We start from the raw sequence: 72,089 nt of genomic DNA, 5'->3' as shown, positions 1-72,089 counted from the left end.
TATCTACATTTTCGACCTAAATTGACTGTAATTTGGTTATAGACTTCTCAGTGGTCAAAAAATGTATTTACCAAAAAGTTAAAAATAAAAGATAATCAAAAAAAAAAATAAGTTTCAATGTTTTATTTATAAATGCACTTAAAACTAGAAAATAATTTGTCGATTAGCCTCAATTGCCATTTCATTTTGGCACCATTGTTAATTTAAATGCAAGCGTTTTATTGGAGGGATTCCATCATGTCCACCCATTCAGAATTCGCGAACTGTTAACATATTCTATATATAATATGACAGAAATTCTTTAAAATGAAGTGTTTTAGGAGGAATCCCATAAAGTCGACCATTAAAATTAATTTGCATGGAAGCTGTGTTGGCATCAATGTAGAAAAATAGGTAAAAATGGGTTGAAGCCAACAAGTTTTTTATGCTCACTTCCGATTGCTGGCTTACCCTTACATTTTATAGAGATATGCTCAAAAAAAGACTCAAAGAATACTTCATGGGCAATACGACACTAGTTTATCATTTTTCGATATATCCACTGCATCTACCTGAAATTGATGCTGACATTTTGAAGCCGGAATTTCGGTTTTTTTGATTTTTTTTTAATAATTTGGACGCACAACATGATAATATTCAAAACACGTAATAGGATTATAGAACTCGTTATATTTGATGCGAGAATTTTTTTTAAAATAAAAATAGGTAAAAAAAACTTTTTAAGATAAACGGTTTATGTTAAACATAAACCGTGGGGCACGTCAATTGTCTACAATCGTGATTAAAATGTTTGTTTTGTAATGTTACACTATAATTAGGCAGTTGTTCAACCGACAACGATGGTCGTGCGATAAGTAGGGCTAGAATGTGGAAACACGCTAGCAAGCTCGATTATAAGCGAGTTTTAGGGTTTCATAGTGGTGAGCGAGTAGTACTTTGTCGATTAAAGAGAAACTACGAGCAGTGAAACGATTCCTCGCCAGCCAGCAGTGTGAATGTCCACCGATAAACTAGTTGAAACATCTCTTTTATTTACATGGAGTGTATAACTATTGGAATTTCCATGAGCAAGAAAATAGTAAGTAATTTACTCACCGTCTGCGGGCCAACTGCCTAACGACGAATTAAACGATTCTTCTATCGCACATTAAGTCGATAATTTGTAGACAATTGACGTGCCCCACGGTTTTACTTTAGTCTAGTCTATGCATATGTTTATAATTCCCACGACTGTATATATTTTATTATTTTTTGGTTTTTAGTACATTTATCTTAAACATTGCAATGTATGTTTAACATAAAACCGTTTATCTTAAAAAGTTTTTTACCTATTTTTATTTTCTAGTTTTTAGTTTTTATTTCGCATTCTGTTTAATTCATTTAGTGCTTCATAATTGCAAGGTTTCTTGCCCGTTAGTTTATTGCAGTCCAACTCCTCTATACGTAGTCCCTGCAAAGATCTTACTCTACTAAGAGCCACGTAGGCTTGACCTCCTTCAAACAGTTTCGCACATTAGTAAACGACTGCGTGATCCACAGTGCTGCCCTGCATTTTATGTATTGTAGAATCCCATGATACTATTAAAGGCAACATTCTTCTTTCAGCCGTCCCGTAATTGTACTTAGCTGGAAACTGTATGGCTTTCGGGTGTGTAAGATGTACTGTATAGTGCACTGTATTCTTCTTGTCAAGCCCTTTTATTTGATACCCATATTGGTGGGATTGATAAAAAATTGTTATCAGCCATTTGGTAGCGGCGGCCATCTTAGATTTCAGTTTTGCATAGTAAATTGTATTCTACTTGCTGAGACCTTTCATTTGATACCCATGTTGATGGGATTGATAAAACCTAAGTTATCCGCCATTTTGTAGAGGCCGCCATCTTGGATTTTAATTTTATATAGTACATTGTATTCTACTGGTTGAGCACTTTCATTTGATACCCATATTGATGGAATTGATAAAACCTACGTTATCCGCCATTTTGTAGCGACCGCCATCTTGGATTTCAATTTTTTATAGTATATTGTATTCTGCTTGTTGAGCCCTTTCATTTGATACCCATACTGATGGGATTAATAAAACATAAATTATCCGTCATTTTGTAGTGGCGGCCATCTTGAATTTATAATGATAATGAATAAACATTTCAATTCAATTTACTTTGTATTCCGCGTAAATTTAGTTTTTTACACGACGGACTTAATGAGAATTTCCGCGATCGAATCCATCCACTAAAACCTCGGATATAGATACCTTGGAAATACGAAAATCGGCAAAAATTTATTTTGTCAAATCGGCATTCTTTAACATTTTTTACATAAATGGAATCCTTTATACGCGATTATAATATGTGCGAAAACGCGTGTCATAAATTACAGAGATTAGCGAGTAATATGGGTTTTTTACCAAAAATAGAATGTGGAGGCACATCCGCGGTTCTTGAAGTATCTGTTTGAAGTATGTGTATATAGACGTATTTTTGATGGGTGCTACTGAAACCGGATGCGCATCGAAATCCCACTTTAAGCTTTTTGCATTGTGTGAATCAACTGCCGGCACACTTTGACCGCTGAGTGAAACATCGAAAAATGCATAGATATTGAAAGAAGATGATTCGCTAAATCCAAAATCGGATGCGCATCAACCGCCTTTAACTAATTCGCGAATTTCATATTTTTTGAATGATTGTAATTTCAGTATTACTCTTACTTTCCTATTCTTATAAGTTATCACAATAAGCAGTTAAGCTTTCGCGATTGTATACCACATTTTTTGATGAAGTTTTAGCAGTAAGCATTAATTAATTATTGTATGGGATTTTAGTGAAATAGTGGAGAACTCCCAAATATTTTTGTCTAATTTTTCGAATCAAACTAAAAAATATATTTGCAACAATATTTACCAACAATAAGTTTGTCTCTTTTGTTCTTGCTATAATATGCAATTTATGTACCCAATCTCTATTTGGTATCATATTTTTCTACGCATTGTCTAGATTCCGCATATATTTTTTAAATTATTTTTGAGGGTTTGTACGGACTCTGGGACAGGATATTTTGCATTTACTTCAAATTTTTTTATTATTTTTAAATTTAATAACTATTTAAATATCTGCGAATATATATGGATTCATGCATACAATTTCTCATAACAACAAATAAGATATTTTTAAATATTTTTTCTTTATATGCGAATAAAAACCGCTATAACATTTGCGCGCATCGTCCAATTTTGTGAACGCGAACAGATTTGAAACCAGATTTTTTTTAACCTCTGTGCCAAAAATTATAGACGTGCTCTCAAAAAATGTTTTTAATTATTTTCAAATGGAGTTGCAAAGGATTTTTGGTTTTTGCTATATACTTTTGATTACGATAAAATTCTAAGTCAATATAACTATGTCCGTCTGTCCGTCCGTACCTGCGTTGAAGTCAAGATACAGCTCGCAATTTTTATACCATCAGCATTTATGCTTACGAGGGTATATGGTAAATTTCAAATTTCCTTTTCAATGCCATTGAACAAAAAATTATTTTTTTGCGAGCACATCCGCGATTTTTGGTACTTACGTTAAGAAACAAAATGTGGTTTCAAATATGTTCGCGTTCACAAAATTGGATGTGGCACCCAAAAGTTATAGGGTGTTTTGTTTCCTTATAAATAAAAAATATTTAAAAATTCCCTTTGGGTTGTAATAAAAAATGTATACATAAACCGTTAACAGAATTTGATATCTATCCGTAGATGCTAAAATATTTGCAAAATTTATTTTTATTTTCGCGGAAAATAAAAAAATATTGAAGAAATCTTGGGGTAAATTTTATTTATTCTAATTCAGAGTCCATAAAAATCTCTAAAATATACGTACAGAATCTAGACAACGCATAGACAAATGTGAGACCAAAATTATAAAGATTGGGTTCATTGCATGCATATTACAGCAACAACAAAAGACGAAAACTTATTGTTGAAATTTATTTCAAAAATATATATTTTGGTTTAATGCGAAAAATTGGAGAAATATTTTTGGGAGTTATTCTACTATTTCGCTAATTTTCCATACAAAACCTGAAGTATTTTGCTAAAACTATTACAAGGCAAATAATTTGTCATCGTGAAAGTATTTTTGCTTGTCAAAATATATTTTTGCAGATTTTCCTACTTTCAAGGCGTTTTAGTGGATGGATTCGAACGCGGGAGGGCTTATTAGATCCGGCACGTAAAAAAACTAAAATCACGCGGGGTTCAGGGGTACCTGTACAACAGTTGTAAATTTGAAAGCCAAAAAATAGGTTTTTTCAGAAAATTTACGCACCAAATTTTCGCTTTGGACTCCTATTACTAGGAAGCTGTACGGAGCCCACTCATGAGATATACATCGAACGACGTGGAATCGCGAGTTCTACAATCCTATATACTAGTTTCGATTATTATCCAGTTGCACCCTCTAATTATAAGAAAAATTCGAAAAACACTGAAATCAAAACTTCAAATTGTCAGCATTGATTTTAAGGGGATGCAGTGTATATATCGAAAAGTCATACACTAGAACCATGTTGCCCAAGGGGTATTCTTAAGTTCTCTCTTTGAGCACAGGTTTGAGTTTTGCGTGGTTTGGCCAGAAATCAAGAAAGAACACAAAAAACTTGTTTACTTCAACACGTTTTTCCGATTTTTTATATTACCACCAACGCAGCTTCCACGAAAATTATTTGTTATGGTGCATATTATGAGATCGTGGCTAAAACACTTCAATTAATATAAATACATATATTCATATTTTATAAAATATATTAACAGTTCGCGACTTATTAAATGGTGAACTTTAACTTCAACGATTGTAAAACTTTTTTGAATATTACCATATACACTTTCATACGGGCAAAAGGTTCCTCATCGAAATAATGGTTTTAGACCCCAAGTATGTTTGGACGAAATGTGTTTCAGACAATTTGAAGTTGATTTAGCTGGCTGGCTGGAGCGCACGATAACTCTCAAACGGATCAACCGATTTGGTCCAAAATTAGGCTTTCTTAATATTTTGTCCAAACTTAGTTTAGGTTCGAAGATGGGTTATATCGGTCCAATCCTTCCGGTACCTCCCCTAAAAAAGTTCGGAAATGTTCAAAAAATTTGTGCGCTCGATAACTCTTGAAGGAAGTAACCGATTTGGTCCATACTTTGCACATCGTGAATTTTCTACCAGACTTAGACGAGGTTCCCATATGGACTCAATCGATCCAACCTTTTGGGTACCTCCCTCACAAAATTTCGGAAAAGTTCAGTTTAGGATCTGCTCTCGAATCGCTTTGATTTCTGTTGTATCATCTTGTACTCACTGCCCCCTATACAACGGTATACGTTTCATCAGGGGCAAGTCCATACTTCCTGAGAAAATAGCCTGAAAGATAAAAAAACCCTATGACACCGTGTGTAGTGTGTGGAGCGCAAGATATCTCTCGAACGGATCTGGCAATTCGGTCCAAAATGTGGCCTTCGTAATATTTTGTGCAAATTTAGTTTAAGTTCGAAGTTAAGCCATATCGGTCCACTCCTTCACGTACCTCCCCCACAAAAGTTCAAAAATGTTCGGAAAAACTCCTTATGGGAGTGACCGATTTAGTCCATACTTTATACATCCTAATATATCTATCAGATATAGATCAGGTTCCAATATGGACTATATTTGTCCACTCCTTCGGGTACCCCCCACACAAAATTTTGGATAAGTTCACTTTAAGACCTGCTATCGAATCACTTTGATTTTTGTTGAAGATTCTTGCATTCGCTACCTCAATGACTGCAGTAATATTTTTTCAAGGGCAAGTCCATACTTCTTGAAAGACGTTCGGGCTGAAAGATGTAAAAAACCCTATGGCACCATACGTAGTGGTTGGAGAGCTCCATCTGAATACTGTACACGGCCACACTTTAATTATTATAATATTTCTTCGAATATTAGATGAAATTCGTAGGTGGTGCTTATTGGTCCACTCCTTCCGTTACCTCCCCCACAAAAGTTCGAAAATATTCGCTAAAATTGTACGCGTTTTCTCATAGACTTAGCAACCGATTTGGTCCAAACTTTGGATCTCTAAATATTGTCGAAACTTAGTTTATGTTAAAATTTGGGCCCTATCTGTCCAATCCTTGTGGTACCACCCACAGTCTGTTCGAAGATCCTTTGGACATTTTACCGCAGGTTTTCCTAGTGGCCCTGTTTACAGCGATATTGTGTTTTTCGTAGGATAGTGTGATAAAAAAAATCCCTATCTATCGTTATCCCCGCAAATGTTTGAGCTTTAATCATATCCATACTTTTGTCGGTTCATACGCCCAAAATTTTGAAAACAACCTCTAAATACATAATTTTTTTATACCCTCATCCTTTAGGCTACACTTTGATACGACCAAAAATGTGCCTCATCGAAATAATGGTTTTAGACCCCAAGTATGTTTGTACGATATCCGTTTCAGACAATTTTGAGTCGATCTAGCAATGTCCGTCCGTCTGTATGTCTGGCTGGCTGGTGCGCACGATAACTCTCGATCGGATCAATCGATTCGGTTCAAATTTTGGGTATCGAAATATTCTGTCCCGATTTGATTTAAGTTCGAAGATGGGTCATATCGGTCCACTCCTTCAGGTACCTCCCCCACAAAAGTTCAAAAATGTTCGGAAAATTTGTCCGCACGATAACTCTTGAAGGGAGTAACCGATTTGGTCCATACTTTGTATATCGTAAACATTCTACAAGAGGAAGATGAGGTTCCAATATGACCTCAATCGGCCCACTCCTTCGAGTACCTCCCACACAAAATTTCGGAAAAGTTCAGTTTAGGGCCATCTCTCGAATCACTGTGATTTTTGTTTTAGCAACTTGTATTCACTGTCCTCCATACGACGGTACAAGTTTCATTAGGGGCAAGTCCATACTTCCTGAGAAAATAGCCTGAAAGTTGTATAAAACCCCTATGACACCGTGTGAGGTGGTTGGAGCGCAAAATAACTCTAGAACGGATCTGCCGATTCGGTCCAAAAATAATATTTTGTCCAAACATAGTCTAAGTTTGAAGATAAACCATATCGGTCCACTCCTTAAGGTACCTCCCCCACAAAAGTTCAAAAATTTTCGGAAAATTTGTTCATACGGTACCTCTTAAAGGGAGTGGCCGAATTGGTCCATCCTTTACACATTCTAATATATCTACAAGATATAGATCAGGTTCAATTATGGACAATATTTGTCCAATCCATCCGGTACCTCCCACACAAAATTTCGGATAAGTTCACTTTAAGACCTGCTATCGAATCACTTTGATTTTTGTTAAAGCAACTTGCATTCGCTGCCTCAATTACGATGGTAAACGTTTTTTCAGGGCAAGTCCATACTTCTTGAGTAAACATCCCGAAGTGTGTAAAAACCCCATATGGCACCATATGTAGTGGCTGAAGACCCACTTCCATAATGGCCAATGTAGATCCATTCCTTTTAGTATCTGCTCCGCAAAACTTTTGATCCCTAATCCTAATGAACATTTTTGTCGGTTCAAATTCCCAAAATTTATAAAATTGTTTCAATATATACAGGCTGAGGGTATATCTCTGTCGGCAAAGCCGACTGATACTTTTTTACTTGTTTATTTGGGAAAAACGTATTTCAATCCACACAGGCTGAGGGTATATCTCTGTCGGCAAAGCCGACTGATACTTTTTTACTTGATATTTTTAATGTATCAACTTGTATTCTCGAAGGTAGAATTTTTTCAGGGCAAATTCATACTACCTGAGAAAATAACCCAAAACGTGTCAAAAACCCTTATGGCATCATGTGTAGTGACTGGAGGGGACGATAACTCTCGAATGGATCAGCCGATTCAGTCCAAAATTTAGCCTTAGTGATATTTTGCCCAAACTTACTTTAAGTTCTAAGGTAGGTAATATGGGACCATTGCGTTACCTCCCCCACAAATGTTCAAAACTTTTCAATAAAACGCTGCGCACGATAGCTCTCAAAGTAGTAACCAATTTGGTCCATACTTTTCACATCGTAATATATCTATGAATCTATGATAAAATTCGAATATGGACTAAATAGGCCTTCTCTTTAGGAACATTTGTCCTATAAGCCGAACTAAGAAGAGATTTCCACTCCTCTATAATTGTTGCTTTGCTTTTTGGAATACCAAGTCTATCCATCTCTTCTACCACTTGTTTGGTCCATCGAAGCCTTGGCGTGCAAGCTCTGTATGTAACGCCATGTGGCCCGTATTTATGTGCCATTTTAGCGTGTTCATCATCGCTAATTCGTTTAACTATACTGATGTCGTTGTATAGCAAGTACCCAGGCTTCGGAACCATACCTTAGCACGTGTAGTATCAGTGTTTTGTAAAGCGTTATTTTAATTTGACGAGATGTGGCTTTGTTTTGAAACTGCTTACTTAAGCCAAAGTAGCATCTCTTGGCTAATACAATTCTTCTTATTTCACAACTGATTTTGTTTGTTCTATCTATGGAGGTGCCGAGGTAGGTATTTTACTAGCTCAAAATTATAGCAACCAACTACCACTATTGGTCCGAGATCTATGGTCGCATTGCGCGTCGACACTATCAACTTGTTCTTCTCGCCGTTTACCGCCAGACCCACTTATCAGATTCTCCTTCGACCTTCTTAAAGGTATCAGATACTTCTTTTACTGATCGCGCCATTGGTGAAAATTGTGCAATTTCTTTAACATCTGCATCTCGTATAATCTTTTCGAGCAGAATGTTGAATAAGTCACCCGAAAGGTTGTTCCCTTGTCTGAAACCTCAATTGGTACTAAACTCTTCGGACTATGCCGATATATTCCTTCAGGTACCTCTTCCGCAATACGTTTGAGCTTTAATCGAAATATATTTTTGTCGGCAAGTTCATACAACCAAAAAGGACTACATAATAATTATTGGGGAAAAGGACTTTGTTTGAGTATTCACACAGGCTGAGTCGGCAAAGCCGACTGATATTTTTTCCTTGTTTTTTTTTTCTCAATCTCAATACACAAACCTCTAACTATCAAAACAAAAGTAAGTTACCTTTCTAAAACCTTAAAAAGTACTCACAACGTTTCTGTACATATGTATGTGTGTCTGTTTGTACTTTGTACTAAACGAAAATAATAAAATCAAGTTATTTGTGTCTATAACACAATATCGGCTAGTAAACCTAACAGTCAGACTGCCAACCGGCACACATAGAAAACATTGAAAAAAATCTGAGAAAAAAAAGAAATATTTTTCATTTTCTACAAAATTACTTTATATGTGCCAGAACAGTTTTTTTTTGTTGTGTGTTGACCAGATTTTCATATAAGAAAAAATCTCTCTTTCATTTCACAAACATATGAAACTTGCATGCCGTGGTGCTGCTGCCATCATACAACTATTCACTAGGAGCGAGCGGGGAAGAACGAAAAAAAAAAAACGAAATGGAAATCCAAATTAGAACACGTTCGTATACGACTATGAGGTTATTATATCTATTGTACATACATTTGTATGTACAAACGTTTGTATATGCATGTACGTATACCTGAGAAAACATCTTGTATTGTGGCTGTGCGGTTGTCTACACAGATTCAACATCTAGGCTATTTCCATTGGAAAACTGAAAAATTGACCTAAAAAGTAAAAGTTTTTCTACGTTTCCTTCTTTTTGACTCCGGCTGTTATGAAAAGTTCTATAGAAGTTGTTTTTTCTTCTCGTATTTTTTTAATATGAAAAGCAATAAAGTACTAATATGAGTTAGCTTTTACTAACAAACAGACACACACAGACAAACGCTCATACACAGTTGAACAAGCACCCAAGTTGTGTACAACAGTTTCTCCTGATCTGATCATATAGATTACACAAACTTTGTAGTTGAAAGTGAATTGCTTGTTAAATTTCATTTTTAAGATATTTTTGAAAAAGCTTAAAAGATAAATTTTACGATTCCTCAAGTACACCATTTAAGAGGGAAAGCGCTGTGATATTGTGAAGGGTAATTTAATAACTTATATGTATTTACATTTGGTAGGAATGTGGCATTAAACAGATATATGTATAGTCTTTATGCTTATGTTCCCTTTTACTTCCAGTTGTTAGTTATATCCAAATTGGCGAATTTATAATTTTCGAAAGGTGTTATAGCCACAAGTAGTCGATGTAATTATAGTCAATTTTCGTTGATTTTTATTATATTCTACAATACAATATTTGCTTTGCCAACATTTCACTTAACAACTCGTGGAGTTCGTGTTCCGACCAGAATAGAATTGATTAGATATAGGGGATAAATGGACCTAAAACAAAACTTCAACCGATCAGCGAAAATAAGGTTTCAGATAAGGTTTTAGATTATGACAAGGAAGAAGTTTGCGGGTGATCAGGCAGCTTTTAGCGGGTTAAATTGACCCAAAACAAAAATTAATAAGTATTTTAATATCATTACTGAAAAACATTGTGGCGTTTTTTGGGATAGCGTTTGCAATTTTCAAAATAGTCTCGAAAACAAACCAAACCTTTTCCAGTAGTATGTGTCGTCGAATTTCGACGAATGCACACACCAACATTTTGCTGTAAAGCAGACCAACCAAATTCTGGTGTGTGCATTCGTCGAAATTCGACGACACATACTAGTGAAAAAGGTTTGAATTGTTTTCGCAGACACTTTCGTCGGGGTTGTGTGAGGTTGCCAAGGAAAAACTTCTCATTGAACTTTTTTCTGCTTACCATTATACTTCGAGCTGACGATTGATGTTGGGGTATAACAAGTTTTTTGTTGAAGAAGTTATTGAAAAACAAGTATGAAAAGACTATAGTCGGACGGAGCCGACAATGGGATACCCTATACCAATATCCCTGGACAATCGCTCTCCACCGAACTTCTTTCCAATGATTGTGAAAATTTAATTATCAAACATCAGAGATGTAATGTGTAATACTTATGACCAAAACTAAAAAGTTATCTAGCATGACAAAGGCATTTTTGTAGCAGGAAAGGAAAATTAATTCACACAAACGTTGGTTTGTACGCTTCTTCTTCATCATAAACTCAAACTTTGTTTAAAATTTTGCGGGTTATTAATTTGACTTACAGAGCCGCTACAAAATTGGTTAAAATTTTGTTTTTGGTCTATTTCATCCCCTAAACATTTCACGAACATCACCAAAAACTAATCATTTCTATTCTGGCCCGAACCCAACCTCCTTAAAAAATTCGTTACAATCGGTCCATAATTGCGGCCTTAAGCTTGTTTACAATTTTTAATGGACGGACACACATCGCTAAATCGCTTTATCTCGTCGAGATATGCATTTTGGCATACCAAATAAGGGGTCTAGGACGAATATTTCGTGGTGTTACATAAACTTTTGGACAGACAATATGTAGCATGGGATAAAAATGTGGTTCTCTACACAGAACCCTTTATATATATAGGCAGTAGGCCCGTTATCTAGCAAACACTTTATCGCAATTTACATCAGAGGAAATGTCAGTAGTTTTTTTTCCATATGTAGGCTACTTTGCGAAATATATATGTCCTCAAGGAATTAAAATATCGACCAAAAATAAAATTTTTATATTTTTCATACAAAAGTAGTGGTCCATTTCACCCGCTAAAGAATATCAGATCATCATTAAAAATTGTAGGCATCTTTTTCGACTTGTACTCTTACCCGGTGCAAAATTTCGTGACTATTGATGTATAATTGCGACTTCTAGAGAGTTTATTATTACACTGCAAACAAATAACGGAATATATTAGGCTGTAACTCTGTTATCTGATCATGTACACCAACATAATTGGCATCAATTGAAAGGTCAAGCGTTCCACTTTCAAGTGTATCTCACTTGTTCGGAATGTCACTTCCAGGAATTAAGATATAAGCTGTATATTAAAAATTTTCACAATTTTCACACAAAAGTTTTGGTCCATTTAACCCTCTAAATATTATCCGATCGCCATCTAAAATTGCAAGCTACTCCTTTGTGATATACTCTTACCTTGTTTAAAATTACGCGTTGATCGGACTATTATTGAGACCTACAGAGCCGCTAGAAAATTGGATAACTATTATGTTTTTGGTCCATTTTACCCGCGAAATATTTCACGATCATCACCAATAAGAATAGGGATCTATTCTGATCTAAACCCGACCTCCATACAAAATTTCGTGACGATCGGTCCATAATTGCGGCCTGGAGCGTGTTTACAATTTATAATGGACAGACGGACGGACGGACGGACGGACACACATCTCAAAATCGCTTTATCTCGTCGAGATATGAAGATTGGTATACCACATTGGGGGTCTCCGACGAATATTTCGCGGTGTTACATGAATTTTTACCAAAACAAACTTATAATACCCTTTTCCACATTGTGGTATAGGGTATAATAACTTCGGTGGAGAATATCCACAAACAAATGAGATGAGATTCTGTGGCGAGGATCGAAACTATAGTATTCCCTGCCTTACCCCTTGGCGAACAATGTCAAATCTTTTCCACTACTAAACCATTGTTTTAAAAAATTAAAACAACAAAAATGGGATTAAGCCAGACTATTTTAAAAACCTTAATATAATGACTATATCTTTATTCCTGGAACGTGTCCATCAACATCTGTACGAGTACTTATACAAAATGTCAGTAATGATAAATGACTGACTGATAATCAAGGCCCAGGCAAAACTGCTAAAGCTAGAATCTTGTAATTTTTGGTGAGGGTCCACCTTGGTCCGTAGGTGTTACATAAGGCTTGGTTTTTGGAAATTCGAACTAGAACGGTACGAAAAGTACTAAAAGGTACTAAATACGGTACAACTTGTATTAGGCAAAATGGAATATCTAGAATTCTGAAATTTGGAATGAGGGTCACTGATGGCGAGTTAGAAAGATGTACCAGAGGGTTTTTGGAAATTCGGCCTATAAGTGTACGAAAAGTACTAAAAGTTAATAAATTAAGTTCCACTTGTATATATTGAAAGGATATAGGTATCTAGAATCTTGAAATTTGGTATGGAATGAAGGTTGCGAAGTGATGTTGATGTAAGGAAATGGAAATTCGTACGTATGTGTAAAAAATTTACTAAATTGTACAAAATTTAGTACAATTTGCATTGGAACGGATAGAGCTGGAAAGCTGAAATGTGGAACTAGAATTACTGAAGTGTAGGATCGAGATATTGAAGTAATTTTGAAAATTCGTACCTATATGTACGGAAAGTACTAAATGATACTAAATTTGGTACAAGTTGGATTTGGGTAAACGGACAGAGTTGGAAATATAAAATTTGGAATAAGGATTACTGTTGGAGTGGAGGAGGTAGTATTGGAAATTCCTACTTATGAGTACGAAAAGTACTAAATTTGGATTTGGGTGAACGAAAACAGCTGTAATCCTGAAATTTGGATTTAAGATTACTATTGGAGTGAGGGATTGAAGTGAGGTTTTGGAAATTCGTAATTGTGGGTAAATTTGTAAATTTGGTACAATTTAGATTTAGTGAACAGATAGAGCTGGAATCCTGAAATTTGTATTTATGAATACTGTTGTTGTGTATGATTGAGGAAGTTGTGGAAATTCGTACTTATGGGTACGGAAATACTAAATGGTACTAAGTTTGGTACATTTTGGATTTGGGTAAAGGAACAGAGTTGGAATCCAGAAAATTAAAATTAAGATTACTGTTGGAGTGTAGGATTGAGCGAGATGTGGAAATTATTACTTATGGGTACGAAAAGTACTAAATTTGGTACAATTTGGATTTGAGCTAACGGAAAGAGCTGGAATCCTGAAATTTGGTATTAAGATTACTGTTGGACTGTATGATTGAGGGAGTTTTGAACATTCCTACTTATGTGTATGAAAAGTACTAAATGGATTTGGGTGAACGTATAGAGATGGAATCCTGAAATTTGGAATTGATATTATTGTTGGAGTGAAGGATTGAGCCAGATGTGAAAATTCTTACTTATGGGTACGAAAAGTACTAAATGTGGAGAGATGGAACCCTGAAATTTGGAATTAAGGTTACTGTTGGAGTGCAGGACTGTGAGAGTTTTGGAAATTCGTATTTATGGATACGAAAAGTACTAAATTTAGTACAATTAAGATTCGGGTGAACGAATAGAGCTGGATATCTGAAATTCGGAATTAGGGTTACTGTCGAAGTGTAGGATTCAGGTAGTTTTGGAAAATCGTACTTATGGGTACGAAAAGTACTAAATGGTACTAAATTTGGTACAACTTGAATTTGGGTAAATGGATAGAGCTGGAATCCTGAAATTTGGAATTGAGATTGGAATGTAGAATTGAGGAAGTTTGGAAATTCGTACTTATGAGTACATAAAGTTCTAAATGGTACTATATTTAGCACAATTTGGATTTGAGTGAACGGATAGGGCTTAAATCCTGAAGTTTGAAATTATGTTTACGGTTGGCCTGTACGTTTACGGTTGGAAGAAGTTTTGAAAATCCGTACTAATGGTTTCGAAAAGTACTAAATTTCATATAATTTGGATTTGGTTGAACGGATAGAGCTGGAATCCTGAAATTTTGAATTAAGATTACGTACTGTTAAAATGAAGGATTGAGGTATGTTTGGAGGTTTGGAGGAATGAGGAGGTTTCGCAAATTCGTACTTATGTATTTATATGTAAAGTAATATTATTGGGTTTGGAAGAACCGAGAGAGCTGTAAATGAGAAAAGCTGTTGGTATATACTGTTGCTATAATAAGGTAATTTTGTTTAAGGTTATAGTACTAAATTTGTTACAATTTTATTATTGCATAAACAATAATATAATGCGTAGTAGTAGTGTTGGAAATACCAACTATAAGGCAAAATGGTACTAAAATTGGACTTGGGTTTATTTTTTACAAGAATGTTTTACCCTCTGAGGACAGAAACCCCTCATTAAAATGCCTCAAAAAATGTGGCTCGCTGCTGATGTGTAAGTGTGACATCCGGCTTATTTTTTGAAAACCGAACTAAAGTGCGAACAGTAGTTAAATAAAAATAAATACTAATTAAAATTGATATTAGCACTACAAAATTTTCAGTGTTCCATATTTGCATATTAAGATGTCTTCATTTGTTATTTATATCCTTTCCGCATATGAGGCAGCGGGTACCTGCTAGTAACGTATATTTGGAAGAGCAATTCTAGACCTTTCCGTTAATGCCAATTATGTACGTGGCCAGATAACAAAGTTTTAGACTAATATTTGCAGGAATTCCATAGTTTTAGTTGTTTCTAGTGCAATTACTTAATAACTTAATTAGTTGGCCTTCTACAGAAATCCTATTCCATAAGCCGAAATAAGAGAAGATTCCTCTCTATTTGTTGCTTTATTTTGTTTTCTGATTTCGGGCCCAACGCAATCGCTGTAACTCGATACGTTTAACTAAACTGATGTCGTTGTACTCGTATATACGATACAGCTCGTGGTTCATAAGACGTCGATAATCACCGTCAATGTGTATTGGGCCATAGATCTTTCAAAGAATTTTCCTCTTGAACACAACAAGCTCTAACTTATCTGCTTGCGCATGTAGCACTGGTAGTATCAGTGTTTGTTGTTCTAAACCGAAGACCAAAACCAAGTGACAAATTGCTATTGTGCCAAATTTAATATTGGCACACATTTATATTTATACAGGACATATTTCGAGGCCCTGACGCCTAACATATACAAAACAACTATCACTACAAAATTATGGACACATTTTTGGTTTTGATTAAAAGTGCATCGAAATATGGACCTATCCTTAATATGTCGATAATATTCTACAAAATCGGGCACATATGTTCATTACAAATTGTAATGACATTTAAAGGCACATCAAGATTTTTCCGATAGAGATATAACCTCGAATATCACGATACAACCAAGATCCTTTTCCAAAAATTATGTATGTCAGAATTTTGTGACCCTTTTTGGCCGAATGAACTTGCCGAAAAAATTGGATTTGGTTTAAAGCTCGATGGGAAGTTGAAGGTACCGGAAGGAGTGACCAGATGACTGACTTAGATCCGCAGAAATATTACGATATGCAAATTCGGGACCAATGCAGTATCCGTTTTAAGAGTCTTATAGCGTTCATACAGCTTTGGGTCCATTTTCTCAGGACGTATGGACGTTTCGGCCGGACCGTACTTTTTATACCTTCCACCTCTAACTGTTGGTTTCCTTTCGTCTATGAATGTACTAAGCTCTTCCTCTTCTTGCGGGAATAGTATATCCCAAATGATAATACTCCCTTCGAAAGAGCTCATATGGTGCGTCATCATAGTTTTTCCAAAACTAAGATCAATATTTACAATTTTTCAAATTGAGCTTTTGAACTCCTGACAACACACAATATTAAATTACAGCAATCTCAGTTCGAAAATTTGGCATAAAAACCCTTCCAAATATATGGAATTGGATAATACCGGGGTAGACTTAAACCTGGATATACGGTTTTATTACTCGCGAATAGAGATTGCATATTGGACAATTTAAATGCTTTTGGATAAAATTAAATGTTAATAGACTTGGCAAAAAATATTGGCCTTCAAAGTTGATTTGGGTGGAAGCTGTGGCTATATTTATGTTTAAAAATGGATAAAACTGTGTTGAAGCCAAGGTGTCTTTTTTGTTTTCTCTCGATTTGTGATTAAACCACACTTTTCCCGATTCTCGTGTCAAAGTAAAAGTAGAAGCCAACTAAACAATGATCATCTCACCAAAATATAACTTTTCAAAATTTGGTCTGCGTCTACCATTAAATGATGCTGACATTTTGAAGCCAGATTTTAAGTGCTTTTTGAAATTTTTTTCTAATTTCGTTCCGCAAACAGGTTTTTCAAAACATAATATGTAGGTTTGTAGAACACGCCATTCTGAGTTCTTTGATATACATATGTGTCGTGAATGTAGCCTGCACAGCTTCACAGAAATCTGTATCCAAATTGGAAAATTTTGTGCTAACAATTTTCTAAAAATCACATTTTTTGGACCTAATTTTAAAATTCGTCATTCGATTTTCTCATACTTGATGCAAATTTTAGATTTTTACGTTGCGGATCTAATAAATTATTACTCGTGGAAATCGATCTACTAAAACGCGAGATACGAGAAGTTCCATGGCAAGAAAATCACTTAAAATTGTTTTTGAAAATATCGCGAATTTTATCGCGTTTTCTGCGGGTCGTTTTCACTGTAATGAAAAAACTGGAGCAGCATCTTTGTTTTTGCGGATATATAACGATGTGGATTTTCATGGTAACACGGATGCGGAACAAAATTGTATGCACTTTGCGCAAATTGGCGACATTTTATAGGTTTTTTAATGCTAAGATGCAGCCGATGCTACATCTTAGCGTCCAAATTATATTTCAAAAAATATATACAAATTAAAATATATGGTCTTGCTGTACATGAAAATCACATGCGGACAAAATGATTTTGATAATTACGCGGTTTAATTGAACTATATTTCCGTTTAAGAAGTCTAATGGTTTATCTCAACAACCCGATAACTTTCCATAATGGGAATCCTTCCATGTGAATGCACATAAAGCAAAATCCGACCATTTTCTTGAGAGTTTCAAGAAAAATAAAAGAAGTACTTTCATAGATTTTTTCCAATACTTTAAACTATATAACGCATGTGAAAACTATTTTTTAAGCCAAAATTTATTTTTGTTGCCCAAATATGTGTTTATTATGGCTATAACATCCTTACTATTATCCCGATCATTATAATTTTGGTCTCATTTGACTCCACGTGAAGTTTTTATTTATTTTTTTTTTTGTAATTTTTGACGGGTAAATCGACCTATATTTTGAAAAAAAGTCAGATAACATTTAAAATGTTGTCAACTTTTTGTAAATTCCCCGAATACTGCGTAACATTTAAGAAATATTATGCAATCTACCAACTGACGTCGCTTCGTGATAACTTTTTAGTGACAATTGTACTCATTAAAGTAATTAGCGTTTTTATAATATTTGTCCGCGATAACGTTTGTCCGCAACAACCAAAAATTTGCTCGTGAGCGGATTTGTATTGGGGAATTTTTTCTTAACGTATGTACCAAAAATCTCTGATGTAGCGCGAAAAGAAAAAAAGTACATTTTTTGAAAATGGAACATGAAAGAAATGGCAACATTTCCCATATATACAATTTTTTGGGAGTAAGAATATAGAAAATTTTTGGGAACACAAGAATTCAATTAACGACAAATTCAGTAGAAAAAATTTATTAAGATATTCAAAAAACTTAAATGGGGATTCGCTTATATGTGGTCTATACCAAAACGTGAACATATACTGTCTGAATTTTTGCAAGGAATGTTTTGTACCTGTATAAATGCCTTGTAATTTTAGTGAAGACTAAATACCAAATTTTAGTTATTCCGTTTGAATAACCAACATGAAGACGAGGGCCCCACCCCCAACAAAGACTAAATACCAAATTTCAGCCATTTCGGTGGGATAATGAACCTGAAAATAAACTAAAAACCTGAAAATATCACAAATCGGGAGGTACCGCTCTATGGGGGCCATATATAGGCGTAGGCCTATATCGAAAAAATTTTTGGTGGAAAATCTTACACCCCCAACGAAGACTAAATACCAAATTTCAGCCACTTCGGTGGGATATTGAGGTCACAACGTTCAAAATACAGAAAATCGGGAGGTACTGCTTTACGGGGGGTATATGAAGGCGTGGACCTATACCGACAAATTTCAGGTGGAAAGTATTGTACCCCCAACGAAGACAAACTACAACATTTCAGTCATTTCGGTGTGATATGAAGAGCACAACCTTCAAAATACCGAAAATCTTGAGGTACCGTTCTATGGGGGCTATGTCAAGATGTGGACATATACCAACACATTTCGGGTGGAAAGTTTTGCATCTCCAGGTAACACTAAATTCGAAATTTCAGTCATTTTGTTGAGATATTGAGGACACAACCTTCAGAGTATTGAAAATCCGGAGGTACCGTTCTATAGAGGCTACATCAAAACATGGGCTGATATAGCCCATTTTCAATACCAAACATCCTAGGAGTAATAGGGGCTTCTATACCTACCTTAACAAGTAAAAAAGTATCAGTCTACTTTGCCGACAGGGATATACCCTCAGCCCATGTGAATTGAAACACATTTTGGGCATTTGAACTTGCCGACAAAAATGTGGATTAAGATTAAAGATCAAAAGTGTTGCGGAGGAGTTACTTAAAGGAATGAACAGACATAGTCGATTATCGAAGTGGATCTTATTTTGGGAGTCATATCGTTTCGAAAGATATCGCACACACTAGTCATTTCAGTGGGTCATCGTGTAACTTTTGGACCAGTATACCAGGAAGCATGGGCTTGTCCATGGAAAACATAATATCGATGTAAACAGGTCCATATCGAACAGTATCGGTATACATTTCCAACGGATTTTCGGACAGACTAAACTGCACTTGGCACAGATATTGAACTTCTGTGCAGGATGTATCCTAAGGAGAGGAACGATATGGGTTTTTGCACCTTTCGGGCTGTTTTCTCAAGAAGTATGGACTTGCCCATAAAAAAAACTTTTACCGTCGTAATTGAGGCAGCGAATGCATGTTGCTTCAACCAAAATCAAAGCTATTCGGAAGCAGGTCTTAAAGTGAACCTATACAAAATTTTGTGTGATAGGTATACGAAGGAGCGGACAAATAAAGTCCATATTCGAACCTAATCTATATCTGTTAGATATATTTGGATGTGTAAAGTATGGACCAAATCGGCCACTCCCTTCAAGATTGTGCGCACAATTTTTCCGAACGCTTTTGAACATTTGTGGGGTAGGTACCTAAAGGAGTGGACCGAATCGGTAGATCCGTTCGAGATTGCGCTGCAACCACTGCACACTGTATCATAGGGGTTTTTGCTATTATCTCAGGAAGTATGGACTTGCCCCTGATGAAGTTGTACCGTCGTATGGGGGGCAGTGAATACAAGTTGTTGCAACAAAAATCAAAGCGATTCGAGAGCAGGTCCTAAACTAAACTTTTCCAAAATTTTGTGTTTGAGGTACCCGAAGGAGTGGACTGATTGAGTCCATGTTGGAACCTCATCTTAGTCTGATAAAAATATCACGATGTGCAAAGTTTGGATCAAATTGGTTCCTCCCTTCAAGAGTTATGGTGCGCACGAATTTTCCGAACATTTTCGAACTTTTGTGGGGGAGGTACCGGAAGGAGTGGACCGATGTAGTCCATCTTCGAACTAAGTTTGGACAGAATATTGCGAAAGCCAAAATTTGGACTGAATCAGTTGACCCATTCGAGAGTTATAGTGCGCTCCAGCTAGACAGACAGACGGACGGACATGGGTAAATCAACTCTAAATTGTCTGAAACGGATTTCGTCCAAACATACATTATTTCGATGAGTCACATTTTGCCCGTATGAAAGTGTATACATCCTCGTTAGCAAAAATGCTGAGAGTATAAAAACCGCGAGCGGTATCTTGATTTGAACATAAGGACTAACAGACGGATATGGTTATATCGACTTTTTATACTGATCAAGGGTCTCGATGTGTTAGATTCGGAATGACAAATGTAATTATACCCTCCATATTATGGTGGAGGTTAAACTTCACTTTTCCAAAATGTTGTGTAGTATTGGACCGAGGTAGGATATATCCCAAATTGATACATATATATCTTGTAGAAATATTACGATGTGCAAAATATGGACCAAATCGGTTACTGCCTTTGACGGTTATTGTGCGCACCATTTTAGAGAAAAGTTTTGAACTCTTATGGGGAAGGTGGACCGATTTGGCCCATCTTCAAACTTTAACTAAGTTAGAGCAAAATATTACGACAACCAAATTTTGGACCGAATCGGCTGATCCGATCGAGAGTTCGCTAAATCGGCTCCAAATCATCTGAAACGGATTTCTTCCAAACATACTTGAGGTCTAAAACCATTATATCTATGAGGCACATTTTGGTCATGTGAAAGTTTATAAATTATAAACCTTACCAATATTTGCTTATAGATATTTCTTCACCTTCACACACTAATCTATGTTTGCAAACGGAAGGTTATGTGGATTATCTAAAAGGTATTGAAGTTTACGTCATATTAATTTTCGTTAGAAATGTCCAAGAGTTGTAATGAGAACCATCTGGCCATGCCGTATTAAGTTGTTTGCTTATATACTTGTAAATACTTATAACAGTTCTTTACTTATACTTATAATACTTATAACAGTTTTTATCATAATTCTTCTTGATATCTATGCCTTGCAAAAACAAAGAAATTTCTCACATTTTTCCCTTCAACTAATTTTGGATAATTTTATTATTTGTTTTTCATCATTTTACAAATTAATTCAAACCTACTTTTTCTCATTAAAATATTGGATCTCAAAAAAAAATTCTAATTACTTAAGTAATTAGCAAATAAACAAATAAACTTTGAAAGAAACGAACGGAAAACAACAAAGTTATGGCATACGCAATAAAAAAGTTTTTTTTTCTGCTGGTATTTTTTGTGTAAGACTGCTCTCACAGTATGTTCAGAAGACATCATTCAAATTGCTGTCCAAATGCATGGACACGTGGAAATGAGAACGACATTGGCAATGGAAAACAACAACTTTCGAAAATTAAGAAAGCAATGACAGAAGAAAAGAAAATGCCAAAAAGTGTCCACACAAATTATTGTCAAATCCTAATGACAATTTGTTATCTGGAGGAGGGAGGTCAAAGGCCAATGACATGATGTATGTATCTATATGCTATAGTGAGGATTGACGATTTATACAGAATATATTTGTGAATAAAACATGATGGACTTTCAATTACACATATTGATTTTGGTATGGATTATTTCCTAAGGAACTTAATCTACCGCAGGCCAGACAGGTAAACATATGTATTAATGCTCCCCCGTTAATGCTGACAAAGGCATATTTTCAGTTTTTTTCCTTTCCTATAAATCACTGTGTTTCTTCTATAAGGTGTTATCACCCCATAACAGGGAATTAGACCAATGGAAACAAATGTGAAATGAAACTTTACGCAAGAATAACCTGCATTCTTTTTTCTTTTCTTCGTTTCTTTTGTTTTAGGTGGGAGGGATGACGTTACAACTTACATAGTATTACAAATAACAAAATTGTGAATCCATCTTACAGGCCAAAATTTTCAATGAAATGTTCCAAAAAATAAATAAATAAAACAAAACAAAAGCAATAAAAACTTGCAATATTGAAATGGGATGTAACAAGAAAACAAATACAAATATAATTTATTATAATTGCTTTGGTAAGCAGAAACAAAAACAGAAAAGTAACTGTTCCTTTTTGTAACAGCAGCAAAAGTTGGTTTTAACATCAATAACCTTGGCAACAACATCACCAACACCAAAAGGACACACACCAGAAAACAGCAACAACAGGGGAATACTAATAAAATGGACACACAAACTCTCCCAAAAATTGTTTGCTGCCAAATAACACAAATTCACACACACACACACACCAAAAGCTTACAAAAGCCCCAGGTGTGAGTTAATGGACCCATGAACTAGGGGATAAACATATCGCAGTGTGAAATGTAATATAACAAAATGAAGAAATGTTTGGCAAATTTGTTTATTGCTACGGGAACTATATGGTCAATTGTGGTGTGTTTGGAGAGATGTTGTTTAGTGAGCACAAATTTAACCACAGTATTTACAAGGATATGAGTAATATCGGCCAGGACCAGTGGCACTCCAAATTTTATGTAATTACGTCATCGTATAATCTATGTGAAAGTGCATTACAAGTTAACAGACATACTAACCTGACCTTTTACAGAACTTTTGTTCCCTAAGCCGAGATTAGAAAAGATCTCCAGTTATCTGTGTTTGTTGCAGTGTTTTCCCAAACTGGGATATGGCGTTTTTCACTTGTCCAATCTATCAAAGCCTTGACCTTCCAGTTCTGCATGAGCCGCAATGTGGCCCGTATTTGTACGCCTTTTTAGCGGGTTTATTACCACTCATTCTTATGACATGCCCTAGTAAACACAATCGTTGTATCTCGTCGTTGTGTAGTTCATACAGTTCGTTGTTAATACGGCGTCGACATTCACTGTCAACGTAGATTGGCCCGTAGATCTTTCGAAGAATTTTTCGCTCAAGCACACCAAGCACCACTTATCTGCTTGCATATAATTCCATGGTTCGGTACCATACCAGTAGCACGGGTAATATCAGTGCTCTGTTAAATGTTATTTTTGTTTGACGAGATGTGGCTTTGTTTTTAAATTGCTTACTTAAACCAAATTAGCATCTGTTGGCCCAAACAATTCTTCTTCGTATGTCACAACTAGTGTTGTTTGTTGTGTTTATGGCGGTGCCGAGGTAGATAAAATCTTTAATTATTTCAAAATTATAGGAATCAACTTCCATAGTTGGTCCAAGTTCTATGGACGCATTGCGCGTTTACCGCCAGACCCACTTTAGCAGATTCTCCTTAAACATTCCTAAAGATATCAGTTACTTCCTTTACTGATCGCCCCATGATGTCTATATCATTATCATAAGTAGGCAGGTAACATGTGGCTATTGGTGTGAATTGTGCCATTTCTTTTAAAATCTTCATCTCATATTACCTTTTCCAGCAGAATTTTGAATAGGTCACACAAACGGCCTATCCAAACTGTTAGGAGAGATTCTTTTCTTTTTAACTGAGGATCGTGTGTGACTTAATGTCATCTTACAAAGCCGAATGAGCTTTGAGGAAAGACATTGCTTGGAATACCTTTGAACGTAGGATGTTGTCGATTGATGCCTTATAATCGACAAAAAAGTGGTAGGTGTAGAACTGCAACTCTTAAGTCTTCTCCAGGACTTGCCGCATGGTAATTATCTGGTCAATAGTGGTCTAAAGCCGCATTTGTATGGGCTAATTATTTCGTTTCGTTCGCACGATATGCCTGACACTATTTTATAAGCAAAAGTCTGCTCCCTGACTTATGCCTCTGTAGGTACAGCACACAGTCTTTTCCCCTTTCTTATGGACGGTACACATGATGCGCAGGTTCCAATCGTCGGGTACGCGTTCTTCCAGCCAGATGGATCTAACTAGCTGATGCATACACCTTATCAGCGTGTCGCTTTCGGATTTGAACAGATCGGCTTGTATGCCATCGTCTGCTGCTGCTCTATTATTTATCAACCTGTTTATTGCTGTCTTTATCTCATCTTGGCCGGGCGGCATACATTCAATACCATCTTTTGGGATTGGATCTGTGATATCTTCGTCCTCCTCGTTAGTATTGGCTACCAACAGTTTGGAAAAATCCTCTTTCCATATCCCGAGCACACTATCTGTATCAGACACAAAATTACCATGCTGATCATTACAGGATGATGTGCCTATACCAAAGCCATAAGTTGGATGTTTCACTTGAAGTTTTGTTACCACTGGGAATCTAAAATGTCAAATTACAGATAGTTGTAGCGAAAATGTAGCAAAAATCCCTTAAATACAGAAAATCGGAGATACCGTTTTATGGGGGCTAAACAAAAACCTGTACCTACCAAAGTTTTGTGACCACTGCACAGTGGTCGCTGCCATTGGCCAAAATTAAAAAAAAAACAAGTAAAAAAGTATCAGTCAGCTTTGCTGACAGACAGCCTGTGTATATTGAAAAAAATTTTTCCCAAAAAACGTATGAGGGTTTTAAAAATTTTGGATGTATGAACCGACAAAAATGTTGATTAGGATTAAATATCAAAAGTTTTGCGAAGGAGATACTTAAAGGAATGGATCAACATTGACCATTATGGAAGTGGATCTCCAGCCACTACATATGGCTGTTCGCTCAAAAAGTATGGACTTGCCACTGAAAAAAATTTTACCATCGTAATTGAGGTAGCGAATGCAAATCGCTTCAACAAAAATCAAAGTGATTCGAGAGCAGGTCTTAAAGTGAACTTATCCGAAATTTTGTGTGAGAGGTACCAGAAGAAGTAGACAAATATAGTCCATATTCGAACCTGATCTATATCTGGTAGATATATTAGGATGTGCAAAGTATGGATTACATCGGTCACTCCCTTCAAGAGTTATCGTGCGCACAATTTTTCCAAATATTTTTTAACTTTTGTGGGGGAGGTACCTGAAGGAGTGTTCCGATATGGCATATCTTCGAATTTAAACTATGTTTGGACAAAAAATTACGAAGGCCAAATGTTGGACCGAATCGGCAGAACCCTTCGAGAATTAGGTTGCGCTCCAACCACTACACACGGTGTCATAGGGGCTTTTTGCATCTTTCAGGCTATTTTTTCAGGAAGTATGGACTTGCCCCTGAGGAAATTTGTACCGTCGTATGGAGGGCAGTGAATACAAGTTGTTGCAACAAAAATCGAAGCGATTCGAGAGCAGGTCCTTTTCTGAACTTATCCGAAATTTTGTATGGGAGGTACCCGAAGGAAGGCGTGGACCGATTGAGTCCATATTGAAACCTCATTTAAGTTTGGTAGAAATTTCACGATGTGCAAACTTTGGACCAAATCGGTTACTCCCTTTATGAGTTATCGTGCGCACAAATTTTCCGAGCATTTTCGAACTTTTGCGGGGAGGTACCGGACGGAGTGGACCGATATAACCCATCTTCGAACTTTAACTAAGTTTTGACGAAATATTGCAAAAGCCAAATTTTGGACCAAATCGGTTCATCCGTTCGAGAGTTATCGTGCGCACCAGACAGACAGACGGACGGACATTGCTAAATCGACTCCAAATTGTCTGAAACACATTTCTTCCAAACATACTTGGGGTCTAAAACCATTATTTCGATGCTGAGGGTATAAACATTAAAATGGTCTCAAAACTGGATTTTGGCATTGAAGGTTTTGAGAAGAGGCTCCAGGAGATGGAGTTAAAAGAACAAACTTGGCGATTTGCTCGAAATATCGAGGAGCTCATCGCAACTTGTTCTCATGTATGTGAAAGGGTATCCGTCTACAATGTAACCCAACTGAAGGCGTGGGTTGACATCATAGAGGATAATTTAAATCATCTGGAGCAGTTCGCGACCAGAATTAGTGCTGAAGTTTTCATACCTAGGATGGAAAAGTTAAAAGAAATTTGTGACCCGCTAATAGAAAAGATGTATAAAATCATAGTGCGTTCGATAAAATGGGACTTTCCATATTTCAACACTGTGTCCAAAACGTGGGTATTTGCTGAACCAGTAAAAGAAAAAAGTCGAATCTGAAAAAGTTTTTTCGGAAAGCTGACAATTTGTTAGACCAGTGCGACTATGTGTCAAATAAATTGGAAAATATGGCAACATATGTATGTAGCTGAAGGATGGATTGTCCCATTGAAGGAAGTATATATGGAGCTAAATCAGTTATTTCCAAAGGTGACCGAGAATGGGTACTTGGGAGATTTGTTTTTCAATTTAAATCGTGTTGAGATTATCTACAAGAAAACAATGGATGAGATAGATAATATGCTCACATCTCCCAGCAAAATGTTTGTGGCCCCGGCAAGCCCGCACTGCAGAGGGAATTCCTTGTGTGACAGTGCACTTGAAAATGATGTAAATGCTGTCGAAGAAGAGATAGTATATAAAGATGAGAAAGAAGTTGCGCTGGAACACCTGCGTTTGGAAGGCGAACATATAGCGGAACAACGGAAGATAGAATCTACGTCGAACGCCAATAATGAAGAAAATTTTGTGTGCCAGCAGGATTTAGAAGATCAAATTATACCGAATTCCGATGAAGAAGCCGTTGTTGATTTTTTGTTTTATCCTATGGAGAAAATCAACGTTGAAGAAATAGATGAAACTACTTTGGACGAAGATGAGAAGGCTGGACAACAATTTGTACTAGAGCTGAAGCTGTTACAGGCCGACCAATTTATTGACCTGGTAAACAAGCTATACAGTCCACTGAAAGAAATAGGATATATATGCAGCAGAGAGGTGCTGCATAGAAAACAGTGCGAAAATGCCAAGAAGAAGGCGCTTATGAAACAGAGAAGGAATACGTGCAACAGGAAAATACAGCAGAACTGGGATGCTAAGCACATTCGGTCTGTGAAGAGTGTAAAAGCTGCAAAGAATGGTCCAGGGCGAACTGCTGCTAAAAGGAGCAGCTTAGGTAAATTAAAACCCGTATTATTTCAAAAATTGTTTTATTTTAGAAGGAATTTCGAGCGTCCTTATACCTATTGGAACTTAATATCGAAGACAGCTTGTACGCAAAGAGAATACCCTTATCCTACTGCAAAGATACGCGGTGGTATCGTGGCTTCTGCTGATATTAATCCTGATACTATGGAGGGAATGGAAACTACTATTAGCGGAAGAATTTCCAATAGTAAAAAATCAAGAGCAGCAACATGATAGCAGCTTAAAGAAAATTAAACATCGATGGAAGGGCGTTCCGGTGATTGAATGGATGCACAAGATTCTAGGTGCCATTGCGTAGAGGTTGCTGCTTATATACGTCATATTTGTTATTTTAGAATATTTTTTTATTTGTATGTATGCCATTATAGTTTATAATTGATATCAGATATTAATATAAGTAGCGCTCACTTTGCTTGACTTTGTATAAGAATGTTAGAGTGTCTTAAAATGCTTCGCGAAGGATCGATCTGTTTTATGTTTAAATAAAAGTTGTATTTGTCATCCTTTGGTGAGCGGTCAGCATGTTCAAAATACTTTGAACAGAATTTTGTTGTTGCCATCTCTTTGCGAGTGGGCAGCATGTTCAAAATACTTTGAACAGATGTTCACATTTTCTATTGATTTGATAATGGAAGTGTTTTAAGATAAGAGTTGAAGATCCCACATGCAGTGGTAGCTAGTTGTTTGTTTGTGCGCTATGCACTTAAGATTTTATGGCACTTGCATTGTGGGAAATTCTTCAATTATAAAATGTTTGTATTTTTAGAACATAGAGTTTAGTGATAAGAATTGTAATGAAAATTTCCATATTTATGAAAATATTGTTGATTTGCCATTTTCGCGTTTCTTTCAAATAAGTAGTGGTCTTTCACGTATAGCATAGCAGCTAATAATTTTCGCACCTTCTATCAAATCTATTTTTAAAATTATTATTTTCACAAACATTTCATTAACCGGCACACAATTCTATCGAAAATAATATCTTCTTCAAATGTTTCTTTACAGTTTTGCAACATTTGTATAATATTAAAAAGACTCAAAAATATCGCTAATAAATTAAATTTATTTTTGCCTTATCGTGGTGAAAATATCAATGGTATAAGGCATAATTGTTTCGAATATTTTTGCGAACTTTTGTAAAACTTTAGGAAATGGTCTGCTGGGTACAAACAGACAACACAAACAGCTGTTTCATAAACTTTCGTCTGTTAGGGTGAACAACCCAGCAAAATAAATTGGAAGTAGTGCAATGTGGACTAGTTCTTTCACGGCATGTTTTGATGCAATTCAAACGGAGTCGTGAAAAAGGCACTCCATTCCTCACATTTTAACCGCATTTGGATGCAATCCAAAGAATGACATCCACTTGTCACAATTTAACAGTATCCGGATATTTAATTTGTGAACATTTTCCGGCAACTCACGAGAAGAACATTTCCCAATGAAATGCTGTTGGAGTACATGTCGAAATCTTAACTGGTGATGGGAAGACAATATCAAACCCATTTAGTAGATGAAGCAAAAACAGTTCAGCTTGGATTAAATGGAGATCGGAGGAAACACGCATGGTTGCGACTGAATTCAATGGAGAATTTTCATAATTTGTGTTAATGTAATAAAGTTCTTAATATTTTTGTTTTACACAAATAATAAATGCATTTTGTTTGTTCTGGGATATTTTGTAATGGCTGCGCACATTCCGCAGAATGCCTGTATCAAAACACGTGGTTTGGACTGCACCCTATTCTACCCCAAAGGTTAAAATGCAATGCCAAAGGATCAGTTAAAATGCACTGACAAAGGGCCAGTTATAATGCAGTGCCAGAGGGTCAGTTAAAATGCAGTGCCAAAGGGTCAGTTAAAATGCAGTGCAATGGAGTGCCTCTTTCCGTAGTCACGCTCTTGTAAAAATTATGAGTGAAAATGCATAATTTGATGCACTTCCAGATCACTAGTACATATGATTTAACTGCCTCTTTGGAGGCAAACTTTTGCTTGGAATTAACTCAAAGCAAGGCATTTTTAAGGCAAATTAACTCTGCCGTCTGTCTAGGGTATACAATTCTGAATCGATCCGTACGCTCGTCTGGGGTAATCACTCTAGCATCCACAAAAATGGAGATAGGAGGCTTTGTTTGCAGGCAGCTCTAGTTCGATGATGGGCTATATTGGTCCACGTTTTGGTATAGCCCCCATATAACGGTACGGCCCGATTTGAAGTATTTTGACGTTTTTAGTCACAATTTCAAAACGAATTAGCTATAATTTGACATTTGGGTAAATCCTGCGTGACGAACGCTACATTTGTACGCGTTTTCGGGCAAAAATATTAACATTTTTTTAACTTTCCAGATAGATGCATTGAATCTATACATGGTATTTAATAGAATTTGAGAGCACTTTCAAATGCCATAAAACAATTTTTTTAACAAGTATAATTAGTGGAAAAAATTGATTATAAGTTATTGTGACGCACGCCACAAAAAGTGGAAGTAGCTTCCGACCTTGTGCTATGTTTTCATACTTTTTAGCAAATTTTGCATAATAAAGCACACAAAATGAACATTTTAAAAGAAAGATGAATATAAGAGAATTCTAAAACAATTCAATTTTAGGCAAACAATTTTGTATTTGTTTTTCCAAAATCAGCGAACCTAATGTGACGCACGCTACGTGATGCACGCTACATTTTTTCCAGTATATAGTAAATAAAAACCAGTGTATTTATTTTAACGAAACAATGTATATTTCTTGTAAATAACGTTATTTAAGTCATATTTTATGTTCATAAATAAGTTTATTAATGCGTATATGTCTATAAATAAATTTTATGTTTTAATGAATCTGACGTTAGTGCGATTTTGAGCACATTTTTGTTATATGACGAAAAATAATGTTTGCTTTTAATTCCGGGAATGCTCTTAACGTTAGCCCATCTCTCCGAAAGAATTCCAGCTGATTTTTGTATATAACTTCTGCTTATATATAAAATGAAAATACCATTTGTATTCATTTTTGCCAATTTAAAAAAAAACCATGGGCGTTATTAAGAACAATATTCGGAGCTTTTACCATTTTCCATTTTTTATACCCTCCACCATAGTATGGAGGGTATATTAAGTTTGTTTTTCCGTTTGTAACGCATTGAAATACTCATTTGCGACCCTATAAAGTATATATATTCTTGATCAGGGTAAAATTCTGAGTCTATCTGTGCACGTCCGTCCGTCCGTCCGTCCGTCCGTCTGTGGTAATCACTCTAGCATCCACAAAAATGGATATAGAGCGCTGAAATTTTGGGAAAATGCGTCTTTTGTTTGCAGGCAGGTCAAGTTCGATGATGGGCTATATCGGTCCACGTTTTGGTATAGCCCCCATATAACGGTACCCCTCGATTTACGGTATTTTGACGTTTTTAGCTACATTTTCAGACCGATTTGGCTATAATTTGACATTTAGGGTTCCTAAGTGTCAACAAACATATGTAACAAAACTTGTGGACATAGGTCCACGTTTTGGTATAGCCCCCATATAACGGTACCCCCCGATTTGCGGTATTTTGACGTTTTTAGCTACATCTTTTGACCGATTTAGCTATAATTTGAAATTTAGCGTTCTTAAGTATCAATAAACTTATATAACAAAAGTTGTGGACATAGGTCCACGTTTTGGTATAGCCCCCATATAACGGTACCCCCCGATATACGGTATTTTGACGTTTTTAGCTACATTATCAGACCGATGTAGCTATAATTTGACAATTATTGTTCTTAAGTGTTAATAAACTTATAAATTAGAAGTTGTGGACATAGGTCCACGTTTTGGTATAGCCCCCATATAACGGTACCCCCCGATTTACGGTATTTTGACGTTTTTAGCTACATGTTCAGACCGATTTAGCTATAATTTGACATTTGAAGTTCTTAAATGTCAATAAACTTATGTGACAAAACTTGTGGACATAGGTCCACGTTTTGGTATAGCCCCCATATAACGGTACCCCCCGATATACGGTATTTTGACGTTTTTAGCTACATTATCAGACCGATGCAGCTATAATTTGACATTTAGGGTTCTTAAGTGTTAATAGACTTATAAATTAGAAGTTGTGGACATAGGTCCACGTATTGGTATAGCCCCCATATAACGGTACCCCCCGATTTACGGTATTTTGACGGGTTTAGCTACATTTTCAGACCGATTTAGCTATAATTTGACATTTAGGGTTCTTAAGTGTAACTAAACTTATATAACAAAAGTTGTGGACCTAGGTCCAAGTTTTGGTATAGCCCCCATATAACGGTACCCCCGATTTACGGCATTTTGACGTTTTTATCTACATTTTCAGACCGATTTAGCTATCAATTGACATTTAGGGTTCTTAAATGTCAATAAACTTATATAACTAGTGGACATAGGTCCATATTTTGGAATAGCCCCCATATAACGTTACCGCCCGATTTCAGGTATTTTGAGAATTTTACCAACAAGTTTTAACCGAATTATCTGTAATTTGAACATTTGACATTTGAAATTCTTAGTGGTCACCACACCTCTCCACCAAAAATTGTCAAGAAAGCCCCCATATAACGGTACCTCCCGATTTTCAGTAATTTGATGATTTTAGCTACAATATTAAACCGAACTAGCAGTAATTTGACATTTGAAGTTCTTGTTGGTCACAACACCTCTCCATCAAAAATTGTCAACATAGGTCCATGTTCGGATATAGCTCCCATGTAACGGTACCTCCCAATTTTCAGTAAGTTGGCAATTTTAGCTACAATTTTTAACAGAACTAACTGTAATTTGACATTTGAAGGTTGTAGTGGTCACCACACATCTGCATCCACAATTTTCAACATAGCCCCAATATAACGATACTTCCCTATTTTCGGTACTTTGAGGATTTTACTTAAAATGTTTAACCGAACGTAGGTCCATGTTTTTGTATAGCCCCAAAACAAACCTCCCGATTTTCCGTACCTTAGCTTTATTTTTTAGACGAACTTTCTGTAATTTGAAATTTAAAAGTCAACAAAAATTCTGCAACAAAAATTGTTCATTTATGTTCATATTTTCGTATAGCCCAGATACCTCCGAACTAGCTGTTAATGACATTTGAAGTTCCCACGTTATGTACCGATTTTCGATATTTTGAGGATTCTAGCTAAATTTTTTAACCGAATTAGGAGTTATTTAACATTAAAGGCTCCCATCAAAAACTGTCAACATAGGCCCATGTTTTATTATAACCCCTATATAACAGTACCTCCCAATTTCTAGCCCACCAAAAATTGTCAACAGTTAGATATAGACACCATAAAAAAGGCCTCCCGAATGAAGCATTTTATGTACATTATCTAACATTTTAAAGTACGCACTCAAAGTTGGGGACAGGAATGAATATTTTATGGTGGAGGGTATGAAAAGTTCGGCCCGGCCGAACTTAATGCTTTTTTACTTGTTTTTCTTTACGACAGCTCCGATTCCGTCTACTGCACCCTTTCCGTGAGCAGTTGCAAAAAATTCCACTCAAATTTTTCTTTGAAAAAGTGTATACTACTTAAAATGAATTTGTTTTTAAATCGACTTGCACATCCATCAGAAAATAGATATAACTTTGAAATATCATTTCATTTTTTTAATTTCTTAACAATTAACTGAACTCAAATCGCTATGAAAACAGAATAAAACAAAAAAAGAATACAAGAGAAAGTGAAAACAGAATTAAAAGGCAAAATTTTTTTTTTATTTTTTGGGAGAACTCAAATCGTGACGAACGCTACAGAAATTAATGCGCTGTAATTTTCTTATTTTTTATTATTGTAGATTTTTTTCTATTTCCTTAAAAGCAGGATATTAATTTAATTTAAATTTATAGATGAATTTAAAAAAACAGAAATTTCTGCCCACAGTATAAAAAAAACATAATTTTTCGTGACGAACGCTACACCACTTGGATCTGTCTTTTCATACCTAATTTCACTTTTTCCAAAATAGTAAAAGATAATATTTTCTGTCAAAATCTAAGAGAATTGAGTGAATAACAATATAGCTTTTGAGTTTACCACTTATGTTAACACTAAAGTAATAATATGAACATGTAAAAAATGTACAATTTTTGTATAAAATTAAAAAACCTGAGGTAGGGTAGAATTTTGTAATAATTTTTGTGTTAATAATGATAGAAAAAAAAAGTTTTTAACATATTTCTAAAATTAGATATCCAGTCTAATCTTCTGTGAAAAAATAAATTGATTTGGATAAAATAAAAAAAATTTTGGCTGGTAGACTGTTTCTGGAATTTGCCCATTTAGGATTCTTAGTAATCAACATACTTATATTCCAAAAATTATTTTCATAGTTCCATGGCTTGTTATATCCCCTGTATAAAGGTACCTCCCGATCTTCGGTATTTTAAGGATTTTAGCTGCAACTTTTAACCGAACTAGATGTAGTTTGACATTTGAGGTTCTCACGAGAATTCTTCACTAAAAATCGTCAACATAGGTCCATGTTTTTAAGGATTTTACCGAAAATTTTTAAAAGAACTTACTGTAATTTGACATTTGAATTTCTCAATAGTCACAAAACTTCTCCACTCAAAATCGTCGACATAGGCCCCTGTTTTAGGATAGCTCCAATATAACGCTACCTCCCGATTTTCGGTATTTTGAGGGTTTTAGCTACAACTTTTAACCGAACTGGAAGTAGTTTGACATTTGAGGTTCTCACGAGAATTCTTCACTAAAAACCGTTAACATAACGGTACTCCCCGATTTTCGGTATTTTGAGAGTTTTAGCTAACATTTTTAACAGAACTTTCTGTAATTTGACATTTGAGGTTCTCAATTGTCACAAAACTTTTCCACCCAAAATAAGTCCATGTTTTGGTATAGCCCCCATTTAACGGTACCTCCCGATTTTCGGTATTTTGAGGGTTTTAGCTACTATTTTTAACCGAACTAGTTTGTATATCCCCCATATAGAGGTACTTCCCGATTTTCGGTATTTTAAGGATTTTTGCTAAAATTTTTAACCGCACTAGGTGTAGTTTGACTTTTGAGATTCTCACGAGAATTCTGCATTAAAAATCGTCAACATACGTCCATGTTTTGGTACGGATCCTATATAGCTGTGCTTCCCGATTTTCGGTATCTTGAAGGTTTTATACAATTTTTAACCGAACTAGCTATAGTTTGAAATTTTAGATTCTCTGTGGTCACGAAATTTTTTCACTAAAAATCGTCAACGTAGGTCCATGTTTATATAGCTCCCATATAACGGTACCTCTCGATTTTCGGTATTTTCAGGGTCTTAGCTACATTATTTGACGGAACTACCCGAAATTTGACTTTTGATGTCCCCACACTTTGATAGACATTGGTACCTTTCACCTGACTGAACACATTTTTTAACCACACGTTTGGAGTATCCCTGGTCGAAAAATTTTTGCACCTAAAATTGTAAAAGGAAACTCATTATTCCATTTAAGCCTATTTTATGGTGGAGCGTATAAAAATTTCGGACCGGCCGAACTTAACGACTTTTTAATTTTTTTTTTTTAAGTCCCCCGAAGTAGTGACCAAACTTTAAATTTGATGTAAGTTTTGAAAGTGTATAGGACTTCTAAGATACGTGGAATTGGTTTTTCTGATACACCTATGTCCGCACAGAACTTTATTTATATATAATTACAGCTCAATCAATGGAAACAATAAGTTATACGAGGAATAAATACCCATCTAAATATGTGTAGTAGTTTGTGGTTGAATCACGATAACAAGTGATAATGGACTACATCTCTTAACGTTGAAGAAGTCATGAAGAAGTCATGCAGCGTAGATGCAGTCTATTTGGCATCTAGATCTCGTCTTTTACATGACGGGTTTCATTATTTTTGGAGATTACTCGAAATACCATATCAGTAAAACCTTTAAAATACGTGAAGTCGATTTTAGTCCCTTATCCCAAACATTTCATGTTACCATCCATTACGAGGGGAACTAGAAAAGTTTCTGGCCAAGGCAACACTTAGTCCTGCCAAACGCCATTTGACATTTTTTGCAATATTTTACAGTTTTAAGCCTGAACGTACTTAAGGTAGTCTGACATACGACCATGTGTTCTCTTGCTTATTACTTACTTAATTAGCTGGCTCATTACAGAACATTTGTTCCATAGACCGAGCTAAGAAAAGATGTCCAATTCTCTCTATTTGTTGCATCGCACTCTGGAATACCGCGCCTTTTCATCTCATCATCCACTTGTTTGCGCCGTCTATTCCTTGGCCTGCCAATTCTGCGTGCACCGCCAAGCGGTCCGTATTTATACGCCTTTTTAGCGGGTTCATCATCGCTCATTCTTATGATATGGCCTATCCAACGAAATCGCTGCATCTCGATACATTTAACTATATTGATGTCGTTGTGTAGCAGATACAGCTCGTGGTTCATGCGACGTCGATATTCACCGTCAACGCAGATTGGTCCATAGATCTTTCGAAGAATTTTTCTCTCAAACACACCAAGCACTGCCATGTCTGCTTGCGCAAGTACCCAGGCTTCGGAGCCATATATCAGCACGGGTAGTATCAGCGTTTTGTAGAGCGTTATTTTTGTTTGACGTGGTGTGGCTTTGTTTTTAAACTGCTTACTTAAACCAAAGTAGCATCTGTTGGCCAATACAATTCTTCTTTTTATTTGACAACTGATGTCGTTTGTTGTGTTTACGGAAATGCCGAGGTAGACGAAGTCTTTTACTACCTTAATATTATAGGAACCACCTTCCACAGTCGGTCCGAGCTCAATGGACGCAATGCGCGTCGACACCATCAACTTGGTCTTCTCACCGTTTACCGCCAGACCCACTTTAGCAGATTCTCCTTCGACCTTCATAAAGGTATCAGTTACTTCTTTTACTGATCGGCCGATGATGTCTATATCATCAGCATAAGCAAGTAACATATGACTATTGGTGTATATTGTGCCACTTCTTTTGACGTTTGCCTCCCGTATAACCTTTTCCAGCAGGATGTTGAAGAGTTCACACGAAAGCCTGTCTCCTTGTCTGAAACCTCTTTTGGTATCAAACTCTTCGGAGAGGTTCTTTCCTATTTTAACTGAGGACCTCGTGTCAGACCAAATTCAGACATGTCTTGGAATACCTTTGAACGCAGCGGGCTGTCGAAGGCTGCTTTATAATCGACAAAAAGGTGGTAGGTGTCGATCTGCATCTCTTGGGTCTTCTCCAGGATTTGCCGCAGGGTAAATATCTGGTCAATGGTGGACTTGCCAGGTCTAAAGCCGCATTGGTATGGTCCAATTATCTCGTTGACCATAGACTTTAGTCGTTCGCACAATATCCCTGACACGATCTTGTATGCAATGGGGAGTAGACTTATGCCCCTATAGTTAGAGCATACAGTCTTATCTCCCTTCTTGTGGACGGGGCACAGGATACTCAGGTTCCAATCGTCGGGTACGCGTTCTTCCTGCCAGATGGAGCTAACTAACTGATGCATACACCTTATCAGCGTGTTGCCTCCGGTTTTAAACAGCTCGGCTGGTAGGCCATAGCTCCTGCTGCCTTATTATTCTTCAGCCGGTTTATTGCTGTCTTTACCTCATCTTGGCTGGGCGGTATACATTCAATACCACCTTCTGGGATTGGGACTGTGGTATCTTCGTCGTCTTCGCTGATATTTGATACCAACAGTTTTGAAAAATATTCTTTCCATATCCTGAGTGCACTATCTTTATCAGTTACCAAATTACCTTGCTGGTCTCTACAGGAGGATGTGCCTGTACCAAAGCCATCAGTTTGATGCTTGACTCTTTGGTAGAATTTTCGGACTTCATTCTGGCTCCTGTACATCTCGATTTTTCACACTCCCGCTTTTCTATCGCTCTCTTTTTTTTTCTCCGGAAAAGACGTTTCTCCTCTCTCCTTTCTCCCTGTATCTCTCTCGTGCGCTACGCGTTGCTACGGATTGTAAAGTAGCCCTATATGCCGCATTTTTCTCTTCGGTGGAAGCACGACACTCCTGATCATACCATGGATTCCTTGGTGGAGGTCTCTGGTATCCAAGTATGGATTTTGCGGCTGTTTGCATGGAGTGGGAAATGCTTTGCCATTGCGCTGAAATGTTATCGGGATGAGGAGTGCTTTGATTAAGCAATTGGGCTAGTTGAGTGGAATATGCTGTGGCTATCTGTTGTGATTGCGGCTTACCAATGTCTAACTTTCTTGTTGTGTCTGTTCGTACTTTGTTTGCTACGTTTAAGCGGATGCGTACCTTTTCTGCAACAAGGTAGTGGTTCTCTTGTTTATAGCGACATGAAAAATCAATCAACAAAAAATTTAATTTTTTTATGTTAATTTTCTTCCGATCATTTTTCACATATTTCGACGTGGATAATCACGGCAAGAGTGTATCGATCAAATTAATTTTTGTATGTTGATAAAGGACTATCCTATAACACCATGGAAAACTGGTTGACTCTAGCTAAAGAACGAAGGATGGAGGGTGGTCCAGAAACTGCCGCTGTGCCAGAAAACGAAATAAGCCGTGCATGAACGGATAATGCAAGAACACCACGTTATATAACGTAAAATAGATTCATCCTTGGGCTTTCCTTCCTCCAACTAACATTTGATATCGCATGGACACCTGGCAGCAAAAAACACAATTTGACAATAGCTCAAAAAAGGCTCTTGTCGATTTGTGCAAAGAAATTTTGAATAAATACGATCATTGTTCTTCAAACGATGTTTATAAGATCGCCACAGACGACAGAAACAGCAAAACAGCAATCGACGGAGCACAGTGCAAAATATGAGCACTTTAGCGGAACTTTACTAATAACTTTTAAAGGAAAAGGTGTAGATTCCTAAAATTTTGGACAAATGTTTCTTATGTTAGTGGACAGTGTGGGGCTCAAATTGGGCCACATAGACCCGCGGTTTCCTGTAGCGCTCATGTAACGGTGGCTGCCGTTTTTACGTTTAACATTCAATTTTCTAACGATTTTGATGCAAATTGGTATATTGAGTTTTCAGCGGATAGAAAACTTATGTACAAAATATTTTCAATATAGGTTCGTGTTTTGAAATGGCCCCCACATGCCGGGTTCCCTCATATTGGGTATTTTAAAGGTTAAAGACAAAAATTGCAGCCGATTTTGATGCAAATGTAAATTTTAAGATGTTAGAGAATAAGAAACCTCCTCACACAATAGCTGTCAACATAGGTCCACTTCTGGGTGAAGCCCCACAACCCTACACATCTATTAAGGAGTGAAATGTCAATATTTTTTTTTTCATTTGTATCTATAATGTTTATTGGTCCATTCAGCAGGTCTGTACCATTAATTGTGTTAATAATGTCTTTCAGATCAAGTTCAGGTCTGCACTACATTAAAATTTTTAACGTATTTTGGTATTTGCACCGCAGCATCTAAAAATGTTGCACTGTATGTAAATCACCAACATTTAGAGGTCAAAACTATGAAAAATTGCGAGAGGTTTCTTAATTTTACAGAAATTATAATTGTTAGAATTAGTGAGTCCATTTCTTCAAAACACAGTCAAAAATGGCGTTCATTGTCGCGTTTTCCTTCCACTTTTGGAAAATGCAACTGAATGAAATTCCCGAAGTCTTTTTAGAAAATCTTGAATATCTCCAAAGACCGCACGATACCGCAGCAGTTTTAAAGCTTTGCGAACAGAGGAGAATCCAATCTTTCAGATTACATATATCTTAACACGTGAATGTACGGAACTCACTTTTGAAATGTCCACGGAAAATAAAAAATTATAATTTTGAAAACTTCAAAAAATCACTTCTTTCCGACTAAAATTGCACGAAAACAATAAGGGTTTTTTTTGTATGTAAAATAAAATGTAAAATATCATAATTGTTTTGTAAAATATTAAGAAAAATAAATCATGGCATACTGACTTACCATTTGTCCGCGCCCCTACATTTTTTAATGAATCAAAAATACATTTCTTACAAAAAAAAAAATTATTAAACAAAAGTGCAACTTTAAGTGCATTTTTAGGCGTTTCGTGGAGTAAATCGCCAAACTGAGTATGGACCATTTGCAGTGGAGTACTTAGCTAACGAATTCAATAAAAGTTTAATTAATTTCTTGTACTTTGAAAATCCCTTAAAGTTCCACTAAACTTCCCAAATTTCGCACTGTGCGGAGGGGGGCTTTGAAGGTGGGCCAAATCAAACGGAAGTTGTAGAAGAAGTACTTTGAAGCAAATGGTCGCCTGTTTCTTTGGCTTAACTAACCATATGGCTATTATACAGCCTGAGGAACATAGGACGGTTAATTTTGAGTGGTACACTACAATGAAGTCTTCTAAGAAATTCGAAAAACGAACAAGAGAAGACGAATCACTGTGCACACTGACAATATGATCTCTCACACATCGTTTCAAACCATCGCTTTTTGACCGGACAAAGGTGGAATTGATGGATCATCCTCCATATAGCCCTGTCTTGGAATCAAATGACTTCCTTTGATTCCCACACATCAAGCAAAAAGGCGTGGACAAAGATTTTCCTAGATGCTGCTGAAGCGTTCTACAAATGGTTTGATGGCTTGCAAAAGTGGAGAATATGTTGAAAAAAAAATAAAACCATTTTTGATTATAAATATTCGTCTTTTTTAACTTTTCTAGTTCCCCTCGTAAGGAGCTTCTAGCCAATGAGTGTCTATGCTTTCTTCAGCATTGTGAGGGCGTTTTATTTGTTTTGGTTGTCCTGCAAAGATGTTTTTGGTGGAAAATTTAATAAATTGAATAAATAGAAAATGTGTGTGAATATTTTTCCTAGTCTATGGCTGTGTACTTCTGAGACCAGAAACTGTGGGCAAAACTGCCCACAACAACAACACCGTCTATGACAATAACAAATAAATGCCAACACTTACACACTGGAAAACAAGAATAAAACACTTGAGTCGCACGGTGTGGTTAGAATGTGAAACATAAACTATAAAATTGTTTTCGGCAACAAAAATGCCATGAACACTGTGAGCAAGGCTGATGCCGCTGTTAGTCATGATATGGCGTGTGAATGCCACTCTGTGAGTGTTTTGCCACAAATGCCACACACTATGGACAATGTGTTTGCTCACAGGCTTTTCTATGAAAGTAGCTGTATGTGTTTGTATATTTCCCCTATTTCTTTCTCTTTCACACTTCCTTGTTACCTTTGATAGAAGTTTGTAGATGGATGTTATTGTTGCTGCTGTTGTGTTGGGTCGCACATCTTTTCTGTGGTCAGTGGGAAAATATAAACGTAAAAGTCATAAATATAATTTAATTGGATTAAAAGCTTAAAAAATTGAAAATAGTCATATTTATGGCAAAAGTAAGAATATGCATAAAAAAATGAAATGGGAGTACAACCAACAACAACGAACAATGATAGATATTTTGGTCAGTTGGCCCTTAAAGAAATTAATTTTTTTCTTATTGTTGTTGCCAAATAATATGTTTAAATGAAAGTGTAATTTTGAGGTTGGGTTATTTATTATTGTCAGATAACCTAAATGAAAATTGGTGATAACAAACGAAGTAACAGATGTTCGGGTTTGTGCCAAATATGTTAAATAATCTAAACTGAGGTGGGATGTTTTGTAGTTCTGTGTTTACAAAAGAGCGAAGTAATAGTGAATTTTCTATGAGATGGCCTAGCAAATTTTGTATGAAACAAACAAGTGAGAAAAGGCTATAGGCGGGACTCGGCCGGCTATGTGATACCCTACACCACTACCCCTGTGAATAAGATTTTCACTCGTAAACATCTCTTTTAGGGAGATACTAAAGTTTTAACCTATCTGACTTCTATACCAAATGATATAAGGAGAACTGAACAATTATATTATTTATTTACAAATATTTAACTACAACCTACTTTAAACTTGTTGTTTTTAAAATTTGAAAACAACAAATATGAGATTAAGCTCGACTTACATACAAATAGTAAGTATTTACAATTATTTTATAAATTAATTTATAAAATATAGATTAAAGGCGCCGGGTGACTTACGCACAGTATGCTAACGAGGGTATATACTCTTTCATACGGGCAAATTGTGCCTCCTCGTAATAATGGTTTTAGACTCCAAGTATGTTTGGACGAACTCCGTTTCAGAAAATTTGGAGTCGATTTAGCTATGTCCGTCCGTCTGTCTGGCTGGAGCGCACGATAACTCTCGAACGGATAAACCGATTCGGCCTAAAACTTGGCTTTGGTAATATTTTGTCCAAACTTAGTTTAAGTTTGAAGATGGGTTATATCGGTTTACTCCTTCAGGTATCTTCCCAACAAAAGTTCGAAAAAGTTCGGAAAATTTGTGCGCACGATAACTCTTGAAGGGGTTAACCGATTTGGTCCATACACATCGCAATTTCTACCAGACTTATATGAGGTTCTAATATGGAATCAATCCGTCCACTCACTCGGGTACCCACACAAAATTTCAGAAAAGTTCAGTTTAGGACATGCTCTCTAATCGCTTTGATTTGTATTGTATCAACTTCTATTTACTGTCCTCTATACGACAGTACAAGTTCCATCAGGGGCAATTTCATACTTCCTGAGAAAATAGCCTGAAAGTTGCAAAAAGCCATATGACACCGATGTCTCTTAGACTTTGCAACCGATTTGGTCCAAACCTTAAATCTCTAAATATTGTCAAAACTTAGTTTACGTTCAAATTTGGGCCCTATCTGTCCAATCCTAGTGGTACCGCCCCTACGAATGTTCAACATTTTTGTGTGGTTAAGGGTCTGTTCGAGGATCCTTTGGACATTTTTACCAAAGGTTATCCTAGTGACCCTGTCATAAAAAAGCCCTATAAATCGATATCCACGCAAATGTTTGAGCTTTAATCCTATTTACACTTTTGTCGGTTCATACGCCCATAAGTTTTGAAAACACCCCTAAATACTTAAGTTTTTTTGGGAAAAAAGTGCTCCAATCCATATAGGCTGTCGGCAAAGCTGACTGATACTTTTTTACTTGTTTTGTATTAATTTAAAGCTCAGATGGTTTAGTTTCATTATAAAGCTCTCTACTTGGAATATGTCCAACAGAAGCAGAAATATCTGACATGGAAATAACATTCTTCATTGTTGAAACGTATCCAACCAAAGCTGAGATACTAGTCAGTACACTTGAAATAAAAAAATGGAAAGGCAACCTATTTTGCATCATAATAAAGGTGCTATTTCCTCATCCATTGACTGGCTTTCCTTTTGGAATACGACTACTAAAAGCGGAGATATTCGCATAAGAATAAAACTTTGAAATTTTATCCACATACTTTTTGCACAATCCGACTCTTGAATATTATCCAACCATCAATAAACTCAATATACTTCTTCCACTCTGGAAGCCCTATTAACCACCAACATTTAATGACGATCCTATCAAAATTGCGAGCGCCATTGCAAAAAATGGAAAAATGGGATCCATTAACGACTTTTACGATATCTCCGTTGTTTGACCACCTACGACAACCTACTTTGCAACCATATAAAGGAAATCATATCTTCTTTCATTGACTCATATGAATAAAACGTTGAATGTTCGCCACATACATATGTTTTTGGCCCATTCCGACCCTTGGATATTATGGCTTCTTCTACCATTGGGACACCCATTATTTTGCATCATTGTAAATATGGGATTTTCTATTTTCATAGTCAGGCTTTGCTTTTGGAAAGTCCCCAGCCAAAGCTGTGATATTCGTCTTTATAATTAACAAGTAGGAAAAGCGTTAAGTTCGGTCGGGCCGAACTTTTTATACCCTCCACCACAAATTTCAGCCATTTCGGTGGATTAATGTGGCCACAAAATACCTAAAATCGGAAGGTACTGTTCTATTGGGGCTATATGATGGCATGGACCTATGCCTACGAATTTCTGGGGGAAAGTTTTACACCCCAAACGAAGACTAAATACCAAATTTCAGCCATCTCGGTGTGATAATGAGGCCAAAACCTTCAAAATAACGAAAATCGGGAGACATCGGCCTATGGGGGCTATATCAAAACGTGGACCTATATAAACATTTTATGGTAGAAATGTTTCTTAGCCTCTGGAAATGCAAAATAAAAAGTTACAACCGATTCTGTTGTCAAATGGGACTAATACATTTAAAATATATTAAAACAAGTAAGCAAAGGCTATAGTCGGACAGGGCCGACCATACGATACCCTACACCACTACTCTGCGAGTTAGCTTTCAGCAATTCAAAGTTTCTTTTGGACAAATAAGCATACTGTAAGAAAAAAATTTTTCGGAGTCTGCAATCTTATCACTTTAAGTTTAAATAACAATATAATAATTGTTCCACAAACATCACAGAAGGGACAGGGCGTATTACAGCAATAGTATGGGGCCTACTGTTTATCGCAAATAAACAGACATTTAGTCTGGACCTAATTTGTTGCATATTTTGACATATTTGCTAAACCATATGGAAGACTTTTTGTCCTAAATATCACACCGAATTGGCTGAAAGTTTGTATTAAGTCTAGTAGATATAGGTCCAGGTCTTCATATAGCTCCCATAGAACCGTACCTCCCGATATCCGGTATTTTGAAGGTTGTGGCCTCAAATATCAAACTGAAATTACTGACATTTTGTATTCAGTCTTCGTTGGAGGTAAAAAAACGTTCCACCTCAAATTTGTCGTTATATGTCCACGTCTTCATATAGCTCCCATAGCAGAACCTACCGGTTTTCTGTACTTTGAAGGTTATGGTCTCAATATCCGAATTGGCTAAAATTTGGTATTGAGTCTTCATTGGTATTAAACTTTCCATCTGAAATTTGTCGGTATAGGTCTAGGCGTTCATATAGCTCCCATACAACGAAAGCTCCCCATTTTCGACATTTTGAAGATTGTGGCTCTGGTTACAGATTTCTCTATTTTATTGACTTGTCTGAAGTGAATTTCAAACAGAAAAATGTACACATAAACATTTTAGAAGATATTATTGAAATATATGTAGCATACGAAAATATGTTAAATACAGAAATTTTCCATATGCAAAAATAATATTTGCATATGCATAATTTATACATTTCGCATATTTTTGCATATGTGATATATTTCGATTGGAATTTAATTAGAAGTCAAAAATATGCAAATTTTACAAAAATAGGTGTTGCATAAAATTCCGCTGTCAATGATATGTATCATTGAGCTGATATTAATCGGGGTGTTCTCATTGATATGAGAGAAAGTTCCCTTGTCCCAACTGGGGTGTTTGTGGAACAATAGAAATATTCTTAAATTTGAAAACTGGCGTTGTTTAGCAATTTCTGCTACATCTTTAAATTTTGTACAATTGGACAGGTAATACGATAGGAAGAACTGGGAATTTGTCTGTCATGATAGAAACAATTTGTAGCATGGGAGGAAGATGTGGTTCTCTTCACAAAACTCATTATATCTTAGGTAGTAGGTCCGTTATCAAGCACACATATTATTGCAATTTTCATAAGAGGAAAGATCGGTAGTAAATTTTTCATATATAGGCGACTTTGCCGGTATATGCCCTCCAGGGATTCAGATATGGACCAAAAATAAAATGTTTTTATTTAGCATACAAAAGTAATGGTCCATTGCACCCGCTAAATAATATCAGATCATCATCAAACATTTTAGGCATCTTATTCGAACTAAAGCCTTACTTCGTGCTAAATTTCGTGACTATTGAGCTATAATTGCAATCTCTAGAGTGCTTATGATTACACTACAAGCAAACAACTGGATATATTAGGCTGTAACTCTGTTATCTGACCACATAAATCAACATAATTGGCATCAATGGAAAGGGCAAGAGTTGTCCTTCCAAATATTATTTATGTGGGCGGAATGTGTGGGCCAGGAATTAAGATATTACCGGTATATTAAAAATTTTCACAATTTTCACACAAAAGTTGTGGTCCATTTAACCCTCTAAATATCATCCAAACACCATCTCAAATTGCAAGCTTCTTCTTTGTCATATAATCTTACATTATTTAAAATTTCGAGGCGATCGGACTATAATTGCGACATACAGAGCCGCTACAAAATCGGATAAAAATTTAGTTTTTGGTCCATTTCACCCGCTAAATATTTCTCGATCATCACCAATAAGAATAGGGATCTATTCTGGCCTGAACCCGACCTCCATACATTTCGTGACGATCGGTCCATAATTGCGGCCTAGAGCGTATTTACAATTTATAATGGACAGACGGACGGACGGACAAACACACATCTCAAAATCGCTTTATCTCGTCGAGATATGAAGATTGGTATACCACATTGGGGGTCTCCGACGAATATTTCGCGGTGTTACATGAATTTTTCCCAAAACAAACTTATAATACCCTTTCCACATAGTGGTGTAGGGTATAATGACGCGTACTTTATATGGGGCGTTATATGGGGGTAATACCAAAACGTGGAAACCAACTTTGGTAGGAATGTTTTTTGGCCTCGAGAGACACAAAATACCAAATTACAACCAATTCGGTGGTAAAATGGGACAAATATCTTAAAAATTCCTTAAAACGACGACGCGTCACGCGTCGTTTTGTATAGGGGCTATACGAAAGCGTGGACCTACATAGCCCGCTTTCAATACCAAAAGTCCTACGTACATATAATAGATTTTCCCAAAATTTCATCCACCTACGTCAAGCCGTTCGGACGCTAGAGTGATTTCCACAGACGGACGGACATGACTATATCGATGTAGAATTACACGCTGATCAATAATATATACAGTTTGTGGGATCTACAATGATTATTTCGAGTAGTTACAAACGTAGTGACAAACTTAATATACCCCCATCCTATGGTGGACGTAAAAATTAAAAGTTTGGTTTCCTTAGCGACTACTGCGATATATTCGTTGTTTGACCACCTACGACAACCTATTTTACATAGTTGGAAAGGTCATATTTTTTACTTTCATTGTAAGGTTGCGATTTTGGTATACCCCTTATAGGCGCTGAGATATTTTCTTTGGAATAAAACGTTGTCTTTTTCTCCAAATAAGTTTTTTGCCCATTTCGACCCTTGAATATTATCCGGTCATCACCAAAATCAGTAGTCGTCTTCCTCTACGGGACCCCCATTAACATTCTTTACATCATTGTAAAAATGGGATTTTCTACTTTCATAGTGAGGCCTTGCTTTTGGAAAGTACCCAACTAAAGCTGTGATATTCGTCATTAAAATTAAAATAGCAAAAATTAAAAGTTGGGTTTTATTTCCAACTATTGTGATATATTCGTTGTTTTACCACCTACAACAACCTACGTTACATCGTTAGGTGATATTTTCTACTTTCATTACCAGGATTTGTTTTGGTGTACCCCTTATAGAAACTTAGATATGCGCTTTGGAAAAAACGTCGACTTTTTCTCCAATTAAGTCCTGTAGCGTGATTACAAGGTTTAGATGGACAGACGGACGGACACACATAGCCAGATCGACCCACTTCGTCGAGTTCCATCCGTTCACCCAAATCCAAAGTGTACCAAATTTAGTACCAGTTAATACTTAGTAAAAACAAATTTCCATACTTATCTCAATGATATTCTCCAACAGTAATCTTATTTCCAAATTTCTGGATTCCATCTTTACCCTTTCTATCAAATCCAAATAGTACGAAATTTAGTACCTTTTCGAATGCATAAGTATGAATTTCCAAAAATACCAACATATCTCAATCGTACACTCCAACACTAATCTTAATTTCAAATGGGAGAATTCCACCTCCATCAGCTCTCCAAAATCCAAATTGTACCAAATTTAGTACCATTTAGTACTTTTCATACACATAAATACAAACTTCCAAAGCTATCTCCATAGTTCAATCTGGCACTTCAACAGTAACCTTAATTCCAAATTTAGTAACATTTAGTATCTTTCGTACACATACATAAGTACGAATTTCCAAAGCTCTCTCCATATCTCAATCCTACACTTCAACAGTAATCATTGTTCCAAATTTCAGGTTTCCAGCTGCTTCCGTTCACCAAAATCCAATTGTACTAAATTTAGTACCTTTTAGTACTTTTGGTACTCATTAGTAGGATTTTTCAAAATCATTTCCTTACATCAACACCAGTTCCAAAGCATGATTCCATACGAAATTTCAATAATCTAGCTGTATCCGTTCAATATACACAATTGGTACTATATTTGGTATCCTTTCGTACCCCTTTAATTCGAGTTTCCGACAGTCTCTTGAAATCGAGATACAGCTCGCTATTTTTAAGATATAGCTTTGTAATTTGGTACAGACATTTCTATTACTCCTAGGATGGTTGGTATTGCAAATGGGCTATATCGGCCCCCATAGAACGGTACCACCCGATTTTCGATAAAGGTTTTAGTCTCATTATCACAATAAAATATCTGAAATTTGGTACTTAGTCTTCGTTTGGGCACAAAAGTGTCCCCCAGAAATTTGTCGGTAGGGGTCCACGTATAGTCCCCATAGAACGGTACCTATCGATTTTCGGAATTTTGAAAGTTGTGACCACAATAATCCACCGAAATGACTGAAATTTGTTATTTAGTCTTCATTTGGGATATTAAACGTTCCATATGAAACTTGCCGGTACAGGTCCATGCCTTAGTATAGCCCACATATAACGGTACCTCCCTATGTCCGGTAATTTGAAGGTTGTGGACTCAATATTCCACTGAAATAGCTGAAGTTTGGTATTTGGTCTTCATTTGGGGTATTAAACGTTCCATATGAAATTTGTCGGTATAGGTCCACGCCTTCGTATAGCCCGAATAGGTACCGTTCTATTTTTCGGTATTTTGAAGGTTGTGTCCACAGCAACCGACCCAAATGGCTGAAATTTGTTGTTTAGTCTTTGTTGGTGGTAAAAATCTTTCCGACTGAAATTCGTCTGTATAGGTCCACGTTTCGGTAGTCGGTATATCTCCCGATTTTCGGTATTTTGAACGTTGTGGCCACCATAATCCACCGAAATGGCTGAAATATGGTATTTAGTCTTCATTTGGGGGTATTAAACGTTCCATATAAAATTTGTCGGTACAGGTCCACGCCTTCATATAGCCTCAATAGAATAGTATCTCCCGATTTTCGATATTTTGAAAGTTGTGGCCACAGCAACCGATCGAAATGGCTGAAACTTGGTGTTTAGTCTTTCTTGAGGTAAAAGCCTTTATGACTGAAATTCGTCTGTATAGGTCCACGTTTCGATATAGTCCCCATAGAACTGTACCTCCCGATTTTCCCAATTCTGAAGGTTGTAACGTCAATATTCCACCGCACTACAGGTAATATTCCCTGTTTTTGAGACAAAAACGAATAACAGCAGAATTAAGGGATTTTTCAACTTTTAAAATTATTTATGTGTAAAAGTGAGCTACAACAATGGTTTCTACATATAAATTCGGATATAACGAACAAAGGTTATAAGCAACTACCCATATAACGAATAAAGCTATTTCTTCCAATGTGATTTTCATTAATTTTCTTATACACAACAAACTGTTGAAAACGATCACGGTAGTAAGTAACAAAAATTTTGTTCCCGCGAGTAGATTCTCAAACGAACTGTAGTTACAATTTTGTATATTTTTTGAATATACGTTAATAAATACGAGTTTAGTACTTCTTTAAACCGTATCAATGATTCATATGTAAAAGAGAGATTAAATAAAGCTTACTACTGCTGCACCGTTTATAGAAAACCACGGTTATAATGAACAATTTGTCCCCATTACTTATTGTACCTGCAATGAAATTCTAAACAAGAACATTTTTTATATTTATTACTTACTAGCCGTCCCGGTCCGCGTTGCTGGCCCTTGAAATAAAACATCTTCAGAAATGATGGTGTCTATATGAAATTTGGCGGTATGTTAACTGATGACTTGAGGCATGCATTTATTTCATCTGCTGAAATAGTATAACTGGCAGGGTTTGTCTGAAATCTAAACATGAATTGCTCTTAAATCCTTCAAGAACCGCTCTAAAGTTTCTTGGGAATTTTTATGTGCCATCGTACATTAGTTCCAGATGATAATTTCCATTTAATATTGCATGTGTGCAATTCAATCAATAAAATGTCCAGTCCTTGCACCTTCTTATAATGTATACCTGATGAAGCTATATCTATCTAATCTAAAGACTTGCTTTCCAATAAGACCAAAGCTTAGTTATGCATAACATCTGTTATTTCCATTGATTTGTAACATAAAGTATTTAAAAAATGGGCGTGCTAAAAGGATTTTAAAATAAGGAGGGCATGGGGGAGGTACCCCGTTTCCTCCAAAATTAAAAAAATATATAAAGCCTGTTTTCACCATGTTCATGATGACCATGGCTGTAAATTCTCTGAAATTTTAAAGAAAATCGGCTCAGTAGTTTCAGAGATATAACATATTTAAAAATGTGGGCATGGTCGGGTCTTTAAGCCCTAAATAAGTACCTAGGGTCGGAGATTCAACCACCGTTGTCTCGCAAATTTATTTTCTAAGCCATAAGTTAGTAAGTTTTCCAAAGACAGAGTTTTATTAACATAGGACAAAGAGGAGGTACCTCGCCCCCTCAGAAATTCAACAAAATATATAGTCTATTTTCACAAGGGGTCATCCCTATCCATTCTCTGAAATTTTCAAGAAAATCGGTTTAGTAGTTTTGGATATATAAGATATTTAGAAAGTGGGCGTGGTCTGGTCCCAAAAGAGTACATAGGGACGGATACACAACCACCATTGTCCCCAAATTATTTTTCTCTCCGATACATTCTTCAGTTTTGTTAAAATATCGTTTTCAAAAAATAGGGCATGGGGAGGTTCCCAGCCCCCTCCGAAATTCAACAAAATATATAACCTATTTTCACCACGGGTCTCCCAGTAGATTCTCTGAAATTTTCAAGAAAATCGATTAAGCAGTTTTGATATATAAGCTATTTAAAAAAGTGGGCGTTGTCGGGTCTTTATGCCCAAAATCAGTACCTAGGGTCGGAAACACAACAACCATTGTCGCGCAAATTAATTTCTCTCCGATACATTCGTCAATTTTGTAAAATAGCGGTTTTAAAAAATTTGGCATGGGGGAGGTACCCCACCCCCTCCGAAATTAAACAAAATATATACCCTATTTTCACAACGGGTCCTCCCAGTAAATTCTCTGACATTTTCAAGAAAATCGGTTAAGCAGTTTTTTATATAAGCTATTTAAAAAAGTGGGCGTGGTCGGGTCTTTAGGCCCCAAATGGGACCTAGGATCGGAGACACAACAACCATTGTCTCGCAAATTAATTTTCTCTCCGATAGGTTTGTCAGTTTTGCTAAAATAGCGTTTTTAAAAAATAGGGCATAGGGGAGGTGCCCCGCCCCCTCCGAAATGCAAAAAAATATATAGCCTATTTTCACCACCGGTGTTCCCTGTACATTATCTGAAATTTTCAAGAAAATCGGTTCAGCCGTTTTTTAGTCTATTCGGAACATACAAACATACAAACAAACAAACGTACAAACATACACACATTGTCTTTTATATATTAGATTTCCTCAAACCAAACTTACACAATTTTAAGACTTTTTATTGAGAAGTAACCTTATAAAATCTGATAAATAGCAAAAACCGGGCAAAATCGGGTTTTGAAACCAAAAATCATGAAAATTAAAAATGTTGTGTATCGTTACGTAAAGCTATTTTGAAGAGTTTTTAGTTGATTTTATGTATATTCAATATTGCCACAAAGTATATACATTCAATAGAGAGAGAGATCACAATATTTTAGATACAAGATTGAAATTTGGGATTGATTATAATATATTAGTCATTGGATGTTTAGAATTGAACCATATCAGACCACGTTAGGTATAGTCTCCATACAAAAGTTTTTAACCACATTCTCCAACAGAATTGAAGCAATAACAAACAAGTAAAAAGTCGTTAAGTTCGGCCGGGCCGAACTTTTTATACCCTCCACCATAAAATAGTCTTAATTAAAATGGAGTAATTCGGGTCCTTTTACAATTTTAGGTGGAACAACTTTTCGACAATGTTTAGACTCCTCCTGCCTCCCACTATTGCTTAAATTACACTGTGAACACAAATGTTGGGGCAGAGATAATTCCTTTTGGAGATGAAAGCCCTTGGTGTGTGTATATTAAAAACCCCGAAGGACAGAAGCGCCGTGATTCGAACTTCCGCGTTATGGCGTGATGAAGTTTTTGCAAGAGACCCTGTAAGCCATCATGAATTAGCATTATATCTTTGTTTGTTGTTTTTGTAGAACACTTAAGCAACAGTGAACAAAGATATAACGCTAATTCCTGATGGCCCACAGGGTCTCCAACAAAAATTTCATCACGCCTTCGGGGTTCATAATATACTCACCAAGGCCTTTCTTCCTCAAGAGGAATTTTCCGTGCCCCAGACTTTCACCTCCATTTCGTTGCACAGTGTTATCTAATCTAATCTAATCTAAAAAAATGTGTTCAGCTAGGTGAAAGGTACCACCTACGGGGCTATATCAACCTATCTTTAAATTTTTTGGCGGAAAAATTTTATAGCTGCAGGGAACTTCAAGAGTCAGATTGAGGGTAGTTTCATCAAAACAATGTAGACCCTCAAAAATGGACCCATGTTGACGAATTTTAGTGAAGAAATTTCGTGACCCTTGAAAATTCTCGAAAATCGGGAGGTACAGTTATATGCGAGGATATACCAAAACATGGACCTATATTGACGATTATTTTTGAATAAACAAAATTGTAGCTAAAATTCTCAAAATACCGATCATTACAGCTAGTTCGGTTAAAAATTGCTGCTAAAATTCTCAAAATATCGAAAATCGGGAGATACCGTTATATGGGGGCTATACCAAAACATGGACCTATGTTGACGATGTTTCGTTGGAGATGTTTTATGACCACTGAGAACTTCAAATGTCAAATTACAGCTATTTCGGTTAAAAACTGTAGCTAAAATTCTCAAAATACCGAAAATTGGGAGGTACCATTATTGACGATGTTTGGTGGGGATGTTTCATGACCACTGAGAACTTCAAATGGCAAATTACAGCTAGTTTGGTTACAAATTGTAACTAAAATGCTCAAAATACCGAAAATCGGGAGGTACCATTATATGGGGGCTATACCAAAACATGGACCTATGTTGACGATGTTTCGTGGAGATATTTCATGACCACTGAGAACCTCAAATGGCAGATTACAGCTAGTTCGGTTAAAAATTGTAGCTAAAATTCTCAAAATACCGAAAATCGGGAGGTACCATTATATGGGGGCTATACCAAAACACGGACCTATGTTGACGATGTTTCGTGGAGATGTTTCATGACCACTGAGAACCTCAAATGTAAAATTGCAGATAGTTCGGTTAAAAATTGTGGCTAAAATTCTCAAAACACCGAAAATCGGGAGGTACCGTTAAATTGGGACTATACCAAAACATTAACCTATGCCCATATCCTTTGGCATATAAGTTTGCTGATCATTAGGAACCCTAAGTGCCAAATTATAGCTAATTCGGTCTGCAAATGTGGCGAAAATCGTCAAAATACCTCAAATCCGGAGGTACCGTTATATGGGGGCTATACCAAAAAGTGATCCGATATAGCCCATCTTCGAACTTGACCTACCTATGAAAAAAGACCCTTGGGTGCAAAATTTCAGCACCCTATCTCAATTATTGCGGACGCTAGAGTGATTACAACAGACGGACATGGCTAGATCGTCTTAGAATTTTATCCTGATTAAGAATATATATACTTTATAGGGTCGCAAATGATTAGTTCGATGTGTTACAAACATAATGACAAACTTAATATACCCTCCATACTATGGTGGAGGGTATAAAAAATCTTTCAAATGAATATTACCCATAATATGGGTAATTACAAAAGCTATTTATGGTAAGTATTTCAGAAGCACCACAGACCAATAACGATTATACATAAAAACAAAAATAGTTTTTTGAACAAAAACCGGTAACATGTCAAAAAGGACCATGAAAATGGGGAAATATCGATTGGTCATTAATGTGAACCGTACCTTAAATCTTCTGAACAACATTTTTTTAGAATATTTGGATGCTGTAAAATCATTTCTTGTGGTACTTTTACTACGGTTAAAAAAATAAAGGACGAAAGGACATTAAAGGAATTGAGTTAGAGGGATGAAATATTGTACAAAAAGTGTCACCATTCGTTTTGACTGAAAACATATAATGTCAAAATGAAGCTACAATAACGCTTTAGAGAGATATAAAGCTATTTGTTCACAAATTAAGGGGCCAAAATTAAACCATTAGTCACGCAATACATCGGAGACGTGAATTATGGTGAAAATTTGGGTTCTTACGAGTAGTACACTCACCAAGGGCTTCCATCTCCAAAAGAAATTTAGGACCCACTGACTTTGAGTCCTATTTTGTACCACAGTGTCATTTATCGATATTTTCCGAAAAATGTGCACTTTCTCGAGGCCATAACTACCTGGGGGAGCATTCCAATGCTTTTGCGATGTACTAGAGAGTTCTTTATTATTGTCTTGGCTACAATTGTTGTTTTTGTGATGGATCGAAAATCTAAGTATTTTGGTTGTTATATGCCAAAATATCCAAAAATCCTTGAAAAAAAACTTCAAGTCCAAATTCGGGGGCTCGATTTTCACCGTAGACATATGGTGTAGTTGACTTTTTTGCTCAGTACCATCCCAAAAATCAGAAACCCCAGGCGCCCGATAACACATTTTCCTTCCATACAAATCGCCCCGGCCTAACCCATATAGATGTACGTTTTGGTGTATCCCAGAGTTTTCAACCACATTAGCTCTTATTTGGCATTTTGGGTTCTAAATCCCGCAGCGAATAGCTTTCGAAAGATTTTCTGTAAGTCGAGGCTATTAGCATAGTATTTAAAAATATCGTCAGTAATATGAATTTTGGAAATCCTTCTGGTGGGAGAACTTCCATGAAAAGAGTGGTGAAAGTAGATCCACGTTCGAACACAAGGATTGCACTCGCGAATACGTGGAATAGATTTATATAGTGTTTGGGGGATATAAACAGTTCGATCCGAACATGATGCCGTTTCTTCTTTAAAGTACATATATCACACACACTAACTTCAGTGCCATTAAAAAAGTATCGTATTATTGTAAGAAAATAATATTCTTTAATGTCATAAAAACACCTAAACTTTACTATTTTACCAGAAGTGATAGAGTCCGTGAAAGGAGCCGGGCGTTGCAATCTACGACTCATAGACTCCGAATCCAACTCGCAGTACTGTTTGAGACTACGCAAAAACATGGTCGAAAAAATATCTCTAAAAAGAGCTCCGCAACGAAACACTCCATCTGATACATCAATGGTTGTTGTTCCCGCTTATTACTATCTTAATTGTACAACGACCAATCACTTCTGTCGGCACAGCGGAGACAAAGTTATGAAAATTCATAACTTTTGTTTTCTGGAAAACAAGAAAAAGGAACAGTCGGGTTTGCGTACAGAGATATACCCTCGGCCTGTGTGGGTTGAGATTTCTATATATAGACAGATCGAATACGGGCTACATAGCCAATTTTTTCTATAAATTGTATAGCCAGAAGTTTCAGAATTTCGTCTCCTATTTTGACGTATAAACTTTCCGACAATAACTTCGAAACCTTTGGGGTGTACAACTTCACGATTGTTGGCGTTACGAATAAATGCTTATGTTGTGCTCAAAAATGTGACTTCGATGAAAGCGCAAGAGTTCCCTGAAATTATCGACTGATATAGTCCATTTTGGAAGTGGACCTAATTTTGGAATTCAATTTAGTTGGTCGGCTTAAGATTTAGAGCTTTTGGACCAGTCCTGAAATAACCATGTACTTACGCACTAAAAATACAATATCGCTGTAAACTAGACCGCAAGAAGTACGATTGGTCTAAAGTGAAATGGCTTCACGAACAGCCCTTAAACTACACTTATGTTGAACTTTTGTGAGGGAAGTATTCGAAGATGTTGTGCCAACTAGACCTTCTTGGTACTTGATATATGCACGTAATTTTAGGATGTTTATAGATTCGGTCAAATCGGATAATTGAAATTTTGTGTTGGAGGTATCTGAAGGAGTGAATCGATATAATTCATGTTTTACCCTACTCTAGGTCTCGAAAAAATCGAATTGGACTTTGTTCAAGATTTTAGGGAAACACTTTGAAGTTTTAACAACATATTGCGAGATCCAAAATTTGGACCAAATCTGTTGATCTGCTTGAGAGTTATAATGGGCACGAGCCAGACAGACGGAAATATGCTTTAGTGCACCGTTATAAAATATTCCAGAAGAGAATTATCAGTATAGGTTTTTTAGCCTTCTTTGAGTCTAAAAACTCTCCGCTAGAAATGTGTATGTATATATCTACGTTTTGATATAGCCCCCATGGAACGGTACCTCCCGAATTTCGGTATTTTGAAGGCTAGCCACAGTGTTTTACCGAACTTGCTGAAAATTGGTATTTAGCCTTCTTCATAAACGAAAAGAAAATGATTGTTCCATTCTACTTCAATACAACTCGTGGTAGAGGTTATAACAAGTTCGGCCTGTTTCATACTTGTTTACGAGTATATGTAAAGATAGGTTCGTAGATGATGATTTCTATCGGTTACAAACGGAAAAACAAACATAATATACCCTCCATGGTGGAGGAGGCATCCAAAAACAGTTTTCTACCCTTTTAGAAAACAAAATTAAGAACGACAATTAAATCGGTTAAAATGTAAAGGTTGTGATTTATTTTGATCTCAAGCTTCTACCAATTCGCTTTCAAATTACACCTCTGCTCGACTGTGGATGATATAGCCTTATTCCAACGTCCTGACTGAGAAATTGTCCCAACCCATCAGCTATAATACCTATTTGCCCATACATATATAAGTAGCAGTAATATTTTTATTAAATTTCGTCCCCCTTGACACACATCCATCAAAAGCATTTCCACAAGAATATCCGGTTACATTATCAAGTATGTTCGCCACATCTCTCTTAACATCTTGCGATAATGGTGCGTAGAATAAACATTTCCCTCGCTGACATATTTTTATGATGTTTAATGGTGTTCCTTTTTTTGCACCGGGTCAACATTTATTACCTGCGGTTGTTGTAATTCTCATTTGGTTAATTATTTATAAACATATTTGTTTGCAGCGTGACATCTTGCGTTTTTTGACACTTTTTCCTTAGAATATTTTCCTAAATGTTATATTTTGTTAAGCTGTGTGTTTTGTTGGAGGTGTTGTACCGCATTGTCGCCTATTAATGTTCCCAAAATGAAAAAGTATTAATAATTTTCTTTTTTACATTTTATAACATAAAATAACAACAACAACAGCTAACAAAGGAACATGACAAATATGCAGCGAAGAAAAAAATGCTATAGATATATTTTTGTTTCTTTTGTTTGCACGCTCACCCACTCACTCACTTCCCCGGCAAGTGTCTTTTGTCTTTCTGTTCCCCTGGTTTGACAGTTTTTATTCTGTTTTATTTGTGTTGGCATTGTTACTATTGTTGTTGTTGGTTGGTGTGTGTCATTGCTGTTTGCCTCCTCAGCGCATTACTCAAAACAAAAGAGTGTCACATACACTTTTGGCGGAAGTTTTGACACAAAGCCATTATGTATTATTGTCACGAGATTTGCGGCACGAAGATGAATGTTTTGCCATAAATTCTATATAAATATTGTATTATTGATGTTACTTTTTGTTACTTACATTGTCTCCTCGTTGTTGTGGTTGTATTATTGTTTTGTATGCTGTTTAAAGATATAAAGGGCTATGTTTTATTATTTAAATACGTTTTAAGTAATACAAAGATGTTACTTTTTTTGGTTAAGATCTTATGTGGTTGTCACATTCATTATTCCTAATTAGGTATATCCATTGGAATTTTCATATCACACAATTAGGGAAATGTGTACTAGACATCGATCAGTGCCAAAAAGTTTAAAGTGTGACTGTTCTCCAGCTTCATCGTTGTGCGGAGCGTATATACAATTTATTTTTCCATTTGTAACGAATTAAAACAATCATTTGTTGCGCTATAAAATACACATGAAGCGCTCAGAGCCAAAACAGCTTAAAGGCCTGGGTACATAAGCTGCCTCGCCTGGTTGCCTTGCTGTCCTGCTTCATTTCTGACATAACATAAAAGTATAAAGAATGCCTAGCCAATTTCGAACTAGGTTGCCTTTTTCTTCTTTATTCTTCTATTTTTGTTATGTATGCTAATATCTGCTATAAGTAGCATACCCACCTGAATTTTTTTTCTAACACTAACAAAGTTGAAAGCAACCGTAAACGAAATTAATGCCCAAATATTGGTTAAATGGTATTAAAATCTGCTGTAATCGAAATAATGGTATTAGACTTCTCATCTGTTTTGACGAAACAATTTGGGGTCGATTTCCAGTTCGACTCCAGTCCAGTCCAGTTCTTCCGTCTGTCTGGCTCGAGCGCATGGTAACTTTCGAACGGATTTGCTCCAAATTTTAGACCTCGCAATATTTTGTCCAAACTTTATGTCATATCGATCCACCCACAAGACTTCAAAATGTTTCGCTAAAATGGTGTTCACAAAAACACTCTCGAGGGTCCAAACATTTCAAATATCCGATTTCACCAAAACAACCTAAAATTACTTCCAGACGTACATACAGCTGCGAAAAAATAATAGCACCACTTCCTAAAAAAATGATTTGGAGGCATTTTTATTTACATGTGCAAATTTTGCTGACCGTTTTATGCGTTTTTAAAACAAAACAACTCTAAGGACTATGAAAGTAACAACAATCGCAATAATTTTCGGCACTTTTTAAAAAAAATAAACCAAATTTAAAAAAGTCTCCAAAAAGTAGGCGAAAAAAATAATAGCAACAACATTAAAAATTTTCTTAAAATGATAGAAATTGGACAAATTTTTACACTTTATTGCTCAAGAATAGTAGTACATCAAGAGAAACAATTACCTACTGATTTATTGTTCAGTTGAATTCGATAGTAACGCCGCGAAATAGGCTTGGTATCGAACAAGCGGATACTGGTATTGTTCGCAGGACTATTCTTAAAGGACCTCTAAATATCTATTCAAAATGATTTTCTGGAATTTGGTGTTGATGCTGTAGTTGCCTTATTGACATTAGCTAACACTTTGATGATTTGTCATAGTCTAGGGGTAATGCGCAACCCTAGAAAATGGCCAACAAAAATTTCATCACGCCATAACGCGGAAGTTCGACTCACTGCGCATCTGTCCTTCGGTGTTTTTAACATACTCACCATTGTCGAAAAGTTGTTACACTGTTATTGTGAAAGGACCCTAAATATTCGATTTTAATTAAGGACAGATCCTTCGGGGTTCATAATATACTCACCAAGGCCTTTCTCCCCAAGAGGAATTTTTCGTGCCCCAGACTTTCACCTCCATTTTGTTGCACAGTGTTATCTAATCTAAAAAATGTGTTCAGCTAGGTGAAAGGTACCACCTACGGGGCTATATCAAAGAGTCAACCTTTCTTTAAATTTTTTGGCGGAAAAGTTTTATAGCTGCAGGGAACTTCAAGAGTCAAATTGAGGGTAGTTTCATCACAACAATGTAGACCCTCAAAAATGGACCCATGTTGACGAATTTTAGTGAAGAAATTCCGTGACCACTGAAAATTCCCGAAAATCGGGAGGTAAAGTTATATGGGGGGATATACCAAAACATGGACCTGTATTGACGATTATTTTTAAATAGGCAAAATTGTAGCTAAAATTCTCAAAATACCGATCATTGCAGATAGTTCGGTTAAAAATTGTAGCTAAAAATCTCAAAATACCGAAAATCGGGAGGTACCGATATATGGGGGATATACCAAAACATGGACCTATATTGACGATGTTTCGTGGAGATGTTTCATGACCACTAAGAACCTCAAATGTCAAATTACAGCTAGTTCGGTTACAACTTGTGGCTAAAATTCTCAAAATACCGAAAATCGGGAGGTACCGTTATATGGGGGCTATACAAAAACATGGACCTATGTTCACGATGTTTGGTGGAGATATTTCATGACCACTGAGAACCTCAAATGGCAAATTACAGCTAGTTCGGTTAAAAATTGTAGCTAAAATTCTCAAAATACCGAAAATCGGGAGGTACCGTTATATGGGGGCTATACCAAAACATGGACCTATGTTGACGACGTTTATTGGAGATATTTCATGACCATTTAGAACCTCAAATGGCAAATTACAGCTAGTTCGGTTAAAAATTGTAGCTAAAATTCTCAAAATACCGAAAATCGGGAGGTACCGATATATGGGGGCTATACCAAAACATGGACCTATGTTGACGATGTTTCGTGGAGTTGTTTTATGACCACTGAGAACCTCAAATGTCAAATTGCAGGTAGTTCGGTGCAAAATTCCAGCACTCTATCTCAATTATTGCGGACGCTAGAGTGATTACAACAGACGGACAGACGGACATGGCTAGATCGTCTTAGAATTTTATCCTGATCAAGAATATATATACTTTATAGGGTCGCAAATGATTAGTTAGATGTGTTACAAACGGAATGACAAACTTAATATACCCTCCATACTATGGTGGAGGGTTTAAAAAGGAACATAACACAAATATCAAGAGACGTCAGATAAAGTTAAACACGTCATAACACTGAAACTCCGCCAAAAATGTTTTTCGGCACTATCGTAAAAACGATCATCTTTCATTCGCTAATAATATTAGGTTTGTTCCTTTACTTTTTTAATCTTAAGAGTGGTAAAAGAGAAAGGTGTCAAAATTGCTCTCTCATGAACATTTTTATCAGAAAATAAAGAACGGAAAATGGTAGATCAGGTAGCAATGTCAAAAAGAAACATAAAAATCAAATTTCGTCTTTTATTTTGACTTTTTCTTCTGTTTTTCGTCCATTTGTTTCTTCTTTGTGAAATAATCGTCAAACAAATGTCGAAAAATCAGTTCTGCCATTTTTTACCTGCAGAAATTTGTCTGGTAGCCTGTGGTAGAAGAGAAAGGCATATGTGATCTCTCTCCTCTCTCACTCTCTTAAAAATTGCTGCCAGTTTCACCACTTTTTGGGGTTAAGGAACGCTTTGCAGGTTAAAATGGCAACAAATGGTAAAAATGGTAACCTCAGGTAAGCAAAGGAACACAGCTTTTATTAACGATATTCGAATTCGGGAGTTTTCCTGCCACAAACTGAGCGACGAATGAATCGTTTTCAACTCGTTCTCGTGTGTCATTCTCGAACAAAATATCCGCAAAACTATCGAAAAACACTCGAAAACGAATCGTTTGCCACACCAATGGTATGGGGGTAACGACAAAATCAGCTCTATACTATTACGGTTAAACAATTCTTTCATAATGGTTTTCGCTATATTTTTGGATCTGTTCAGAGCTTTTTGAGATCATGTAACTGAGAAATGAAATTATTTTTCTCCAAACATGAATATTTAGAATCACAACTACATAAAATATTGCCCCACAGTTGGTCTTGCAAATGTAAAATTTGATTGTGACTATTTTTCGGCTCTGTATCGTGTAATCCGTTAAAATTATGGCGTTTCCTGGAACTGTGCTTTTAAATTATGTTCTCTGAGATATTTGCGAACTTTTTGTTCCATTTCCGATACAATATGGTCCTTTTATAGCCTACTAGGACCTTTGAAATAGTACCTTTTTGCATTTCAGATGAAAATTTTGATCGGATCTTGTGTCAGGGATCAATTAATTCCACTACTTTAGGCATTTTCTTTACAGTTAATAGCGTGATGAATTATTTTCTTAGATTTTCCAAGAAATTTGCCATTATCTGTAAATCTTTACTATCAATTTTGGGCTTCTCAGCACTTTAGGCCCTTTTACGACCTATTTTAATGTTCAATAAGTCAAACAAGTGTTTAGATGCAAGAAAATGTCCCAAAAGTAAAATATTTTCTATAGAAAATATAAGTGGTGCTATTATTTTTTTCGCCTCTTTTTTGATAGTTTTTGGTTAAAGCTGCCAAAAACAAATATTTATAATAATGTGAATATAAATTTTACTTTTTTTATAAAAGGGGACACCTTAGAATATGCACCTAACAACATTAGTGGAAACAACAACAATCTTGATTGTTTTTGTAGTGGCAAACAAATTGTTCACGGTGGTGCTATTATTGGTTTCGCAACTGTATATTAAACTTTTGTATGGGGACTATAGCGAACTTTGTCGATATGGTTCTTTTTCAATTCTAAACATCCAAATACTAATACATTATTCCCGGTTCCAAATTTAAAAATTGTATCTTAAATATTCTGAACTCTCTCTATTGAATTTATATACTTTGTGTCAATATTGCATATAAAACCAACTAAAAAAACCTTTAAATATCTTTATCTAACGCTACACAACATTTTTAACTTTCATGATTTTTGGTCAAGTTGGAGATGGGTCTACTTTTTGGTACGATTCCATATAATGGTATCTCCGATTTAAAGCATTTTGAGTCTTTTAACTGCATTTTTAAAAGAATTAGCTGAAATGTGACACTTGAGGCTCTCACTGACCAAAAACTTATCCACTAAAAATTGCCAAGACAGTTCCACGTTTAAGTATAGCTCCCATAAAACGTTACCTCTCGATTTTCGGTATTTTGAAGATTTTAGCTACAATTTTTGAGCGAACCAGCTGAAGGTTTGCATTTAAAGTTCTCAGTGGTACCGAAACTTCTTCACCAAAAATCGTACATATAGGTCCATGTTTTTGCGGAACATCGCAATTTTCGGTATTTTGAGGATTTTAGTAACAATTTTGAGGTTCACCGAAGTCCCGCAATTCCTCCACCAAAAATCGTGGTACCAACAGGCTTATGAAATTTTTATACCCTCAGCCTTTAGGGTAGAAATTAGATTTTTAAATGCTAAGATGCAGCCGATGCTACATCTAAGCCTCCAAATTAAATTTTGAAAAATATATACAACTTAAAAGATTTTTATGCATTTTATAATACGTGTAAATCCTGTAAATTGGAGTCGATGGTGCGCAAGAGAACTCTTGAAGGGAGTAACCGAAATGGTTCATACTTTGCATCTGCTCAAATTTCTACCGGATATAGATCAAGTTCGAATATGGACTAACTCGGTTGTTGTTGTAACAGTGTTTATTATTATTATGTTTGTATGTTCGTTCTTCTGTTCAATCTGGCTCTGGGTCTATCTCCAGTTCCAAGAAAATGGCTGCTTCGATGGGATGTAGCCACAGATCCACTGGAGTTAGAGTTAGTCGTTTTGGCGGGCCAGTTGAAAATGTGCTTTGTGTCGGTGCTTTTTGCCGCATACTGGGCAGATGTCTTGCACGGCGCTATCGATTTCCGCCCAATAAGAATTTAGGCGACTGCAATATCCCCAGCGTAGTTGAGCCAAAACTACTCTGGTTTGTCGTGGCAGCTTACTCTTCTCAGCTGCGATAGATGGCGGATGTACTCCGAGAACTTTATTCACACTATATTTGCTTATGGCCTTAGCAACTGCATCCGTGTGAATGCTATTTACACCTGCTTAATATGCATGTTGATCTAGGGGTTCTCTTCTGTATCGTTGGTTCTCTCCCTCTAGAGCGTGCATATCCTTCCTGATGTGTTGGGCATGCCCGCCATATGGTGATTAGGATGGCTCTCACGGGAACATCCAAGCATGTACTGCAACGAAAGCATATCATTGTGTTGTGTACTGGAAGAATCTTAGCCTCCTCATGTAGATGGTCTACAAAAGACTTGAGGAGTCAACCTGTTGCTGTTCTCAGGGCGGCATTCTGACAGGTTTGAATCTTTTTCCTATTCGTATCAGATAATCTCGGAGACCAAACTGGAGCCGCATAGCTTACCACAGACCGACCTATCGCGTTATATGTTGTCAACAAGATTTCTTTATCTGCACCCCAAGTGCTGCCGGCTAGGGACCTGAGGACCTTGTTCCTGCTTTTCAGTTTGTCGCAGATAGCTGTGGCGTGTACGCACCATTTGAATGTAGTATCGGATGTGACCCCTAAAATTTTGGGTCGGTTTGTGGTCGGAATTCTGCTACCGTCGACCATGACATTCAACTCTCGTCCAAACTACTCGGTCCACGTGGTATACAGAGTGGCTGTAGATTATGTGGCGGAAATCTGCATATTCCTAGAGTGGATAAAGGTGGTAAGATCGGTTAAATAGGTGTTCAGTTTCTCACAGATGTCATCAGGGAAGGTACCTGGCGCCAGGATCGTGCAGTCATCATATGTTACGATCTCCATGCCGTCTGGAGGGGGCGGAATACAGGAGAGGTAGAGGTTAAACAGTTCCGGATATATCACCCCACCTTGGGGAACTCCCTGTTTCAATCTACGGGGTTTGGACTTCTTGTTCCTGAGTTCCAGGTACGACTGGCGTCCACACATATAATTGACTATCCAACGTTTAAAACTTGGCCGGAGGGTTGTCTGCTCAATGTCCTCAAACAGCGTGGAGTGACTGACTGTATCAAAAGCTTTTGATAAGTCAAGCGCCACCATCACTGTTCTATCATACGGCGGTCTCTGGTTGGGTCCTTGACAAATATATGTGGTAATGGCGTGCAGCGCTGTTGTCATGCTGTGCTGCTTACGGAACCCATGCTGATGATCGGCAACTTGATAGCTATCTCTGATACTTGGGAGAACTAAGACCTCAAGGGTCTTTGCTACGGGCAATAAAAGTGAAATCGGCTTGTACGATTCACTTTTGCTGGCATCCTTGCCTTGCTTCCGTAGTGGGAACACCCTGCCCATTTTCCAGACTTCTGGAAATGAGGGTGGCTAGCGACAGGTTGATAACTTTAGTGAGATACTCCACTACCGGCTTATGCAGCTGCTTCAACATTACCATGGAGATTCCATCTGGGCCAAACGTTTGGATGATTAGCGTTCCTGGTGGCATTGGCAAAATCATCCATTGTAAACTGTGGTGGTTCATTCTCGGCAGGAAGAGATCTAATGCGACGTAATACTCTTCTCTTCGCCCTGTCACTTTCGGGGAGCTCGACAAACTGTCGATTGAAATAACTTGCACACCACTTCGGGTCAGTCAACGTAACGTCGTGAAACGTGACTGAGGTCCTATCTTCCCTTCTTCCAGGGTTCGAGAGTGACTCAACCGTTGCCCACAATTCAACTATACCGATTCCAATGTTGCAACTCTTCAGATGATTTAACCACTTATTCCGCTTATGCTCGCCGGCCAGCCTGTTAACCTTAGCTCCCTGACTCGGGGGTCATTGGGGTTAGCTCGACGACGACGCTCATTTGCTAATCCCGTTGCCTCTGCTGAGAAGTTTGGTCTTACTTCGGGTATTAGACCAGTAGAGATATGGCGAGCGGCTGCAACAGTGATGATGTCTCGGAACGTCCTTTCCGCTACCAGAACATCAGAAGGATTGGGCAGTTCTCTGAAGCGGTAACTGGTGAACTCTCTGAAACTTGGCCAATCACCTTTCTTATGATTGACGAATGTGCAGAGGTGATGAAATCGGGTGGAGACAATTATGGCGAGATGGTCTGATCCAAGGGAAATGACGGGTTGTCAGGTAAAGTCATTTGTCGGACCAGGTAGCACGATGATTATGTCTGTCGAACTGTGACACTCTACTCTAATTCTCGTAGTGGCGTCTTCATTGACCATGCAAAACGCAGAACTATCAATCTGCTCAGCCAGCGCTGTATCCCTCTGGTCGTTTCCGAGGACCGAATGCCACATCTCATGATGCGCATTAAAGTTCCCAAGAATCAGGCGATTATGACCTTCCAAAAGCGGGCTAATGTTGAGCTCGTAATCTGAAATACAGATATTTCTCGCCGGGATGTATACGTTCAGCAACTCTATCTACCCCCATACATTCCATGTACGGGTCATTAGAGCCAGGCTCAAGCGAGATAAGTCTGTATTGGACAGACTGGTGTTACAGGAAAGTTAGTCCCCCACCTTTACTACTGGTGTGATCCTTCCTTAGCACGTTGTAACCATCACAACGTTGTAAGCTACAGTTGTTGTTAATCTGGGTATATTGCACCACAGCTACCTTGGTATTCCTCCGACTCACGAAATCTACTATTTCCTCGATCTTACTTCGGAGTCAATTGCAAATAAATTGCAAAAAGGCTGCATTTTCCGGGATTGGGACAACAACGGCTGTTGTCGAGGGGATTGCGGGGGAGTCTTATAATCAGACGACGAGGGAGTTTCGTAATCCTATGACGACTCATGCAGCAACATAGTCCCTGTCGTAGTTCCTCACGTAGACAAGTCCGCTTGCACTGGTAACGTATTAACTACTTGGTTTAAGGATCTACGGACCAATCTACGTTTACATTGAATATCGAACCAAGAGCTCTATCGATTATACAACGATATTGACATAGTCTTATACAACAATAAATTTTCCCTTCGTAATCTTCAACTGTCAAAATGCACTTCAGCTATACGAACAGACATATCTTAAAGTTATTTGGAAGGATTTATTATCAACCACCATAATTTTCCCAGATGTCAATTTGAAATCCGTGGAAAACCACAACAAACATTTCCCCCATGAGCTGCTGATGCTGAATGTTTACATACAAATTCCAGCCTCAAATCTGAAGTAATTTTAGGTTTTTCATTTTCCCATGTTTTACCATAAAATAAGGCAACTGTTTCCACCTCGTTGATTAAGTATTCCGTTCGCAGCAAATTGTTGGCTTCCTTTAAATCAAACGAATTAGGCAAAACTAAAGAAACTTGTAATGAAAAGTTGAAGAAAATGAAGCAATAATGCTTTTGCAAATTGCGAAGGGGGAAATTTTGAACGACAACAACAACGTATGCTATTTGGAATGTTACCACCACTGCTACTGCTCCTTTATGCTAAATGTGACACAATGAGATTGTTTTGGGGGGAAGGGGTACCGGAAATGTCACGCATTAAATCATTCCCTATTTCAATTTTAATGTTTTTTTTGTGGTGACGTGTTGTTGTGGGTTTTATAAAAGTAAATGTTGTTGTTATTGATGTTACATGAAATATTTGTGGAAATTTTGATTTTAATCCCTGTGGCAAATTTGTGAATAAAATATTTTCCCGCAAATTCCTTTTATTTTATACAAGACCTGCTTCGGCTATACCAAAGGAAAACAAAATTTTAACTTTTCAAACGTCTTCTCTATGTTATATTGAAACATTGTTTGTTCCCCTTGTCAATAAATATTGAATAGTACAAATGCCCTTTGTCTTATTAAAGACAATACATTTGATAAACATTCGAATAAATCACCTTCTACCAACCAAATTCATTATGAATATTATCATATCTCGTGTATGGGTATGTGTGTGTGTGGAACTGAGTCATGTCTGTGAAAATTTCCTGGCACATAAGTTTCTTCAATTTACTACATATTGCCGGATGTTACCCCTACCTAACATTAGGACTGTCATGTGTTTTGGATACAACATCTTATAAATAAGCAATTGCCTTGTATTTCATGTCTTGTCCCTCATTTTCCCCCTTCCTTTGCAGCTTGAAAAATTTCCATTACATGTACCTGCATACTTTATAGAGTTGGTCATTGGTCATGAAGACGGTAATGTTAGTCGGTAAGTCGGGTAGCTTGTCAGTCTGGCCATTTGCTCAATTTCATTCATATTCACATGTGTAAAGGAGACATATAAATACCTTAATATGCTTAAGGCAGCCATATAGTCAATTTGGACAATGTGGCCACAAGTTGTTAAATATTAATGGTTTTTGATATTTATTACATTAAGAAGCGTTACTGTCTGTCTGTTGAAGATGTTTGCATAGACCAAGGGAAAAAAGTTAATTGGATTTCAAAGAGGCAATTCGTTTTGGGAGGCAATTTCTAAAGAAGTGTTTAATTAATTTTAAGAGAAAATTTTAAAATGCGGGAGCACTTTTTCAGTTGAAATTTTATGAAAACATTCCTGGAACAAGTACGTAGGAGTAAGCATGGGTATTCTTTTTGTTGCAATTTTCCGAGGAGAATAAATATTAACTGTAAAGAACGATGTATATAAACAGCTTGGCTTGCATCACCAGCTTCATATACCCTTCACCATGAAATATTAAAATGTTATATATATATATATATATATATATATATATATATATATATATATATATATATATATATATATATAAATTAATAAATTTTACAATTTTATGTGGAGATTTTTTTAGCATTGGGAACCAAATAATAAATTTTAGTTAATTCGTGCAGCTATAAACGAACTGTACCTTTATATAGGGGCTATCCAACAACATATATCCTCAGCTAGAAAAATGTCTGTCGTCGGGTGCGCACGATAGCTCTTGAACAGATCAACCGATTCGAACCAAAGGTTGGGTATCGCAATATTTTGTCAAAACTTAGTTTAAGTTCGAAGATGTGCCATATCGGTCACTCCTTCTGGTACCTCCCCCACAAAAGTTCAAAATTTTTCTGTAAAATGATCTGAACGATAACTCTCGAAGGGAGCAATCGATTTGGTCAAAACTTTGCACATCATATTAATTCTTCCAGATATAGATCGGGTTCGAATATGTACTATATCGGTCCACTCCTTCGGGTACTTCCCACACAAACTTCGGATAAAGTGAAGTGTAAGAGCTCCTCTCGGATGGTTTTGCAATTTTTTTCAGTAAGTTGTCCTTGCGGCCCCCTTTACGACGGTACAATTTGTTTTCTTGTGGAAGGCCTAAAAGCTCCAAGAAACCTTGAAGGCACCAACCAAAATGGTAAATCCCCCAGATAATTCTCGCAGGGAGTTTCTGATTGTTGCTGGCTTTGCTCATCGTATTATTTCATCCAGTCATGTATCAGGTTTGACCAATCAGACTAAAACTTTGCACACTTTTCAGATTTGTATGACAATACATGATTATGAAATCAAAACCAATATTGGTCCATTTTTTACGGTGTTTTATTTAAATTGCATTTCAAATCAGGTAACTCAATTTTGACACAGTTGCCGTTGAGTAATTGGACTAAAACTTTGCACACTTTTCAGATTTGGATGGCAATACATGAATATGAAATTAAAACAAAGATTGGTCCATTTGACAGTGTTTTAACGGTGTTTTTTAACTTGCATTTCAAATCGGGTAACTCATTTTCCACACAGCTGCAGTTGACCAATCGAACTGAAACTTCACACTTTTCAGATTTGGATGACAATACATGAATATGAAACCAAATCCAATATGGGTCCATTTTTCCTATAGCCCCGATATAGCGGTACCACCCGATTTAGTTCAAATCTAGTAATTAATTTTTAACGCAGTTGCAGTTGACCAATCGAGCTGAAACTTTGCACACTTTTCAGATTTGGATGACAATACATGAATATGGGACCATTTTTTCCTACCGTCCCCATATAGCGGTACCACCTGATTTCAGGTATTTTGAGGATTTTTTCTTCGTTTTTGCCCGAATTAGCTGTCATTCGGCATTTGGGATTTCCAATGATACAGTCATTTCCCCACTAGAAATTGTGAACATAGGTTCAGGTTTTGGTATAGCCCCTTATAGCGGTACCACCCGATTTCAAGTATTATGAGGATTTTATCTTAATTTTTAGGCCGAATTGGCTGTAACTTGGTAATGGGACTCCCCATTAGTACAGAAACTTCCTCATTAAAAATGATGGACATAGGTACAGGTTTTGGTATAGCACCCATATAGCGGTACCACCTGATTTCAAGTGTTTTAAGGATTTAATCTTCATTTTGAACCCGAGTAGCCTGTAATTTGCATTTGGGGTTCTCAATGGTACTGAAACTTCCCCACAAAAATTGTGGACATAGGTCCAGGTTTTGGTATAGCCCCCATATATCTGTACGGCCCGATTTCACGTGTTTTAAGGATTTTATCTTCATTTTTAGGCCGAATTGGCTGTAACTTGGCATTTGGAGTTCCCAATGGTACATAAACTTCCCCACCAAAAAACGCTTGCATGTAAATAATAAATGGTGGCAAAATTAAACGGCTAGCGCTTTATTTGAGAGATTCCATCATGAGAAAGAATATATTTATTGAGGCTAAGCGACAAATTATTTTCTAGTTTTAAATGCATTTCCAAATAAAACACTGAAACTTAATTTTTTAAAATTATTTTTTATTAGTCTGTAGATATCAAACCGATCATAATAGAAGTAAACAACTAGAAAAATGTTCCTTAGATTTTAGTAAACAACTTTCTAGAACATACGAACTCTGTAGAAACGGTTCTCAATAGTCGAAATACCAAATCAAATGAGATTTTTATCCTCTTTTCTCGGTACCTGCTTCATAGATACTAAACCGTTCAAAATTCAAGAAAACAACTTTCTAGAACATAAAAAGATTCTAGGAACGGTTCTTCAAACTGAAATTCAACCTGGAACCCAATTTCAGATCGGATAATAACAGCACGTTTTTACAGTGACGTAAAAAAGTATGTATCAGTTGTTCAATGTTATGCACCTACAGAAGACGCAGATGATGAAATGAAAGAGTCGTTCTATAATCAATTGTCAGCAACCATCCATAAAATTGCCAAACGCGACATACTAATTTTAATGGGAGATTTTAATGCAAAAATAGGTAGCGACAACCGCGGCGCAACTGAAGTCATGGGAGAAGATGGTCTGGGAATAAAGAACAATAATGGTGAACGTTTTATCGAACTTTGTCAATCACTTCAATTAGTGATCGGCGGTTCTTTATTTCCACATAAGGATATCCATAAATATACGTGGACATCACCAACCGGTAACACGCGAAATCAAATAGATCACATATGTATACATCGAAAAATGGAGAGGATCACTAATAGATGTGCGAACAAAAAGAGGCGCTGATATCGACAGCGATCACGAGCTAGTGGTCGGTACAATTAGAATCAAACTTAAAAGGATTTATAAGAGGAATCAACAAGCGCTACCAAAGAGATTGAATGTATCGAAACTTAAAAACAGAGAAAAGAAAGAGGAAGTAGGAAACGCTCTAAGAGAGTGCGTACCATCCGGTAGTGTAACATGGGAAGAGACGTGTGAAAGAATTATAAACATCGGAAAAGAGAAAATTGGATACAACTATAAAACGCAGAGGAAACCCTCGATATCACGTGGAACCTTATTCAAGAAAGGCACAATTAAAAGCTTTAGGTAAACGCAGACCCCACACTAAGAACTAGATACTCCACTATAGCGCGAAAGGTTAAGAGAGCAGCTCGGAACGATAAACGAAAATTTTTAGAATCTATGGCAACTGATGCAGAAACGGCAGCAGGTGCTAACAACATGAAGGAACTACACCAAATCATAGGTGGAATAACAAACCAAAATACTACCCGAAACTATGCAGTGAAGGATGGCAATGGTATGCTTATAACAAATACGGCAGATCAAACACGTAGGTGGAGACAACATTTTATGGAAATAAGCAACTACCCAAACTCACACGACGCAGAAGAAAATCCAGCTACGGATGATGACAGAATAGTAGACCAAAGGATATCTGTAGAGCATCCTAATATTGAAGAAATTGCTAGTGTCATAAATAAACTAAAGAGAAACAAAGCTCCAGGTGAAGATGGTATGCCTCCAGAACTCCTCCAATCAAATCCTGTGGTATCCGCCGAGATAATGTACCCGTTTATATATGAAGCATGGTCCAATGAACAGTTTCCCAGCAAATGGACAAATGACAAATGACCGGACCGACTGCAATAATTGGAGGGGCATAACCCTTCTAAATGCTATATACAAAATAATAGCCACCATTATAAACAACAGACTCAAATGCGTTGAAGAATCACTGCGTGACGAGCAAGCCGGCTTTAGACCACACCGTAATTGCGTAGATCAAACCAATACTCTTCGTATTATAATAGAGCAATCGGTTGAATGGCGGTCCCCTCTATACTTGGTAATTGTTGACTTTAAAAAGGCCTTCGACTCTATCCGGCGTTGCGCAATATGGTCGGCACTGAAAGAAAGAGGAATACCTCAAAAGATTTTAAACCTAATAAAGACAATGTATGCAAATACCAAGCTACATGTCCGACACAATGGCACAAGAAGCGAGGACTTTGAGACGAACGCAGGAGTAAAACAAGGTTGCCCCTTGTCACCTCTCCTTTTTGCAATTACTTTGGACGTAATAATGTCAAAACAGGCAACGAAAAAAAGGGGAATTGACTGGAACCTGAATAGACACTTGGAAGATCTCGATTTTGCAGACGACATCTGCTTATTGTCGCACAAATTCAGCGACATGCAGAACAAAATAAATGAACTTGTCCAACTGGCTAGAGCAGCGGGACTGGAAATTAATATTGAAAAAACAAAAGCTATGCGCATTAACAACTCATCGAGTAGCCATATAATAATTGATAACCAGCAGATAGAATATGTACAATCATTCTGCTATTTAGGAAGTATTATGTCGGCAAATGGTGATGTGGAAGATGACATCACAACCAGACTAAACAAGGCGAAATCTGCATTTGGCAGAGTGAACAAAATATGGCGGTCATCGCAAATATCAATAAAAACTAAAACAAGAATATTCAACTCATGTGTTAAATCCACCCTCCTGTACGGTAGCGAAACCTGGAAAATGACGTCCAGTATAATGCAGAGACTACAAATGTCTTCGAATATTATGTCGCATATTCTGGCCAAACCAAATAAC

The sequence above is a fragment of the Musca autumnalis genome, unplaced genomic scaffold, assembly GCF_047663935.1.
Source record: "Musca autumnalis isolate F117 unplaced genomic scaffold, ASM4766393v1 scaffold_2, whole genome shotgun sequence".
NCBI classification, from domain to species: domain Eukaryota; kingdom Metazoa; phylum Arthropoda; class Insecta; order Diptera; family Muscidae; genus Musca; species Musca autumnalis.
The sequence above is the reverse complement of the archived record's forward strand: the minus strand, read 5'-3'. Positions refer to the sequence as shown.